The sequence below is a fragment of the Lytechinus pictus genome, chromosome 3 (assembly GCF_037042905.1).
Source record: "Lytechinus pictus isolate F3 Inbred chromosome 3, Lp3.0, whole genome shotgun sequence".
NCBI lineage: Eukaryota > Metazoa > Echinodermata > Echinoidea > Temnopleuroida > Toxopneustidae > Lytechinus > Lytechinus pictus.
The window spans coordinates 75,253,158-75,305,679 of record NC_087247.1 but is presented as its reverse complement, the minus strand read 5'-3'; the positions used below and the strand labels follow the sequence as shown (position 1 = coordinate 75,305,679).

The window sequence follows — 52,522 nt, the reverse complement described above, 5'->3', positions numbered from 1 at the left end:
GATAAGATTTTTAAAAATGGTCCCCGGATTTTTTTTTTTGGGGGGGTTGCAACCCCCCAACCCCCCCTCTAGATCCGCTTCTGATATATACTAATGAAATATAATGAAAGGCACAGATTCAACCCTAAAACCACAAAATGATTGATTGATTGATTGATTGATTGATTGATTGATTGATTGATTGATTGATTGATTGATTGATTGATTGATTGATTGATTGATTGATTGATTGATTGATTGATTGATTGATTGATTGATTGATTGATTGATTGATTGATTGATTGATTGATTGATTGATTGATTTGATTTGATTTGATTTGATTTGATTTGATTTGATTTGATTTGATTCCCAGGACCAAAATCCAATTGAAACCAGTTGGATTTCCAACTGGTTTCAATTGGTTTCAATTGGTTTTAACTGGTTTCAATTGGTTTTAACTGGAATTTAACAATTTCCAGTTGAAACCAATTGAAACCAGTTGGGCAACTGGAAATCCTAACTGGAACCAGTTGGGTAACTGGAAATGACTTCCAATTGGAAATGATTTCTAACTGGAACCAGTTGAGTAACTGGAAATCCCAACTGGAAATCCTAACTGGAACCAGTTGGGCAACTGGAAATCCTAACTGGAACCAGTTGGGTAACTGGAAATGACTTCCAACTGGAAATGATTTCTAACTGGAACCAGTTGAGTAACTGGAAATCCCAACTGGAACCAGTTGGGCAACTGGAAATCCTAACTGGAACCAGTTGGGCAACTGCATGGAAATCCTAACTGGAACCAGTTGGGTAACTGGAAATGACTTCCAACTGGAAATGATTTCTAACTGGAACCAGTTGGGTAACTGGAAATGACTTCCAATTGGAAATGATTTCTAACTGGAACCAGTTGAGTAACTGGAAATCCCCCAGTTGGGCAACTGGAAATCCTAACTGGAACCAGTTGGGTAACTGGAAATGACTTCCAATTGGAAATGATTTCTAACTGGAACCAGTTGGGTAACTGGAAATCCTAACTTGAACCATGCAGTTGTGTAACTGGAAATCCTAACTGGTACCAATTGGGTAACTGGAGATGACTTCTAACTGGAAAGATGGGTAACTGGAAATGAATTCTAATTGGAACCAGTTGGGTAACTGGAAATAAAACTGGAACCAGTTGGGTAACTGGAAATGATTTCCAATTGGTTTCTAATTGGAAATTTTCCAGTTACCCAACTGGATCCAATTGAAACCAGTTAATTTGCATATTATCTGCCAGTGTGCACAGATTAATGTTTTATGAGATCCATCATCATTAACAATGTATCTATTTAATTCTTTTCAATTTCAAGTGCCACACTTTTTAAAGATAAGTATTTAGAATACTTAGCAGTGAAAACCATGTTCATGAATGTTATAGATTATAATTAAAACAGATTAAAGGATAATTAGTACACCACTAACTGTTACCAAATTACATCAAATAAAAATACATATATTTGAAGATCTTCCATATAATATATACATATGAAAGTCTGTATTTTATCAATGCCCTTTACATTGGTATTAATAGACATATAATACTGCTTCTGTGTTGGCAAATGAGCAATAGTTAGTGCAAATGCTAATTAATTTGTAACTAATTAAGTTCATTCCAATTAGTTCCAACTGGATCCAGTTGGAAACCAATTGGTTTCAACTGGTTCCAGTTGAAACCAGTTGCCTCCAATTGGTTTCAACTGGAACCAATTGAAACCAGTTGCCTCCAATTGGATTCAATTGGTTTTAATAGGGAAATTGGAACAACTGCACCAATTGCCAACTGGTTCCAGTTGCCCAATTGGTTTTAACTGGAACCAATTGACAACTGGTTTTCAATTGGAACCAATTGGTTTTAACTGGAACCAATTGGCAACTGGTTTTCAATTGGAACCAGTTGTTCCAATTTCCCTATTGAAACCAGTTGGCCAACTGGTTTCAATTGGTTTTGCCCTAATTGGTTTTAACTGGATTTTGGTCCTGGGTTTGATTTGATTTGATTTGATTTGATTTGATTTGATTTGATTTGATTGATCATTGAACTGGAGGCCCGAGTGCTGGGATCCACAGCACTGTTCCATAACATCGGGTAAAGGTATAGGTAAATGAATGAATCAACCAGTCAATCAATGATTGAAGAAGATTGTATTCATTGAATACATGAATGAATGAATGAACATATAAATGGATGGATAAAATATTTCCATTTCTACAAATGAATTCTAATCTTCCTCCTCAATATAGCTTCTTGTTCTTCTGCTCCTCCATTTCTTTATCTTCCTATTTTCCTGTATATTCTGCCGCCATATTATTATTCTTTTCCTTACCCTCCTCGTATCTTTTATCCTCTTCCTTTATATTTTTCATCTTCTCTTCCATTGTTACATCATCACTAGTCATCATTGATTACTTTAATTATTTTGGGCCTTATAAAAATAAACAGAATTAGTAGGCCTTAATATGAAATTCAGTATAATTCAAGTCTATGACAACAAAAGGCTGTTGAAGACCAAAGGAAAGTCGGTTTCTAAGAGCCCCTATTCTCAACTTGAAGTAGTGAAGCAATTGCAGGCCTGGTAATAAGGGGAATCCAACCCAAATAAAAAATATAAAAAACTTGTTTTTAGAGGGGGAAAACAGCTAGACAAGTTGATTGGTGAAAGTTTGAACAATATCGGACAAACAGTAAAGAAAGTTATGATTTTTTTTAAGTTGTACATTTTAGTGATCACTATACCCACTCATGTAGACTCCAAATTGGTCACACATATGAATTGTAAGGCAATAGTACTACTCTTCCATGTACTCCAATACATAAAATGGCTAAAATTTCATTTTTTTTTTTCAAAAGTGTCACTACAAATTATATTTTTCTTTCATGATGACATAAAACAATATACTACCTAGGTTATATTTAGATTACTGCCCCCGGGCAATGGGTGGCAAACCCACAAATCCCTGATCATAGTTCATGGCCTATGGGAAAGTCCTTACCCTTGTCATAATTTACTTACCCAGTTGCCAATTTGAGATCTACATAGTTTTGGGGGATCTCCATTTAAAAGCAGCCATAACTTTCTTATTGCTTGTTCGATTTCTTTCAAACTTTTACCATTCTGTTTGATTTATTTTTCTTCTTAATTTCCAACACATTTTAAGACCAAGGCTGGTTTCCCCTTGAAGAACAAAACTTGATCGTCAAGTTCTTGGCAAGATCGACTCCTTTATGGGGACACCTTATATCATCAGGGGCCGCAGAACAGTTTAAAAGTGGGGGAGGGCTTGGGGGGCTCTTGCCCCAAAACAATTTTCATGACCAATGAAAAAATAGAGATAAGGAAAGAGAAGGGTGAAATATGATATTTTCTGAATATTAATTGTGTCAAAATCTATCACAAAATCAGATTTTTGAAATAAAAATGTCAAAATTGTTGCTTGTTCGCTTCACTCGCAACTGTTTATTAATTTTACGCGATACGCGCCCCCTCAAAAATTTTGGCTCATTACGGCACTGGATCATGGAGTAACAGTCATTGACTCCTCAAATAGATGCGTAAGAAGAAATGAAAATATTACATAATGACTGTGTATATAATTATAGAGATGAAAATTGATGGAAAGTAAAGATTTGATGACATATTTTACAGTTTCTGCTCTTGTATAGTTTATTGACAAATGAATACAGGATACACCAAAAGCTAGTTTAAGTCCTCAATCCCTAAATGCTTAGAATACATATTAATAATATGAGCTAATACGGGTTACCTCTTTCAAAATATCATCTGTTATTTACATTATTTCTTTAATTTTTCATTCAAGTCCAGTCATCAATCTTGTACACAGAAAATGATGCAGTCAGAAACAAATCAAGTACCATAATTTTACCAACTTTTTTATTATAATCATAAACTTTATCATTGATATCCAACATTGGTAGCAAAATAGCATCCAATATGAAAGAAAACATTCAAGATCAAAGTTTACAAGATAAAAAAATATATATTAGCCTTTAATGATATAAGCAGGCATATTTGATGAAATAAATTTCAATAAATACATATAAGAGAGAATGATTTACATAACAGCCAACATGACAGTTACTATTTAACAAATTAGTATGCTATCTGAAAAAAACCTTATACTAACCTCATTTCAAAGAATGAAAATTCATAATGGTCTTCCATTTCAGAGAAATATATATTTGCTACTGATTTTAATATTTCTTTTTATAATGAAAAGATAAGATCGGTTTCCTTTTGAAAAACACCCTGACCATAAAAAGATCACAGTAATACATGTAATGTAAATGCAATTTATCAAGTGCATATATCCACTTCACATAGTGCTCAAGGCACTATTCATTATCATTAACCAGGCTTTAGTGTGGCCGCTATCAAACAGCACAAGCATTTCAAGGAATAATATTTATTTATTTGATGGAAACCTACACCAGTTGGATTTTATACCCACAACTTCCGGATGATGAGTGACAACCACTATAACACAAGGTTTCCACATTAAACCTGATTTTAATCAGATCAATAGAGGCCAGGTTAAAGAAATAGCTAATTATCAGGGTAATATACTGATAGCAGGAAGTGACTCTCTGTCTACAAATAAATGAATGGAAGATTTCTTGTGTGATTAGCCCGGGGGGGCCACTTCCATTGACGAGTGGATACCATGGGCGACCATGGGGTCTCGAAAAGCACCCTAAACACGTATTTTCCATATTCTGAAAATGCACCCCTTAACAAGTATTGGCGTGTGAAAGCCTACCCTTAACAAGTATTGGAAACAAAACGATACTCTTGGTAAGTATTCCCTGAAATGAACCGGGGTGGTTAGTCATGATTCATGATTGTACTAAATATACTGAGCATTCACTAATTGACATTTACACACACACTTTCTCCCTCTCTCTATATATATAAACACGATGAAATAACGAAGTATGTCCCTCGTCACGGACAGAAAATAATAATCAAACTAAATGAAGAATAGTCAAAGAATGCTCAAATAATCCACTTTAACTAGTTTCGTCTTTAATTCTTCAGAAAGTGAAATATTGATTCACAACAAATTCATACAAAAAATGCGCTCTAGCGCCATATACTAAGCATGTATACGCTAATGAGATGCGTTGCGTAAATTACGTAATGATAACATAATGATTCCGTTGCTACGCAACGCATCTCATTATATAGCGTATACATGCTTAGTATATGGCGCTAGAGCGCAATTTTTGTATGAATTTGTTGTGAATCAATATTTCACTTTCTGAAGAATTAAAGACGAAACTAGTTAAAGTGGAATATTTGAGCATTCTTTGACTATTCTTCATTTAGTTTGATTATTATATATATATATATAAAGCAAGGTGAATAAAACAACCGTAGAGAGAAGAATTAGATCAAATTTTCGCCCAGAGGGCTTCATCAGGAATGATGAATTTATTAGTCAACAGCACAAAAAAACGCAGTGCGCAAAACGCAAAAGGCATCGCGCTAATAGGTAAAACGTGAAGCGCAACAGTACAAAAGGAAGAGAGATATATATATATATATATATATGTTTATTTCCAAGTATTTTCTTTATATATATATATAAAGAAAATACTTGGAAATAAACTGAAATGAAAAACCTCTCTCTCTCTCTATATATATATATATATATATATATATATATATACATATATATGTTGTGAAAGAAATGAATGAAGAGAACAATGGAAGGCGTGCTTAAATCAAGGTTCCCCAGAGCTATCTACCCTGTGGAAAAATTGACGATGCCGAAAAAATGTCTCTGCCGGGAATTGAACCCCCGGGGGGGGGGGGGCACTCAGTTTATAATGCATAGTGGGTATGTGCCGCGGAGGGGACCCCCATTTTTACACTCAAATTTCTGTTCCAAGGCATAGCATTTTTGTCTTATTGAGAAAAAGAACAAAGAAAGCCGCTCCAAAGCATAGCATTTTCTTCTTAGCGAGAAAAAAAAGGAAGAAATCCGCTCCAAAGCTTCTCATATTTTCCGTTACGCCGTTCCGGTCGCAATTTTGGTGAAAAGCGGCCACAGAGCGCTGTCCGACCATCGCCTCTGCGCTAGCGCGCCCCACAGTCGTGCCGCCGGGCTAGCTGCATGCACGTTCCATAGGGATACATACGCACTCAAACGCAGGCGACCCGTTCCAAGGACCCCCGTTTTCACAAACATTTGTAGTTCCGAAGCCGTTCCGAGGACCCTCCTTTTTACAATAAGCCCGCTCCAAGGCCCCCGTTTTTTGTCTCGCCCGCGGCACACACCTACTACTGTTTTGGTCGAGTGCCCCCCCCCCCCCGGGATCGAACCCGGGCACCCAGTTTGGAACGCCAGTGCCAGAGACAGATTAGTGACTAGGGCGACCCCGATCCGATTGACCATTAGATAAACAGATTTTCGACACTACCAATTTTTTATTTCCTTTATCCGGTGTAGGTGTGTTTTGAACAATATATATATAATTATAATTGGTACATACCACTGAGTATTATATTTTTTTCCTATAATAATTATTTATTCTCATATACCATATACTGAAATATCACAATTAAATATTTTATTAGTATGTGAACAGTGACAAATTCTTGTTGGCAATAAGTTAGTTTTCATAACAAATACTTACATACCCTTATACAAATGTGAGCTATTCATACCCCTATATTTGTTAATTAACAATGCAAAACATATTTACAGTATATCACATTAAAGTACAGGTAGAAAATGCACCATATAGATATTAACATGATTAACCATGCAGGAAAAAATGAAACATTAAAAAGCTAAAATATTGAAAAATCAATATCTTACTTCTGATTGCAATTCATGTTTGTTCGAAATGAAAGCAGATTTATGACAAGTTAAAGGTAGGCTATACCAACAATGAAGGCAAAATTATGTGTTCTGTCATTAGTCATATAACTATATCAGCTGGAATTATAACCTAAATGATGAAAAAAAATATTAATCACAAATCCAAATATAAATGTATGTAAGTTTATCCAAAAATAAAGATTTCCCATAACAATGATCAGTTACTACTATAATTACTTCACCTATATACAACATTTTTACATAAATTTATACAGTATATTGCTTTCCTTATGGTAATACATGTATATCAAGAGAAGATAATACATTTGATACATCTTTTTCATAATTAATATTGAGAGATAAATTAACATACATCTACAAATATAATTCCTACTTACATGTACTGATAGCGAGAGTACTTCACAATTCTAATAAAAACAATGTTCAACGGTATGAATAAGTCTTCCTCCTAATCTACTTTAATATTTATAAATACAAAAAGGCAACCATTTGATTTGAAGCAGAATTTCCATCAAATTATCTCACTCAACTCAACATAATCAAATAAATTATCATCTACAAAAGACAAGTGGTTAGATCATGTTTTGTTTGCCACATCCACTTTCCTCATACTTCAATAAAATCATTTTATGACATTTCTCTTAACAATTACATTAATTGCTGAATTACACAAGTTCAGAATATCAGCTGTTTACAATCCACTGAATAAATTGACAAAACGTAATAAATATATAAGCAAATGATTCAGGTAATAAGACCTTTTTGTAATCAGGATATATTTCCTGAATAAACAGGCAAGACCTTCGTCATATAGATTGCTAATTAGATCATGTTCTACAATCCTAGAATATATATAATATAATCCTACAGATTTGACAATTAAAAAGGTAAATACATGGGGTGACTTAAGAGATATAAGCCCAAAATGTCCAAAATCTACATGTAAGTTGCAATATTTAGCTCCATGTCACCCCCACGCTCTTGAGATCAATACAAAGAATTAATAAAAGTAGGAAAATAACCCCTAGAGTGATATCTTAATTTTCCCTGAATTATGCACATTATGGAGATCATAAAACAAGGTAAATTTTTAAGATTCAGAATAGTTCAGGTAAAAGCAAAGCTCTCTGCCTATAACTAATTCAGATACATAGAGTGAAATGATAGCAAAATCAGATTGATATCTGACTGTTGTAATTTGCTACTATAGTATTCTGATATGGTGTCAGAAATGAATTAAGTAGTTACATGCATATCCAAATCAAATCATATTTAGCATTTATAAGACATTTTCGAAAATATAAAAAATATGAAAGATTTCACTTGAACTTTATGGCAAGGCAGGAATATAATGCTTTGAATGTATATGAACATCATGTATTAGATTACACTAAATCATTTAGAATCAATTCAATATATGTTTACAGATCTCCACTGTTCTTAAATAATATATCACCTTACAAATCCTCCACAGAACACATATTGGTTGCTTTAAGTAATTTTTACATTCATATATGAGGAAGGGTGATACCTATGTAAATATATGTCTGTTATTCACTCTAATTAAATCATTAATTACTTCATTCATTATTTATCATTTACATCCTATAGACAATTTATATTTTCACTTACCTAATTCATTTTGTTAAACAAAATAATTCATTGTGTAGGCATCACATGTCTTGTAAAGCACATAATCAAAATGTTCAACATACTTATATTGGTTATGGGATAATAATACTAAGGAAAATGTTCAGCAATCATACCCTAAATCAAAATATCAACATAATCTATGGTATAAACATGATTGATATTCATCAAACATGATATACCCTAAAGTTAAGACATTCTTTTGTAGTATAGTTAGACATTCCATTGTATAATAGTATGATAAAGCATGCATATTATTTCGTATTACATGTCTAAAAAGTGTCCATTTATCACCCATTGTATTACTGCACGTTAAATATGCAAACTAGGTGAACTATCTAGTGCTATGTCATAACTCTAGAGTAGTCAGTAATTAATATTATCTCTAACTTATTCAAAGCCTGTATCACTGATCAATTTAATGTAATAAATTAGGTGAGTGAAAATGTTGAGGCAATTAGTATTATCAAGAGCAACACCAAAGATAGGCACTCACAGTGGCTCTATTCACGTAAAAAAATCAAATTCTGGTAGAGGGTCAGTTCAAATTTGGAAAAACTTTGACACGTATGTATAATATTTCCTTACTCTGAGCTGATTAAAAACAAGATAGTTGAAAAAACAAGATTTCCTGAGGAATTTGATGACAGGGAAATATATTACATTATATAGCAGGGCAGTTGCAGAAATACAAACAGGTTTGAACAGATATGAAACCAAATAGCAGCTTTATCAATTATACATAGAGGCTTGCATACATGTATAATAAAAAAAAACATGTTTACAAAGCACTATGATCAATGCATCTTAAACTTGTTTTGGGAAATGTGGGCATATAGCGATCATATTAAGAGGAAGATTACTCAACATGAAATAAAAAGGAAATCAAGAATCTGATTATATTCGGGGCTTGCAAATACCAGGTATCTATGCTATTCATTTAAAATAAAGAACTTTAAACTATCACTGCACATTGAGACTCACTTTAATGCATCAAGAATACCTACTGCCACACAAAGCTTCATACATGTATATCAACTTGTGCTATCTGAATATGTACAGATCACAACAACAAAAGATAATTCATCAATACTTGTCTCATAAGAGATGACTTCTGGAAATGCCCACTTTATGCAAAATTATGTTAAATGCAGGGTTATCTGAAATGAATTCAAGTAAATGGATCTTAATCATTTTTTGAAAGCATTTTGTTACTGAGCTCACCAATAGACACAATGATATATAATAAAGAGGTGTAAGTGGATTTCTTTAAACAACATGACAAAATGAATACAAAAGAACCTTCTGACATTGAAGAATAGATTAGACTGGAGGAGCAGAAGGAACTTGACCTTGTGATAGTTGAGTAGGTTTGGGAAGTTTATCAGGAGTGATTCCTTTGGTCTTCATGAAACCTAAGACTTGATCAGGGACCTCAGCTAAGACATCCTTGGCTAGTCTAGCTTGACTCAGACCCACGTTACCCCCAGTACTGCTGATGTAGTCACGGAAAGGCACAAACTGGATAAATAGATCAAAGATAAACTAAAAGTTTACTCGAGAGCCCTTGATCATGTTTACATTAATTTGAAATGTTTTGATGATATATTAGGCAATCATATTATAGACATTACCTTGCAATAACATATATGTCAATTTCAATATAAGTGAAACTGTTGTAAAATGAACCATACACAATAATGATACCAATGACTACAACTGAATTCACAAAGTTGGTTTTGAAAACCATCGGTTGAACCCATGGTTTATGTAGATTTCCTGTATAAATTATGCTTAATTTAGGGCATATCTCAAAAAATGACCAATACTGATGCAAAATGTGTCATATTGATGCTTTCTTCCTTACCCCTCTCCTCTCTTTTCTCCCTCTCCTTTCTCTCTCTCTCTCTCTTGTATCCTTGTTTTTAGAAATTCACTAGAGTTATTATGGGATTGATGCAGTGAAAACCAAAGAATTATCATGGGATATCAGGGTTGGGGCTTGGACCTGGTGCATTTTCTAGTGATTGGCAGTTTTTTAGTTTTATTTCGGGAAGGAAACATCAAATTGTAGTGCTCTATTGTTTTTAACCTTCGTCTGTTTGAATGGCAGTGGAGGAGAGAGCGGTGGCCATTGCAATGGGCAAGTAAATAATAACGTAGATGTAGCTTAATATTTAGTTTATATTTAGTTAAACAATTTGATAAAATAATAATAATAATAATTTAAACATTTAATTACACCTGTAACTTTCTTTACTTCAGTTTATCATCAGTGTGTATGTGCTATGAGGAATGAACGATGACATTACATCACACTTCTAGTTAATATGCATCTATTTCTTAAACATCCCTAGTTAACTACTGGCTAATCCAAACGAACATATGCCGCAACAGTACAAGGCAAAAACCACGCCTTACATGTATACTATACAGTGAGTATCAAAAAAAAGTTTACACTTTGAAAAAGCCCTGGGAATTAAAAAATATACAACATGTGGGTAATTTTTCCACATATATTCTTGGGTTTGGGTCTCATCTATCCAATGAAAGTAAAAATTTTGACAGAATGTTACACTGGTGACAGCCCGCGAGACAGAGGGTCCGCAAGGCCGAAGGCCTGCGAGACCAACTATTTTTCCCTTTATCGGTTGCCGCGGTCGAGTGGTTTAAGGCGCCTCGTTGCAGCGGCGTAACAGGTGCCTGTTATCTGAGGGGGGGAGGGGGGGGGGGAAGAGCAATTATTCCCGGTAACTAAGTCCAGAATCAGTGGCTTTGCTAGGATTTCATTTTAGGCATGTTAGGGGGCGGTGGTGAGCACGCAAAGTGTGAGAAACACTTAATAATAAGCGCGTGAAAGGCGATCCATATTTTAAGGGGAGTTTTCCCCCTCCCGCGCGAAGCACGGAAGCTCTGGCGATTTCTTAGAATTGTTCCTTGTCTGCATCCGCTCTTCTTACGTTTTCTGCCTGAAATTGGGAGGGGCACAGGCAACAATTTCCCGTTATCTAAGTCTAAAATTAGTGGCGAAGCTAGGATTTAATTCAAGGGGGCGGTAGTCAGCACCCGAAGCGTGTGAAACACTTATACTGAGCGCGCAAAACGCGTTCCCAGGGGGGGATCATGCATGGAGGGAGAAGCTGTGACGATCCCTTGAACTATTCATTGTCTGCTCTCCTATACATTTTTATTTTCTCGCTCACGTTTCCCCACTTTTTGGGGGGGTGGCGTTTTTTTTTTGCTACGAGGGTGTAATCAATTAATAAATATAATTGTTCATATTTTTTATTTATTCATTCGTTCATTCATTCATTCAACTATCCATTAATAAATTCCTTTTTTCATATCAATTTTTTAGATAACATTTCAGCTTCTGCCGTAGTATTATTAGACTGGGAATAGTTTGCAAAAATGATTTTCATAATACTATGAAATCAGACACCCCATCCCCTCTCTCACTTCATCGTCAAACAAAATCATACCATCAGTGGCGTAACTACGGGGGGGGGGGGGGGGGGGCATGGGGGGCACGTGCCCCCCCATCTGCTGACAAAAAAAAAACGGGGAAAAGGAGAAAAAGAGGGAGAAAGGAAGAGAAACGAAGTGGGAAAGAAGAACTTCTTATTCATTATAATTTTATATTATAATTATGTTATGTTACATTACATAATAAACATTTTCATCATAAATTTATGAAACATAATTTTCTCAGGGCCTATGGCCTATGTCTTCACTGTTCTTGGTGCTTGCATTGTCTGTTTAATGAGATATATAATCCTGTTGTACAAGTCAATATACACCAAATATATTTCCTCGCACTTTGAGTTATTATTGTTTTATGTAGTGACATATGCTTTGTTTTCATGACTTCTTAAAGTGATTGCCCCATGTTAAGGTCTTAATATAAAACATTTCCTGTCCTTCATTACGTTTGCATTAGTGGATTGGTGAGATATGTCTGCTCTCCATGAATATCAGTCCTTGAAATGTCCCTTTTTCTGATGTGAATATCAAAAATTTTCAGCTCGCATCACTTGATTAGTGAGATGCGTATGATATTCATGATTACAATGACTACAAGTGCTTCATGTGTTTAGATGTAATTCTAACAAAATCAGCAAGCGCTTGGCACTCGTATTAGATGACTATGGTAAGATATGTATACTCTTAATGGATTCCTAAAATATAGTCCTTGAAATCTCCTTGTTTGGGGTCAATTTATATAAAAATTTCAGCTCGCGCTTCGCGCTCGCATTGTTTAGTGAGACAGGTACGTATCATGATTACAAAAATTTGATTATAATGTTAAATGTCCCTTTTTAGGTCTGAATATCAAAATTTTCAGCTCGCGCTTCGCACTCGCATTATTTGATTAGTGAGATACATATCTGTTTAATGGCATTTTCTTTAAAATGTCTCTATTAGGTCAGTATACCTGGCAACTGAGCGCGCTTCACGCGCTCACGAAGTGACTCAAAATTTTTGCTGGTGCCCCCCCATGCCGTGACCCAGGTACGCCACTGCATACCATAGTCTCTGAAGAAATCTTCACAACCGAGGTGAAACCAAAAGAATGTTACAACAATTAGACTGATGAACCCAAATACAGAGGCGCCGCATCCGAAGTGGGCTGTTGCAAATTTCAAGATTAAAAAAAAAAAATATCCTAACCATATTTTGCATAGAAACGCACACACTCATCCCACACACTGATAGACACAGAGCACATTCAAATAAATTGGATATTCTTCCCAGTTCTTTTCCTCTGTACTTTTCTCACAGCTCTTTTTACTTTCAATTTCTTTTATCCTTCCTCTTGAACCCCCCCTCCTCTCTCTCCTTCTTTGTTCTCTTTAATTATGTTAACATCTTATTCCTAAATAATTTCGCTTCTTTTTCTTCTTCATGATTTTGTCTACGTCTTTTCTCTATGCTCTAGGTGAATTCGGCGCTTCTATTAATTCATTTTCCTTCCCTTTTCCGGCCATTTTTTATTATCATCTACGTCACCTACCATTTTTTTCTTCATCTGGATTTCAGAGACATAACTTTAACATACAGGACTGTATATAAAACGTTGTCTTGTTTTAGAAAAGTATTCATCCATTTATTTGGAGTGTCGGTTTTAAAAATTGATTGAATAAACTTAAGTGATGAATGAAACAAAGGAGACAAAATGAAACAATTAAAGCAAAACAAAAATGCTGAATAATGTTAACGCTTTAAATGATGGTAATAATAATAATAATGATAATAATGATAAAAACAACAATAAATAACTGCTACTACTACTACTACTACTACTACTACTACTACTACTACTACTACTACTACTACTACTACGACTACTACAACAACAACTGCTACTACTACGACTTCTAATTCTACTACTGCTGCAGCTGCTGATATCATGAAAACAAAAATAGTAACAACAACAATAGAAAATGGGTTTAAGTACAACTCCCCGAGAGGACTACTCCTCCGAAGGGCGACTACCCCATGACAACTCCCCCGAAAGACCATTCTCCCGAGGACAGGCTTCCCGGAGGAAAACTGATATCAACCGGCACTTCCATTGTGAGAGTGACAAATTAATGTACGTTCTTTTCTTTAGAACTTTCACCTTCTTGTTCTTATTATTCTGTTTAAATGAAAAAAAATGCTAAGATAGGATTGCCCATAATGAAGGTTCAATTTTCCAGGTGTATGTATTTCCATAATATTTCCAGTTTTCTTGTTTAACATTAAATGCACAAGATCATGAAGCAGAATTACCATAAAAATAAACGTTAAATGAGTTAATGATTAAGTAGTGTCAGTGAAATAAGGGCTATAAGGCATCGTAAGTTTATACTGTAGGTAGCGGAAACACCCCCTCCCTGCACCCCCCCTAGAGAGACGTTTCGTGCGCGCAGTACATGTTTCGCACGATTCGCGTGCTCACCACCGCCCCCTAAAATGAAATCCCGGGAATTATTTGGCTCCCCCCCCCCCGATAACAGGCACCTGTTACGCTGCAACGAGGCTTCTTAAACCACTCGACCGCGGTAACCGATGAAGGGAAAAAAGTCGGTCTTGCGTGCCTTCGGTCTCGCGCGCGGACCCTCGGTCTCGCGGACCCTCGGTCCCGCGGACCCTCGGCCTCGCGGACCTTCGGTCAAGTGATCGGACCCCGTTACACTTGAGTGAGCACTGTCCATTTTTGTAAAGATCGCAGAAATCTGTTTGCACAGAAATGCTCGTTTTCACGCTGTGTCAAGGGGAAAAGGCGAAATCAAACTTAAATACCCTGTGAAACATTTATCATACATTTCTCTTGCACTTTGAGTCATTTGAAATAAAATGGATACATAACATGCAAGCATTTTGTAACAATTGCCACCAAAATTAAAATTTTAACACTTAGTAACCACAACCTTTACCCTTTTTGTGCCAGCTGGATCTGAGGACATAACTAAATCTAAACAAAAGCTTATATCAGACATCTCCAACAATTTTTCACTATTTTTTCATCACTTAAAGTGGGTTTACATTTTATTTTTCATTTAATACTAATTTCTCCACACTTTTCCCAAGCTTGATAATGATTAACAAAATGAAAATCAAGCCTAAGCCATTTTATGAAAATCGCAGCTCAGTGTAAAGCAAATATCGTCACAATGGCCTCGTTGTGTGGGAGAGTGGGGTGGGGCACAATGGCACTCTTAGAAGTGTTTTCGGCAAGGAAACAAGTTTAAAAAGGTAAAAGATATCTTCAAATCAATTTTACTAGCCAAATTCCATGTGTTCTTCATGATTAAGGTCTACTTTTATTCTCATAACTATTTCAAAGTTCTGCGCAAATCATTTTTCACTAACTTTTCAAAAGTAAGTGGTGCTCACTCAAGCGGAAATATATTTCGACAGTTATATCGTCATTTGCTTTTGATCTGTACCAATGTTAAAATGTGGAAAAATCTTCAGGATATTACAAATGTATAGTTTTACAGGACTTTTTCTAAGTGTAAACTTATTTTTGATATGCACTGTATAGTCTGAAATTCTCTCCAGATATCAATCAACTGTATGAAATATTACTCAAATTTCTCTGAAATGATATCTTTGTGTGACCTTCTAAAAGCTTTTAAAGAGACTCTACCTCACCCATCTTAATGACTGACTAATGGGATACATCTTTTTTTTTTTTTTTGGGGGGGGGGGGCATAGCATGGTACTTATAGGTTCAGAGGCAAGTTAGTCCAGAATGTGAAAAAAAAGTAACATTATTACTTGAACAATATCCCTTTGAGCCACCTGCCCTCGGAATGATAATGCTTGCTTGTCTGCATCTAATACTTCCATTGCTGTAATAAAAAAAACAGGAAAATGTTTTGAGATTATTAATTTATCTTTCTTGTCAAAATATCAGAACATATAGACAAAAGTCTGAATTGAGTGCACTACACACCACCAACAATAAATTATTGTGCCAAATTAAGACTAATAACAATTATTGTTTTGAGTGCAAGTACACATCAACTATTATATAATCAGTATGCATGCATGCATAGACAAAAATCATAGATGGGGATTAAAACAGGCAGGGGGGTTTTCATGGTACATGTATCTTTTATGAATTTGGGCCGTGAAAAGAACTGATAATGTATTTTGTGGACCGCTTGTGCTTAGCTACAAGTGTGTGTCTTTCTTCTAATTTTTCATATCAAGCTTTAACTATCACTCACCATAAACGACTTAAATATAAAAAGAGCAGCAAGATGTATACATGTGGGAGGGGGGGGGGGCAAAGTGAACTATGATTTGTTTTTGTAGAAATTAGCTAAGTGTATAAGGGTGGCGTAAATACTTGCAGCTGCTTACCATCAAATTCTGCTGGGCCTACTCCAACAATGATAATGGACATCGGTAATTTGCTAGCCTATATAAGCAAAAATATCATAAGAGAGAGTAACTAGCACAGTCACCATTCATGCAGTCTCAATTATTTTTTTCAAGTTTTCTCTACATTATTTTTCATCTCCTCAAGGGGAAGTTTAACATTCATTACAGGTTTGTTTTTGGTGTTGGCCTCTCTTTGATTTAAAAATGGACTTACACAGGCAAAAGATCAAAACACATAAGAAAGATATTGGGAAAGAGATTTGCAAGAATGTTTTCCTTCCAATCCAATCCAATCCAAAAGGTTATTTGATATAGCGCCTTTTCCTTTCAGTTACAAAGCGCTGCGCACACACTTCATAAGTTTAACGATCCCCAACTCTTTTTATTTGTATTTCTACATTGCATTGCATTGCTTCAGCATTGTGAAAATAAATTAAATGAAATACAGTGTATGCGTCTTCAAGCTGAATTTTGTCTCATTAGATATCTACAGTTTAGATTTCAAGACTTACACTAATAACAGCCATCTTTGTCATCTCCATATCTGATATAACACCATCAGTGATGATCAGAAGAATGAAATAATTAGAACCATCTGGATACTGCTGGGCAAACCTGTAAATTACAAATAAAACCAAACATGTTTAATCACATTTAAATTGCTGTTTTATCAAGGATATATTTGTACCCGTATTTAAAATGATGATCTCAACACTGTTCCGATATAAAATAAAAACACTGCTACTCCCTTTCTATTAAACACCGCAATACAAGGTAAGCCCTTTCTGATAAATTTGATCTACATCTTCTAGATAGTTTCATTTAGGTTACAGGCATAATTACCAAATAGCTGTCTCAAAAGCTGATGAAGTCTATCAGGGTGAGGGGACGGGGATAGGGGTATACAGCTACTCAAATTTAGTTCTGATGGAAAAATGCTGCAGACTTAGCTGCCAAACTGTATTGATTTTTTAGGTCATATTTTGTTCTTTTACATATACGTACAATGTTCAGTGACAAAATTAGAGATACCAGCTTTGAGTTGTTCTACATCCATACCCTGTGTTCATGGATTTCTAGCCCTGAATTAAAACCAATGTAACCCATTAGTGCTGCACATTTCCTATTGATATATGATATATTATTTTTGTATAAAAAACACTTATCAAGACCACCGATACACAATTGACTTGTACATAATTTCCCTCCATACAAAATAGCTGTCCCGATACGCAACCAGAAGTAACACTGCCAGCGCAGTGTGTCTGAGCAAAGAGAGTATACTGCATGTATGATTCCAGTCACTGAGTGTGTGCTAATCTTCATGGCATAATGGACCCATTGAACTCTACCAAGTATTTCTACCCCCTATTGAATCAGAGAGGACAAACTGATGAATTTCAGATTTTAAACCTCAAAATAGACAAAACATTACCATGACAATCTACTCGTTTAAAAGGTAGGAATAGAAACTAGTCAAGGAAATGGGTGTGGTGTAAAAATAAACCAACACAACCAAAAGATTAGCTATTAATAGTAACAATGACCAAGATAAATAGGATCATATCTGATTGACACTATGTCCCAGTAACACACAAATACACAAAATGGGTGAATTCAAGTAGAGCTGACCTTTTGGTGCTGGCGTAAGATCACTATTTAACTCAGCATGGCATCAAACTTAAAATGAAACTGGTCCTGAGATGAATTTCACAAGGCATTGAGCAATCAAGGATTTACATATTCGCACATTAAGATTAGGTTGTGGAAATTTGGATCAGGGAAAGCAATCTGAATTTTTATTCCAAAACCATTCCCAGCAACTACATCAAACTTGAAGTGACCAACTGCAATGTTTGAAAGTAATATCCAATTAGATGTACTCACCTTGCTACATGGTTGATGACTGGTGCAAAGTTTGTAGGACCATAAAGTTGTACCTGAGATATACAAGATTTGTATGCATGTAGGATTCCAGGCAAGCCCATTACAAATGGGTTCTGAGAATTGAAAGTCTGTCAATATAAAGAAAATATAACACTGTACAAAATCATCAGTTCATTTGGTTCTTATTTTCATTAATAAAAGTACACTGAAGATAAGAGTCCCAGCAATGGAAACAATTTCTTAAGTTTCTCCACACCAAAAAATAATTACGAATATGACAACAATAAAAATAATCAGCATTATCACATTCACCATCATCACCATTACCATCATCATCACCATCATCATCATCATCATCATAAATAATAATAACAATAATGATATGGTAAAAGAAATAATAATATATAACAAAAACAGAACAGAAATAAGAAAACACAGTAAGCCAATGGCAGCACTAATGTTAACATACCACAGTGAATTCATGTGAAACCTGTCCATTAGGAGGTATCTTAGCACCAAAACCAAGAACTGGAAAGAGTTTATCTGAATCATAATCTTGGATGATTTCTCCTACTGCTGTGATGGCTTGTTCATAGTGATTAGGACTATAGGGATTGATGTAATGCAATGAGTTTCCATGACTTGGATTACCTTGGGATTGATATAAAACAATGATTTATAACAATGGCTATCTTAAACATCATACAGTATAATCAAAACTATTTTTCAACTAGTAAAAATATAGTATTAAAAACAAACAAGGATATCGGTACTAGTAGGTTTGATGGAAAAGTTATTAAACCAAAACAGTAAAAAAAAACTCAGAATCTACAATTAAAACCTCAACACTATCTAACCAAACCAAAATGTAAAACAAAACAGGTAATTATCAAACTTGAAACAAACCTGCCTATCTGTCAATGTCATTACATCCAAGTTAAAACAGATCTTTATAGAAACAAATCTTTTGTTTTTATTCAGTGCAGATGAATATATTTCACATGAAAGCTGCACTATTTTATTTCATTTGCTCATGGAGCCCCTGTTTTATGGAACAAACTCTCAATTTCCCTGAAAACAATTGATTCAGTTAACAACTTCAAAACATACTTATTTAAATTGTACCTTACCCCAACAAAGTGAACTCACCAACATATCTCTTTCTCTCCTTAATTTTCTGAAGCGCATAGAGACATATTAGTTATGCGCTATACAAAAACCAACCATTATCATTATTATTAAAAATAGATTGGTCATATACCCGTAACTTACCATTTGATGCAGTGAAGTCTATTGCTACAGTGAAGTTCACTTGCATCCCTCCCGTTATGAAGTCTAAGAAACTTGCTCTCTTCTCAATTGAACAGTTTAACAGTTCAATTGTGCCAGAATTCTTGTAGCTTTTCTTTTTCTTGGCTTTCTTCGGGTTAATGAGCTGCATAAAAGGGAAAAAATAGGAATATATCTTCTTTTTCTTCTTTTAACAGAAACTGTGATTTCCTTAAACTTTTCATGTTTATAAATGTTCAAATAAATGTGAAAACTGCTGAGTACTCGACTTCTTTTCTCAGGTATTTGTTTTTTGCTACACAATAGAAATTGGTACATGGATACGATCTGCTCAACACCACAAGTATCCAACAGTTATTATTCATATTCAATCACTGTACAGTGTGTCACATCCTAAAATTTGAAGATTCTTGTTCCCGAAACCTTCTTGAGTTACAGCCTCTGATTATCAAAAGCCTTGAATCACCAAAACAAACTCATGCACTCTATTATAGACAGGGTGGGGAAATCATATGAACAATGTTTGAGTTTTAAAGAATTGTGACATTCTTTGATAAACTCACATCAAATGTTGTTCCTTTCCTGGTAGATAACTCCCTCATATTAGTATTGAATTCACCAATCAGATCATGACTGTTAAAATTGAAAAAAAAAAAAACATTACTTCTGCATTACTAGAATAAAGATATTTGCATATATGTCACACAGCAACCACTTATGTTAATTGTAAATAAATGGCAAATTTAATGAATTCAGAGGGAGATTGATGGTTACATGAATTCAAATATACTTACTAAAAACAGAATTCTGCCAGACCAACAGGAATAGGGAATTCCTAACGCCCTTCTGCCATCCAGACAACAAAGCATATTTCAGTATATAAATACTGTATCCTTTTAATTCATTCATCAGGATCAACTATATAATTCTTATTTATGTAAAAAATATTGATCTATCAGTATCAATAATACAAGTAAATTTATCATCATGGTTCAATTAAGGTCACCGTGACACCATAAGGGATGCACCATTTTTTTTTTATATGAGCAAAAAAAAACCTGACTCACCATCAAGGTAAAAAATAAACTTGGTCCACTGACAAATCACCTGAAAAAGGCAAAAAAATTTGTCTCAATGGACTAAGGGGAAAAAATTGCATCAACCCAAACTTCCAGCACCCCCCCCCCTGGTTATCTAATGGTGCATCCCTTACACCAAACTCTTATAATATTAAACTAAAGTTATAAAATAGTAGTACTTTTACCTTCAATCGCTATCCCAGTCATAGCATTCGACCTTGATCGTTCTTTCAAGATCACCATTACACAGAGTTCTAACCATGAGTGAGAAAGGTCTTAAATAATATCAGAAGAGAATAATAAATAGTACTATTACCTTCCATCGCTATCCCAGTCATAGCATTCAACCTTGATGATTCTATCAAGATCACTATTACACTGAGTTCTAACCATGAGTGAGAAAGGTCTTAAATAATATCAGAAGAGAATAATAAATAGTACTATTACCTTCCATCGCTATCCCAGTCATAGCACTCGACCTTGATGGTTCTATCAAGATCATAATTACACAGAGTTCTAACCATGAGTGAGAAAGGTCTTAAATGATATCAGAAGAGAATAATAAATAGCACTATTACCTTCCATCGCTATCCCAGTCATAGCATTCAACCTTGATGGTTCTATCAAGATCACCATTACATAGTTTTCTAACCATGATTGAGAAAGGTCTTAAATAATATAAGAAGAGAGTAATAAATAGTATTATATCCTTTACTTAAGATTATTGTATTGAGAGTGTACACAAGGAGAAAAAGAATAGTTTTACTACGAAAAACGTTTGTCATGAAATAGTTCATTTTCCTTGCTGACGTCACGCATAGTCCATTTTTTCCCTAGGGAAAAAGTGAACTATACGTTTTTTTGACCTCCCGTACCTCGCGATTCGCGAGCTGTGCAGCGCGATGCGAGCAGAGCGCTGCTCAGCCAAACGGTACTCTCCACTGCATGCCACGAGAAACTTTCGGTGAGCTGCACTAACCAGGTGCGCTCGCTGAACAGACGATCCATACGGCAAGACTTATTATTTTCTTAACGATTGTTCTACATATTGACTTATTAAAAATCGGTTCGCTGTAAAATGGTATGAGTGGAAGGGATATAAAACAAATATACAATGACCCATTCTCGGAACAGGCTAAAACTATTCGCACTCAGGAACATCACATAGTACTATTTTCCCTCGGGCCGATGGCCCTCGGGAAAATAGTACTATGTGATGTTCCTTCGATGCGAATAGTTTTAGCCAGATCCTCGAGTGTCATTGTATATTTGTATACTATTACCTTCCATCGCTATCCCAGTCATAGCATTCAACCTTGAAGGTTCTATCAAGATCACCATTACACAGAGTTCTAACCATGATTGAGAAAGGTCTTAAATAATATCAGAAGAGAATAATAAATAGTACTATTACCTTCCATCACTATCCCAGTCGTAGCATTCGACCTTGATCCTTCTATCAAGATCACCATTTCACAGAGTTCTAACCATGAGTGAGAAAGGTCTTAAATAATATCAGAAGAGAATAATAAATAGTACTATTACCTTTCATCGCTATCCCAGTCATAGCATTCAACCTTGATGGTTCTATCAAGATCACCATTACACAGAGTTCTAACCATGAGTGAGAAAGGTCTTAAATAATATCAGAAGAGAATAATAAATAGTACTATTACCTTCCATCGCTATCCCAGTCATAGCATTCAACCTTGATGGTTCTATCAAGATCACCATTACACAGAGTTCTAACCATGAGTGAGAAAGGTCTTAAATAATATCAGAAGAGAATAATAAATAGTACTATTACCTTCCATCACTATCCCAGTCGTACATGTAGCATTCGACCTTGATCCTTCTATCAAGATCACCATTTCACAGAGTTCTAACCATGAGTGAGAAAGGTCTTAAATAATATCAGAAGAGAATAATAAATAGTATTATAAACCTCTCTTTAAGAATGTCGAATAATCCGTTCCTCTGATTGGTCAAAACTGAGGTCATGTAAACGACCATGCCTTCAAAACAACAAACTAAGGTGATAACCAAGAGCAACGGGCATAGTTAACAAGATTTCTGCCCGTTGCCCCCTGATCCGCCCCTTAACGTCGGGCATAGCAAAATTTGGCTGAAATCCCCATTTGATTGCATGCAAAATGTTGCTTTCTGCGTTGATTACGGATACCATAAATATCCGCGCGATTTGATCGAAAGTTTTAGACAATTCGCACATTTACGCGCTTATTGCGCAAGTGCGCGCAACGGATATGACATATCGATGAAACGATGCCGATCTTTGACTTTTGCTTGTTAATTTCTGTTAAAATATATGGCATTTATTGAAAATAAAACTAGCTTATTAAGGACATAACGGATGTATATCAATCATCAAGTCTTGGGGAAGTTCGCTCAAATGCATGCTCGCAAAAGGTGAGTCAGGTGAAAAGATTAGACGGTCACTGCACTTTCTAACAATAAACGTTTAACTCGTTCATGTCGTAGGCTTAGCCTGGGACAGTTAGGTATTGACAAACGACAACGTTAGGACGGGTAGATCTAATGTTAATTGTCGTTAGCTTAGAAGTTAAGAGTAGACTCTAGATCTAACGTTAGGACGTCGGTTTAGTCGACTAGATCTAACGTTAGATTATACTCTAGTCTAAATTTTAAGACTGAACTTTAGATCTAGCTACACTGTAGGCCCTAGACCCTATTCAGAATCAGACCCTAATTTGGTTCCTAAAAATATCTAGCCTAGGCCTAGTAGGGCCTATCGGTATGAACTGCTCGGGAACTGCTTTGATATTCGATTTTGAGACATAACTTCAGGGCAGGGCTAAGTAAGGGCCTAGACCTTACGTTAACTTTGGGCCTAGGCCAGGGGCAGGCTTTTTTGTTTTAGTTTTACTAGATCTAAACCTAGACCAGGCCCTAACGTTTATGTTTAATAATTCGGTTCATAAAATATATATGGACTGCTTTTATATTCGAGACATGGTTGTTTCAATTCGGCTCGCGGGTACCGCATCGGCCAGACCATGCCCTCGGGCATAGTCGCGTTGCGGTCCCCTTGAGCCTCTAGAAACAACCATGCCTCTCAAAGCAGTCCATATATCTATACTATTACCTTTCATCGCTATCCCAGTCATAGCATTCAACCTTGATGGTTCTATCAAGATCACCATTACACAGAGTTCTAACCATGAGTGATAAAGGTCTTAAATAATATCAGAAGAGAATAATAAATAGTACTATTACCTTCCATCGCTATCCCAGTCATAGCATTCAACCTTGATGGTTCTATCAAGATCACCATTACACAGAGTTCTAACCATGAGTGAGAAGGGTCTTAAATAATATCAGAAGAGAATAATAAATAGTACTATTACCTTCCATCGCTATCCCAGTCATAGCATTCAACCTTGATGGTTCTATCAAGATCACCATTACACAGAGTTCTAACCATGAGTGAGAAGGGTCTTAAATAATATCAGAAGAGAATAATAAATAGTACTATTACCTTCCATCACTATCCCAGTCATAGCATTCGACCTTGACGGTTCTATCAAGATCACCATTTCACAGAGTTCTAACCATGAGTGATAAAGGTCTTAAATAATATCAGAAGAGAATAATAAATAGTACTATTACCTTCCATCGCTATCCCAGTCATAGCATTCAACCTTGATGGTTCTATCAAGATCACCATTACACAGAGTTCTAACCATGAGTGAGAAAGGTCTTAAATAATATCAGAAGAGAATAATAAATAGTACTATTACCTTCCATCACTATCCCAGTCGTACATGTAGCATTCGACCTTGATCCTTCTATCAAGACCACCATTTCACAGAGTTCTAACCATGAGTGAGAAAGGTCTTAAATAATATCAGAAGAGAATAATAAATAGTATTATAAACCTCTCTTTAAGAATGTCGAATAATCCGTTCCTCTGATTGGTCAAAACTGAGGTCATGTAAACGACCATGCCTTCAAAACAACAAACTAAGGTGATAACCAAGAGCAACGGGCATAGTTAACAAGATTTCTGCCCGTTGCCCCCTGATCCGCCCCTTAACGTCGGGCATAGCAAAATTTGGCTGAAATCCCCATTTGATTGCATGCAAAATGTTGCTTTCTGCGTTGATTACGGATACCATAAATATCCGCGCGATTTGATCGAAAGTTTTAGACAATTCGCGCATTTACGCGCTTATTGCGCAAGTGCGCGCAACGGATATGACATATCAATGAAACGATGCCGATCTTTGACTTTTGCTTGTTAATTTCTGTTAAAATATATGGCATTTATTGAAAATAAAACTAGCTTATTAAGGACATAACGGATGTATATCAATCATCAAGTCTTGGGGAAGTTCGCTCAAATGCATGCTCGCAAAAGGTGAGTCAGGTGAAAAGATTAGACGGTCACTGCACTTTCTAACTGTTGTAAATTGGATTTTTTCTTGTATAATATTTCTTTAAAAAATCTAGTCAAAAGGATACTTTGTTTTATTATTTCATTTCAGTATATAATGTATAAAATAAAATCTATATTTCACATTATATCTGCCAACTTTATCTTTAGTACTCTTTCTCCCTCTCTGTACTTCTACCAACTTTGACTTACTCTTTCCCTCTCTGCTCATTGGCTAATTCTTTCCCGCCTTTTTAGGAGTAGCAGTAATGCCAATTCATGTACCCCCTTTAGGGATGCTTTTGTACTTTGATGTGCACCATTGCACTTTTATTGTTAGATAGGGAGAGAGTCCAGTGACTCATGACACACTGGCAGTAGCAAGGGCATTCCCACTGTTTGTTGTTGAGGAGGAGACTTGTCCCTACAGAAGAAAGTTTAACTTTGAAGTATAGAAGACTTCTGCAAGGACTTCCTTTCATGTACTTAAGATGTCGAAGCAAAATGCGGAATTAGTGTCTGACCGAGGCTGTTTTCCCTTGGTAAATAAAAGAACCCAATGAAACCTCAGCCCTTGTGAGTCGTGTCCGTGTTGTGTGGTCGTCGGCGCGAACCCTTTCAATGGTGTCAGAAGTGGGATCATCAGCAACAAGGGACCATATGGTACGGGCTCTGCAGATATCGGACTTAGAAGAAATCTTGAGAACTTACGTGTATGTGGTCTTATCCTGGTGTCATCGTGCACAACATAAAATTGGAATGACTTTAGACTGGTTCTAAACAGCCTCGGTCAGACTGTATGTAAAATAATGGACAACATTTGTATGCTCTTTTTTCTCTGATTTGTGCAGTGATTGTATTGTGGTTTCGCTATTCTGTATGCAAAGTTCTTTTTATGTGCCAAATTCAAATCTAGGATCATGGAAACCAGATCGAGTTCATCATCAGCTACGACTGAGAATATGGATGTTTTGTCCCAATTCTTCCGCCGTTCAATTGGATTACAGAGTATATTACAGAGCAACTTACCAAAATTCCGAGGGATGCCACATCATGCGGATGATATGTCCTTGTCAGAATGGCTTGAAGAATTTAATGGAGTAACTGCTAACCAAAATATGGAAATGAGTAGCAAAGCTCGACTGTTGCTAGATCACCTTTCAGGACCAGCACGAGAGGAAATAATGTGTCTCAGTGAATCAAAGAGACAGGATTTTGATGAAATAGTAAGTCGTCTGAAATTGTGCTTTGGCTATCAGGAAACCACACAGACCCTCAGTTGTCAGTTTCATAATCGCATACAGAGAGATGGAGAATCACTTTGTGACTTCAGCCGTGCCCTGATTCGCACCTACAACAAGATGGAAAAAGCTGCCACTACACAAGCTCAAGGAGAAGCTTTAAGCCAGTTGAAAAACAAGACCTTAAGTGATCAATTTGTCAATGGTGCCCGGGAGGCTTGGGTGAGGAGAGAGTTGAGGCGAATACAGATGATGCATGAAACCAATGGATTCGCCAAGATTCGTGAGGAAGCCCTCAAACTCTTTCAGGAGACTGCCACCACTCAGAGGCCCAGAGTCAGAGAAGCAGATATCGAAGTTGGAAGGGCAGTCATGAAAGATTCCATGCTTGTGCAACAGGTAGTAGAACAACAGAAAGCTATAATGACGGAGTTGGAGCATCTTAGGGGAGAAGTAGCCAGACTGAAAGGAGGAAAGCCTCAGAGAAAGAGGACTGATGGACGATGCTTCAGCTGTGGTCATAAGGGACATCTACGACGTGACTGCCCCAACATACCTAACGGTTCCCCTGCACATGATTATAATTACTCTGCTGGCAACTGGCATCAGGAGAATCAAAGCTTCCCCACTTGGAGCACGGAATCAGGTACCATGCAGAATCATGACAGTTTCAATAGGCCAACAGTCTACCAGTCCTCATCACAAGGAGCTGCCAGTATTCCTCACCAACATATCGCATCCCAGCAGGAAAACTAGACCCCTCTGTTGTTGAGGGCCAAACGGCAGAGGACAATAGAAAGCAATATTATACAGAAGAGCCCATAGAAGGAACTGCAACCTATCCACAAACTGATGTGTCATTTGGTGGTAATTCAGAGGATGTCAATGAATCCAGTGTGGCACAAGGCAGACAGACTTCAGTGGCAGAGGTTGTGCCAGCAATGGATGAGATAGTTGACACAGCTGATTTGATTTCTGAAAGCCCAGCTGTCATAGCAGAAGTTGCTGGTGTACCCATTGGCTGCATCCTCGACACTGGGGCAGAGGCATCCATTATACCATCAGACGTGTTTCATCGACAGTTGGAAGCAGCGGTAGGAGAAGTGAGCCCATTTAATAAACCTGTGAAAATTGTTGGTGTGGGGCCAACTAAAGTACCAGTGGAAGGCTTCATCCGAACCCATGTTTCTGTAAACGGTCAAAAAGCTACAATAGGATTTCTAATCGTACAACGAGAGTCATGCGGGGAAAGACAAAGAGACTTCCCTATTCTGCTGGGATGCAATGCCCTTTGAGCACTATTTCCTTTGGAGAGAGCGAAAGGGGAATTCCAGATGGTGAAGGATTGCTTGGACATCAAGACTGCAGGTAGTGCACATGTACGAGAGGTTGTTACTGGGGCAACAAGAGTAGTTTTGCCTGCCAGGACGATACAACAAATACAGTGCGCAATTAGGCCTTTCCAAGGTGGGGAAGATGCTGAGTCAAGTGTCTGGCTTATCCAGGGTAACAGCCAGTTTGGAGATTCCCAGGTTGAAGTCATTGAAGGCTGTTGTGCTGAAAATGGGGACATGCATGTTCTACTGATGAATTCTGGAGACAGAGAATTCATAGTACCACCTCATTCAACTATTGCATCTGCCAAACAAGTGGAAGAACGTTGTGAAATTTGTCTACAAACTAAAGATGACCAGCTAGAGGTTAATATCTGTGATATATTGATTGCCAAGACAGAGCCGGGAGTGGAGGACGACGGACATGAGCCAGAGCAAGCAATGGATACCAAGCCTCCCAGTAGGACAGCATCAGCATCACAGGAGAGATTCACTTTCACTGATGGTACGGAAATACTGCTTCCTCAGGGCATCAGCCTAGATGGGATGGCTTATGAAGATGCATCTAGGATTGCTAAACTCCTACATGATCATGAAGCAGCATTCTCTAAAGATGAATTCGACCTGGGATGTTGTGATATGGTACCACATGAAATCAGAGTGACCTCTGACAAGCCAGTGCGTCTGCCCTATCGAAGGATAGCTCCTCACGTGACTTCAGAGGTTCGTGATCTATTACAAGACATGCTGGAACGTAAGATTATAAAGAGGTCAACTAGCCCCTATGCCAGTCCGATCGTTCTTGTAAGGAAGAAATCAGGGGCACTACGCTTATGTATTGATTATAGACAATTGAACAAATTAACAGTCAAAGACTCCTTTCCGCTACCCAGAATAGACGAATCATTAGAAATAATGAATGGAGCCAAATACTTCTCTTCCCTTGACTTGTCTCATGGATATTTCCAGATCACTATGCACACAGAATCAGTGCCCCTAACTGCTTTCCGTGTACCCTGGGGACTCTATGAATTTGAAAGAATGCCTCAGGGTCTATGCAACAGCCCAAGCACATTTCAGAGAGTGATGGAGGCAATTTTCTGTGACATGAACTTTACAAAAGTCATACTCTACCTTGATGATGTTTTGGTCTTTTCCAGAACGTTTGAGGAGCACCTCGAAACACTCGGAGAAGTCTTTGACCGCCTAACAACACATGGCCTGAAGTTGAAAGGAGGAAAGTGCCAGTTCTTCAAGAAAGAAGTAGCTCACCTCGGGCACATTGTCACTGAGAAGGGTGTCATGGTAGACCCAAGCAAGGTATCAAGGATCAAGTCGTGGCCTGTACCTCAAAACGGATCAGAATTATGCTCCTTCCTCGGTCTTGCTTCATATTACAGAAGGTTTGTGCCTGACTTTACCAGAATAACAGCACCACTCCATGCACTAACTGGACAGAAGTGTAAGAAAAGGAGAAGGAAGACAGGGGATATCGCTCCAGACACAAGCTTTGTGTGGACCAAAGAGGCAGACGAGTCATTTCATGAGCTTAAGGAGAGACTGTCTTCAACACCAGTTCTTGCCTATCCCAAGTTTGGAGAAGAATTCATACTCGAGGTTGATGCATCTCTAAAGGGACTTGGTGCCTGCTTGTCACAGAAAGATGACAATGGACATTTACACCCTATCTCGTTTGCAAGCCGTAGCCTACGTGGAGCCGAGAAGAATTATCCAGATTTCTCAAGCTTCAAGATAGAACTTCTTGCCCTTAAATGGGCAGTAGTCGAGAAGTTCAAAGGGTATTTGTTGGGTGCTAAGTGTATTGTATACACGGATAACAACCCTCTAGCCCACCTTCAAACTGCACAGTTGGGGGCCACTGAACAGAGGTGGGTAGCACAGCTAGCAGCCTTTCAGCTTGATATCAGATACCGTCCTGGAAAACTCAACAGATGTGCCGATGCACTCAGCAGGTGCCCTGGAAACGATGAGGGCGAGGTGAAAGAGATGATCGGAGCACTGACGGTGACTACTGTCCTCCCGGCAGAAGTTGTAGTTTCCGGGGACCAGTTGGCAGATGAGGAGCCGCCGAGAGTTCCTGGCGTGTACCCATCATACTCAGTAGAAGAACTTGAAACTCTTCAACAGAGTGACAATGCACTCTCTGTGTGCAGACGTTATCTCAGGTGTGAATGGAAGTCTGAGGATGAAATCAAACAAGAGAATGCAGAAATAAAGTCCTGGTTGAAGGAGCGAGCTAGCATTATAGAATACAAGGGAGTCCTGTATAGGCAACCAACAGAATCAAAACATCCTCAAAGAAGACAGCTTCTTGTACCAAAGAGTCTCCAAGAAAAGATGATGGAAATGGCCCACGACCAATGGGGCCACCAAGGCATCAATAGAACCTTAGCAATCCTACGGGAAAGGTGCTTTTGGCCAGGTATGTGCAATGATGTGAGAGGACACATCAGGAAGTGTTTTGTCTGTGTTACATCCAAGACTCCAACGCCAGCTATTCGGACCCCAAGACGGCATCTGTTGGCATTCAGACCCCTTGAGTTAATCGCGATAGACTTCCTCAAGCTCGACAAGGGCCAAGGTGGATATGAGGATGTCTTAGTTATCACAGACGCCTTCACCAAATTTGCTCAAGCCATTCCTTGCAAGAACCAAACCGCCGCAGTAGTAGCACGTGCTTTGATTGATGGTTGGATCGTTCACTACGGTGCTCCACTTCGAATTCATTCAGATCAGGGGCGAAATTTCGAAAGTTCGTTGGTACGAGAGTTATGCAAGCTATATGGCATTGAAAAGACACATACCACTCCTTACTATCCCCAAGGAAACGGGCAGACAGAGAGATTTAACCGAACCTTGTGTGGTATAATTCGCTCCCTTGATCCTGACCGTCGAAAGAAGTGGCCTGGGCTTATTGGCCAGTTGGTATTCTTGTACAATTGTACTCCACATGGGACAACTGGATTGTCACCGTACCGACTTCTGTATGGACGAGAGCCCAACACCCCACTGGACCAACTCATAGGGAATGGACATGCAGATTGGGATGAAGACTTTGTGTCAGAACACTCTAAGTCACTCCAACAGGCCCACATGTTAGCGCAGCAGAATATGGAGATGATACAGAATAGTGAGAAGACGAGGCATGACGCCCTCCCTATGAGTTCACCTCTCAGCATCGGCGCAAGGGTACTACTGAAGAAATGTGCATTTGAAGGACGTCATAAACTTGAAGACAAGGTCTTAAGGGACCCCTTCATCGTGACAGCAGTGAACGAGATGGGTGACGTGTATAAAATCCGACCCATGTTTGGAGGACCAACAAAGGTAGTCAACAGGAGATTGTTGATTCCTGACCCACGGAAGGAAATAGCAATTCCTACTCCACAGGATAAGCTAGAGGACCAAGTGAAGTAACAACCGTTGCCCACTTCAGAGAACACTACCCCCTACTTCACCTTCTTGTGGGAACCCTCAGAGCCTGATAGGCTTACATCTGGTGAAGAGAGACCAGTCACCCTTAATCAAAATGGCTCTTGCGGAGAGAATGATTCCACTGGTAGAAATGTTCCCAGTGAAGAAACCAATGCGGCTGAAGATGCCATACTACAGAATGAACCTCTTGGAGAAGACAGATCTCGACATGATAATATGAATCATGAGGTCGAGCGTCGGAGGTCCCGTCGGGTGAACAAAGGACAACACAGAAATCGACTACATCTCCCAGTGTCGGTATTACCAAAGTGAAGAGAAAAGATTATTTCTTTTAGAGAGACTTTTTGTCTTGTATGAATTTGATATAGAGTGTGATTAATATTCTATAATGTTCGACATAAATTTTTTTGCATGTTTAGCTTACTGTAGTAAGCACTTAATTTCATTTTGAATTACATGCAATTACCGCAGATAGCAACTGTTATTGCATGGAATGTGGGGAAGATATTGTATTTTTTGTGTTTTACATGTATCTTTGTTTCAAACATTATGACATTAATCGTGGGGAAGATGTTGTAAATTGGATTTTTTCTTGTATAATATTTCTTTAAAAAATCTAGTCAAAAGGATACTTTGTTTTATTATTTCATTTCAGTATATAATGTATAAAATGAATCTATATTTCACATTATATCTGCCAACTTTATCTTTAGTACTCTTTCTCCCTCTCTGTACTTCTACCAACTTTGACTTACTCTTTCCCTCTCTGCTCATTGGCTAATTCTTTCCCGCCTTTTTAGGAGTAGCAGTAATGCCAATTCATGTACCCCCTTTAGGGATGCTTTTGTACTTTGATGTGCACCATTGCACTTTTATTGTTAGATAGGGAGAGAGTCCAGTGACTCATGACACACTGGCAGTAGCAAGGGCATTCCCACTGTTTGTTGTTGAGGAGGAGACTTGTCCCTACAGAAGAAAGTTTAACTTTGAAGTATAGAAGACTTCTGCAAGGACTTCCTTTCATGTACTTAAGATGTCGAAGCAAAATGCGGAATTAGTGTCTGACCGAGGCTGTTTTCCCTTGGTAAATAAAAGAACCCAATGAAACCTCAGCCCTTGTGAGTCGTGTCCGTGTTGTGTGGTCGTCGGCGCGAACCCTTTCATAACAATAAACGTTTAACTCGTTCATGTCGTAGGCTTAGCCTGGGACAGTTAGGTATTGACAAACGACAACGTTAGGACGGGTAGATCTAATGTTAATTGTCGTTAGCTTAGAAGTTAAGAGTAGACTCTAGATCTAACGTTAGGACGTAGGTTTAGTCGACTAGATCTAACGTTAGATTATACTCTAGTCTAAATTTTAAGACTGAACTTTAGATCTAGCTACACTGTAGGCCCTAGACCCTATTCAGAATCAGACCCTAATTTGGTTCCTAAAAATATCTAGCCTAGGCCTAGTAGGGCCTATCGGTATGAACTGCTCGGGAACTGCTTTGATATTCGATTTTGAGACATAACTTCAGGGCAGGGCTAAGTAAGGGCCTAGACCTTACGTTAACTTTGGGCCTAGGCCAGGGGCAGGCTTTTTTGTTTTAGTTTTACTAGATCTAAACCTAGACCAGGCCCTAACGTTTATGTTTAATAATTCGGTTCATAAAATATACATGGACTGCTTTTATATTCGAGACATGGTTGTTTCAATTCGGCTCGCGGGTACCGCATCGGCCAGACCATGCCCTCGGGCATAGTCGCGTTGCGGTCCCCTTGAGCCTCTAGAAACAACCATGCCTCTCAAAGCAGTCCATATATCTATACTATTACCTTTCATCGCTATCCCAGTCATAGCATTCAACCTTGATGGTTCTATCAAGATCACCATTACACAGAGTTCTAACCATGAGTGATAAAGGTCTTAAATAATATCAGAAGAGAATAATAAATAGTACTATTACCTTCCATCGCTATCCCAGTCATAGCATTCAACCTTGATGGTTCTATCAAGATCACCATTACACAGAGTTCTAACCATGAGTGAGAAGGGTCTTAAATAATATCAGAAGAGAATAATAAATAGTACTATTACCTTCCATCACTATCCCAGTCATAGCATTCGACCTTGATGGTTCTATCAAGATCACCATTTCACAGAGTTCTAACCATGAGTGAGAAAGGTCTTAAATAATATCAGAAGAGAATAATAAATAGTACTATTACCTTCCATCGCTATCCCAGTCATAGCATTCAACCTTGATGGTTCTATCAAGATCACCATTACACAGAGTTCTAACCATGAGTGAGAAAGGTCTTAAATAATATCAGAAGAGAATAATAAATAGTACTATTACCTTCCATCACTATCCCAGTCGTACATGTAGCATTCGACCTTGATCCTTCTATCAAGATCACCATTTCACAGAGTTCTAACCATGAGTGAGAAAGGTCTTAAATAATATCAGAAGAGAATAATAAATAGTATTATAAACCTCTCTTTAAGAATGTCGAATAATCCGTTCCTCTGATTGGTCAAAACTGAGGTCATGTAAACGACCATGCCTTCAAAACAAGAAACTAAGGTGATAACCAAGAGCAACGGGCATAGTTAACAAGATTTCTGCCCGTTGCCCCCTGATCCGCCCCTTAACGTCGGGCATAGCAAAATTTGGCTGAAATCCCCATTTGATTGCATGCAAAATGTTGCTTTCTGCGTTGATTACGGATACCATAAATATCCGCGCGATTTGATCGAAAGTTTTAGACAATTCGCGCATTTACGCGCTTATTGCGCAAGTGCGCGCAACGGATATGACATATCGATGAAACGATGCCGATCTTTGACTTTTGCTTGTTAATTTCTGTTAAAATATATGGCATTTATTGAAAATAAAACTAGCTTATTAAGGACATAACGGATGTATATCAATCATCAAGTCTTGGGGAAGTTCGCTCAAATGCATGCTCGCAAAAGGTGAGTCAGGTGAAAAGATTAGACGGTCACTGCACTTTCTAACAATAAACGTTTAACTCGTTCATGTCGTAGGCTTAGCCTGGGACAGTTAGGTATTGACAAACGACAACGTTAGGACGGGTAGATCTAATGTTAATTGTCGTTAGCTTAGAAGTTAAGAGTAGACTCTAGATCTAACGTTAGGACGTAGGTTTAGTCGACTAGATCTAACGTTAGATTATACTCTAGTCTAAATTTTAAGACTGAACTTTAGATCTAGCTACACTGTAGGCCCTAGACCCTATTCAGAATCAGACCCTAATTTGGTTCCTAAAAATATCTAGCCTAGGCCTAGTAGGGCCTATCGGTATGAACTGCTCGGGAACTGCTTTGATATTCGATTTTGAGACATAACTTCAGGGCAGGGCTAAGTAAGGGCCTAGACCTTACGTTAACTTTGGGCCTAGGCCAGGGGCAGGCTTTTTTGTTTTAGTTTTACTAGATCTAAACCTAGACCAGGCCCTAACGTTTATGTTTAATAATTCGGTTCATAAAATATATATGGACTGCTTTTATATTCGAGACATGGTTGTTTCAATTCGGCTCGCGGGTACCGCATCGGCCAGACCATGCCCTCGGGCAAAGCCCTCGGGCATAGTCGCGTTGCGGTCCCCTTGAGCCTCTAGAAACAACCATGCCTCTCAAAGCAGTCCATATATCTATACTATTACCTTTCATCGCTATCCCAGTCATAGCATTCAACCTTGATGGTTCTATCAAGATCACCATTACACAGAGTTCTAACCATGAGTGATAAAGGTCTTAAATAATATCAGAAGAGAATAATAAATAGTACTATTACCTTCCATCGCTATCCCAGTCATAGCATTCAACCTTGATGGTTCTATCAAGATCACCATTACACAGAGTTCTAACCATGAGTGAGAAGGGTCTTAAATAATATCAGAAGAGAATAATAAATAGTACTATTACCTTCCATCGCTATCCCAGTCATAGCATTCAACCTTGATGGTTCTATCAAGATCACCATTACACAGAGTTCTAACCATGAGTGAGAAGGGTCTTAAATAATATCAGAAGAGAATAATAAATAGTACTATTACCTTCCATCACAACCAAAAAATTACTTTTTTTCTTTCCAGGGCTCTTTTTGGAGAAACTTAGAAATTTTCCAGGGCTACTTTTTCATTTTCCAGGGCTCTTTTTCCACTTTCCAGGGCTACAATTTCTGGAGCTATTTCGCGTCTTTTTTGCGTTTGCGTGTGTGTGTGTGTATGTGTGTGTGTGTATATATATACACACGGTAGCTAGCATATACCAGGGAAGTATAACACTTCCCTGGTTTGACCTTCGCATTGTTTCTTCGAAGTGATTGTTTATGATTTTAGTGTTGTGATGATAGATTGATTTTGATGCTTGAACGATATCTGAGTTGATTCATGGACCTAATACAGACCTATTCAGATTAAATCATGGAGGTAGAACCTCCATGAATTAATCCAAGTTTGAATGTTTGATACTTGGTTGACGTGAGCTTTGCGTGTTTACTATTTAGTGTTATAGCCCATTTGCCAAATTAATCTAGAAAGATCTGTATTCGTGTCTAAAGACAATGTAAAAGAAAAAGAAAGTTCTGAATTTGTACAATTCTGAGGTAATTTATTTTATCATACAATATAGGTACCTGCAAATGTTATGAAGTTGAACAAATATCCTTCGTACATATTTGACTGAAAGTTATTTAAATGACACTTTTTAAAAAAGACTTACAATTATTCATATAAAATAATGATATAAGTCATAAAGGTCATTGAATTGTTAAGCGTTCGTATCAGTTACACAGATTCATGACAAAAAGGCCTACCAGAACCAAAACTGGCAATTTCCATCATCCATCATGAATGCCTAGCCTTGAACGGCCTCTAATTGAAATGAACTTATCCACGTCTTTGCAAATTTTACCTGACCTAATTTCTCCACACAGTGAGAGAGGCCATGTGGCAGCCAAACCAAAACAGAATGAAAAGGGCGGCAATCTCGTACCCCCCCCCACCACCACCACAAGAATATCAGATTTCCAAACATGTGCTTCTCAAGATTGTGCAATACATGACGGAGACAAAGAAAGTTATGTAAACAAATTGCCGAGGGTTGATGTCCCTGAATTAAGGGGCTAGTCTACGTTTTCAGTCACTTAAGAAAATGGCGAACTGGCCAAAGGTGAAACATCATTGAAAAAAAAATGAATGTTTGGATTAAAATAACGAAGATTAAATGAAATATGACTGAAAAATATCCATAGTTGAATCTCTACTTTTATTACTGACAGAACAATAACATCATTTTTTTTATTAACTTCTTGCCAATATTCCAATAAGGCAAGACTCCAATTTAAGACTAGCAAGCAAACGTTATCAATGGGATTTTGGAATGAAAGAAAAAAAAATCAAAGCGTGATTTTTTTTAAAGGGATAGACGAGACTCTTGTTTTGAACAGAGATATAAAAATATTTAAAAACAAACAAGAGGTGATAAACACTTCATTAAAATTATTATGAAGTTCGTAGTGAATTACAACTTGTAAAAGGAGAAATTAACAAGAATAATAGGGAAATAAAGTTTGGAAGAAAAGAAGGAATGAGGAGAGACAAGCTTTGGGGGGAAGGATCAAGATGGGTGGCTGCAGCTCGACATGGGGCTAGAGAGTGTACATAAATGGGAGGGGGGGGGGGAGCAATCATCTATCAAGTCGCCCAAAATCTTACACCTTCACCAAACTTCTCACACAATCCACACACAAATCCCAGTTCATGATACAATCACAAGTGTCGCTCAACACATGCGCACGTGGTCTCTACTGGCATTTTACAGTCACACACAGAAATACACACTACACACAATGCATCCCCATACCACATGCAGTCACACTGAGTCTAAAGCACACAAGCAGAGAAACGTTCTGCTCGAAGTATATGACTCCTCGGCTCCAAATTCTACATTTATTTTATCTCAGTGCTTGGAGTCGGCGCTGGGGCCGATTTTCGTCCATGAATGAGAGAGCATGGCAAAGACTCGAGTCCCTTTATCTCAGAACCGCCGCCGCTTGGTACTCGAGTCTCCAGAGATCAGGGTCGACTCCCCGACTCTGGCATTGAGAATCGGGTAGACTCGATTACCCGGCGCTGGCTCCCAAGCCTAGTTGACGGGGGCGATTATGAGTTTTGCAGTCGCCCTCGTGTGAATGTTTTTAGCCCTTTTCCGGGGCTCTTTTTGGACTTTCCGGGGCGAATTCGCCCGCCGCCCCCGTGTAATTTTTTGGTTGTTCCATCACTATCCCAGTCATAGCATTCGACCTTGACGGTTCTATCAAGATCACCATTTCACAGAGTTCTAACCATGAGTGAGAAAGGTCTTAAATAATATCAGAAGAGAATAATAAATAGTACTATTACCTTCCATCGCTATCCCAGTCATAGCATTCAACCTTGATGGTTCTATCAAGATCACCATTTCACAGAGTTCTAACCATGAGTGAGAAACGTCTTAAATAATATCAGAAGAGAATAATAAATAGTACTATTACCTTCCATCGCTATCCCAGTCATAGCATTCAACCTTGATGGTTCTATCAAGATCACCATTACACAGAGTTCTAACCATGAGTGAGAAACGTCTTAAATAATATCAGAAGAGAATAATAAATAGTACTATTACCTTCCATCGCTATCCCAGTCATAGCATTCAACCTTGATGGTTCTATCAAGATCACCATTACACAGAGTTCTAACCATGAGTGATAAAGGTCTTAAATAATATCAGAAGAGAATAATAAATAGTACTATTACCTTCCATCGCTATCCCAGTCATAGCATTCAACCTTGATGGTTCTATCAAGATCACCATTACACAGAGTTCTAACCATGAGTGAGAAAGGTCTTAAATAATATCAGAAGAGAATAATAAATAGTACTATTACCTTCCATCGCTATCCCAGTCATAGCATTCAACCTTGATGGTTCTATCAAGATCACCATTACACAGAGTTCTAACCATGAGTGAGAAGGGCCTTAAATAATATCAGAAGAGAATAATAAATAGTACTATTACCTTCCATCGCTATCCCAGTCATAGCATTCAACCTTGATGGTTCTATCAAGATCACCATTACACAGAGTTCTAACCATGAGTGAGAAAGGTCTTAAATAATATCAGAAGAGAATAATAAATAGTACTATTACCTTCCATCGCTATCCCAGTCATAGCATTCAACCTTGATGGTTCTATCAAGATCACCATTACACAGAGTTCTAACCATGAGTGAGAAGGGTCTTAAATAATATCAGAAGAGAATAATAAATAGTACTATTACCTTCCATCGCTATCCCAGTCATAGCATTCAACCTTGATGGTTCTATCAAGATCACCATTACATAGAGTTCTAACCATGAGTGAGAAGGGTCTTAAATAATATCAGAAGAGAATAATAAATAGTACTATTACCTTCCATCGCTATCCCAGTCATAGCATTCAACCTTGATGGTTCTATCAAGATCACCATTACACAGAGTTCTAACCATGAGTGAGAAGGGTCTTAAATAATATCAGAAGAGAATAATAAATAGTACTATTACCTTCCATCGCTATCCCAGTCATAGCATTCAACCTTGATGGTTCTATCAAGATCACCATTACACAGAGTTCTAACCATGAGTGAGAAAGGTCTTAAATAATATCAGAAGAGAATAATAAATAGTACTATTACCTTCCATCACTATCCCAGTCATAGCATTCAACCTTGATGGTTCTATCAAGATCACCATTACACAGAGTTCTAACCATGAGTGAGAAGGGTCTCCAAACTGGATCTAAGCTGTTCTTGATCACTTCAGTCTTGTGACATATTGTATAACTGCAACATGAGAGGAATTTACATGTAACATAATTATATTTTAATTTAAATTAATTAAACTACAATAATAAAAACACCCAACCCCATAAAGAGTGCAATTAAGAAGCCCATTTTTAACAAAATCCATTTCCAATAACTAAACTTGAACAATATTGAGAGCAATAAATGTTAATAAATGTCTTTATAAGGGCTATTGATAATTAATTAACAGTATACTGAACCATTCACTGTCAATGGCAAAAGTGTATTGCACTTTGTATCTTTAATAAAAATGCACACTGTAATCTATTTTAGATACTATCAATCCTGCATCCGCTGAAAGAGATTGAATTTTGGCTTTGCCTGAATTTAGGCAAGATTTTTTGTTAATGTTTTATTTTATTTTTTTTAAATAGGCTTCCTTTCCTCCATCTTATCTTTCTTATGTGGACAATAAACTTAGCAATTTTAGTTTGAGTACATAAGATAAACTAACACTTTTTCAATGATAGCTTCAGATAGATAGTAATATTCAAATCCCCTCAGAATTCATAACATTGTCCAATAATATTTTCACAAACTATTTGCCACTTACACAAAATCACTATTTAAACTCTCCCATTCATAGTAATCCCTAAACTTAATCGTGATGAATATAAAAATGTGCAATAATGTCGAAAACATGCCTCATGTCTTCATTACATCTATAGAAAACCAAGTAAGGATCTGATTTGCCAAAGAAATCTTTCTTGTCCAGTTTTCTTCCTCTGAAGTGAAGATGTACCTCATCCTGTTTAAAACAATGAAAAATGCATGTCTCATTAAATTATGGATCAACATATGTTCTGATGAGATTGTGGAGGAAACTGCTGTAAAGTGATTGGGAAATTATGACAATATACCTGAGGAATACTGTACATACGCTTTAAGATTTTAGAATCACTAAAATGATTACAAAGGAGCTCCATTTTGCGCTAAGTTGCTTCAGCTGCACATAGAAATGTATTCATGGGACTGCACACAAATGTTTGAGCACTTCAGCTATTTTGGGTCATATCTTGAATATGAGGACATCTCTATTATCATCAAAGCAACACTTTGTAGTGGACCTGCACCCCAGACATTCTTCCAAAATTACAAGAAAAGAAATTGAAAGATCAAAATGATTGTGCTAATCTTAGAGTTTTCCTTCCATGTCTATAATGTCAAAAGGGGTATTCTATCTTTCCTGCTGCATAAGGCAATTCCATTCACCTGTGAGGATTTCCTGAAATAAAAATCTCTCTGTTTTCTACCTGTAACTGGTGTAATGCTCTCAAATTATCATGAATTCAGCAATTTCTAGAAGCAAAGTAAAAATAGAGGGAAATCAGCTATTCAAAAACTCATTTCATGATATTGCCACATAGTCTTGCCAAATGACACAATAAAACATGACCCACAAATTCTTGATTTTGTTTCAGTTATTCATCTATCATTTTAAATATTCTGAGTGTTACCAAAATATATGATTTAAAAGATATGTTTTTGAGAAGCATGAGCATCAAAACTAAAAGATTTTGTGGATACCTGTAAACATACATTTAAAGGTAAATGCTAGTTTTGGTAACGATATCAAAATGAGTTCGTACAGAATCCAATGAAATGACCACCAAAGTGTCTGTTTGTATTAAAAAAACGCATGTGCCAAAGGATTCTGGAAGAAATTGTGTAATTGCTGAGAAATCAGCAGATAAGCACAGGATTCGGGGCCCGACGCTCAAAGCAATAATTATACACAGTCCCACGTGCGCTTATCTGTGTTGGGGAAGTTCAGTCTGAACATTTTTCAGCGTAGATTTCAAGATTTCACAAAGTCCAGTTTATGTAACTGTACCAGATCTAGATCCTCGATGATATACTGACAATTAAGCCTGGTTTTACAGACTTTCTCATGAAATCAGTGTTTACTGCAACTACTGGAATTTCTCTTTAATGACAGTTATGTGAGACTGTGACCTGAAAATTAAAACAAGATATTAAACCTATGAAATTACAAAGAAATTACAAATAATTTTTCATAATCAGTTCCCTTATTTAAGAGCTAATGATCTTAGCTATTGTTAACAAAGACTTACTTTGCAGTCGCTGACTTCTTCTGCTGATAATATTATAGTTCCACATGGTTTATTGTTTGGATATCTGAATGGAAAGAAAATAAGAAAGTCTATCTTTAACTCATGAATCTAAACTAATAATTGTTGCTGTTTTGGATTTCAAGAGGTGTGTACCATTAAATTGTAAACATTTGTTGTTGTTTTTTTGCTTATACGGTGTGTATAAAATAGTTAAGCATTTACAAATTTTAGTACCGGCTTTTGAAAAGGAAAATAATAGGAGGGGCAATAAGAAGAAGAAAGGAGGACAGAGGAGGAAGGGGAAGGGGAAGATGAAGGAGGAAGGGGAAGAGGAAGATGAAGAAGAAAAAGAAGGAGGAAGAGGTGGAGGTGGTTGTGGTGTATTGGATATGAGTAGTCTTCAAACAATACCAATAAAAAATATTACAGTTTGACAGTCTAATCAAGTGGAACAAAGTGGGAACATCAAAACTTGATTCATAAGTGAGCTTCAAATAGCACATCAGATGGTGCATACTTTTCAATAGAATTTGTATTATTGTTGAGTAATAAAATGAAAATTGCAGATTAGTACCAGGTAGTACAAAATATATTATTCAGACACACTCTGCATTGTGCTATTAAAGGGTACATTGCTTCCAATTGATGTTTGTTTCATCTATAAATCCACATATTCATGTTTTAACTACCAAAATATGAACTTACTTGATTTTTTTTTCTTTTACATCCTTGTTCAAGAGAAATAATCTGATATTCACCAAATAATAACTAACATACTCTGTCCTCAGAAAACTATGACATCCAAGACCTATAATTCAATACAATCTCCAAAATCAATTTGTGCTGTACCCCACTGTTACAGTACCTTCCAAATAATATCAGATGTAATTCAAGGACATTGCTATTGAACAAATTGATAAACATTGACTTGATGAGTAAATTTTCTACACGTTTCCTACAATTCAATAATACCCCCAACATACTTACTACTATATAAAGTTTAAGTGGACACATTCTTTTCCCTTTTACTTCCTTTGTGCCCCACCCCGCTCTTTCTCACTCACTCCTTTTCTCTCTAACTCTCTATTTTTTTTTCTCTCTTTCACAATCTTTCATTTATTTTGCGTGGAGAACTCTGAAACAAATAGATACATAGCTATTTTATTAGATTTATTTTCACAAGTTACACAGTTAATACTACATCAAATAAACTTCATATAAAATCAAATCACATTAATGATGTGGCCTTCGAGGTTGAGTAATTCCCCAAATTTTTAATTTGTAGGAATTAAAATGAGAATGGATTGATATCTGTCAGTTACATTTTACAGTGTCCACTATACTCTTGTTTAAAATGATACTGTCCTTTTCAAATGGATATATATCATCTTTTCAGATCTTTCTGTTTGTTTTCTAGGAGTGAATAAAAAAAAATTGGGGTAGTTAAAATGACACCTTAATGTTACTATGAAATTGCCCTGGAGAGAAAGGCAGGAATTCCAAAGTGATAAAATAATTTTTTTTTTCAATTCAAACTCACATAAGCTTTCTCTCGACCTTGTTGTTCGCTGAACCAAGGATTTCACCAAGGGTGATTTCCAGCCTTCCCAAGAAATCCTAAATAAAGCCAATAACATGATAGAAAATCAGAGAAATATTGATAAAAATTTATGCAAAGAACCCATGCTTGGAAAGCTATATATCACATATCCAAAGAAAATAAACCGATTGTTAAAATATATATCATCATTGATTATAGCAACAACAATGATGATGATGATCCTGGTGATGATGGAGGAGGTGGTGATGGTGATAATGACGACGTTGACAACGACAAGTATGATAACAAGAATAACTGATAAGTAGAGTGTATAATCCTTACATGATGATCCAGTTTGGAATTGGGAGAATCGAGGTCATATCTGGCAGAGAAGAAAAAAAGAGATTGGAAAAAAAATTGAAAGGATATACTTGTACTTCATTTCTTTTCTGAAAATAAAGCATACAATTACAACAGTAAAATCAATGGCCTATTTCTAGGAAGTTTTAGCTTGACAATAAAGATCTAAATCATCACTGTTACTGTTAAGAATTGCAAATAAATAACTTAAATTCTTTGATAAATCTTTAAGTTTCAGCTTAAAGGAGAATGAAACCCTTAAAACCAGCTGAATCCATATCAAAGAGAAAAATCAAAGGAACACATTGTTGAAAGTTTGAGGAAGATTGAATGAATAATAAGAAAGATATGAGCATTTGAATATTGAGATCACTAGTGCCATGTAGATCCTCCCATCGGCAATGCGACCAAGATCTGTGATATCACACACGTACAACTCCCTCATTACTTTAGTACTTATTTCACTTATATTCTCACTTTTATAGAGTCTATCACAAGGTGAGGTGTTCTCTTTATGAGATGACAAGTACAGAGGTTTCACAACATTATATCATTGATGAATCGTTTGTCATATGATTAGAATGAGAAAAAAGAAATGTTTTGGGGTATATTTTCAGTGTCCAAATGGGAGAGTTGTACGTGTGTGACATCACAGATCTTGGTCGCATTGCCAATGGGAGGATCTCCATAGCATTAGTGATCTCGGCATTCAAATGCTCATAACTCTTTTATTGCTAGTCCTATTTTACTCAAACTTTTGTTGATCTTATTTTTTGATTTTTCTGCTTTCACAAAAGCTAACTTGCTCCAAGAGTTTCATTCTCCTTTAAGGCATGGTCAGACTTCCAAATCAGATTTAAAGATTTCTGTTTGCACTCAACACATATGTATTAAAATGGAGACAAACTTACAATTCAAATTTAAGTCTTTGACATTCCTCAAAGTGATACGTCAAGTGAAATTTGTGAACAAAATCAGGATTAAGAGTATTCTTGATGTGTTCTGTTCTTTCATACTGTTGAAAGGATAGAGAGAAATAAAGTTAATATCTTGACAAAATTTGAAGAAAACAAATCAACTTATTCTGTTTTCCTATTTACTGTCCTGATATTTTCTTCACACATAATCATAAAGTCATTGGCTAACAATGCCTTAAGTGACCTTGTAATAAACAGGAAAATATATTATGGAAGGTTATTATAAACAAGTGGTACGCCTCTGGCAGTCTCACCTGCATTACACGATTTGATAAAGCAGCAGTGCTGACTTGAAAAAAGGCTATTGAATAATTATTCACAAAAGAAAACATTCATATGATCATAAAATACTATGTCTTTTGGCCCAAATTGGCCTTTAACCATTGATCATGTGACCTAAGACATTGTGCAAAATAATCATTCAAAATTGATTACCTACAATTCATGGACTGGATCACTGGCGGATCCAGGGGGGCACATAGAAATATATAAATGTAGAATCTATGATTTATATTACATTTTCTAACATTCAGATTCAGATTCATTTATTTCACACCTCTTTAAAATACAAAAATACATAAATACAAATAAAAATCTTATACGACAGAACAGATATTGACAAGTATAAAGTATAAGTAGTCATAAACAGATAGTAAAACACAGTAAATAAAAACAATGATTTCCGCTGTACGGCGGATGTGGGGGAAAGACAGAAAGCCATTGGCCTATCGAGGTCTATCCCCCTGATTACCGTACAACAGGAAAAACAACACAAACACAATGAAAGAAAGGGGATAACAGAGGAATTAAAATCCTAACTAGCGGGGGAGAGGGGGGGGGGTGGCAGGCAAAGGAGGGGACACAAGAGTTAATTATTTAATATTGTATAATATTGTATTGTAATAAGTCATTATGGCGTATATACACATAAATATACTGATACAGATGTATATATAACATTTAGAATTTCACTTAATTATTCTATATTTTATGATAAATATGAATTAAAAGAAGGAAAAAATAATATTTGCACCAACATGCTGTATGACATAAGAAGCAGATTAAGCTATAGTACAGTATGTAAGAGAGCATGCTTGTATTTTCTCTTGAATATGTTTAATGATTGACTATCTTTTAAATGATTTGGAAGGCTGTTCCAAATCTGGGGCCCTCGATAGCATATACTTGCTCTGGAAACATCATATTTAAGAAGTGGAATATATAGGTCTGTAGAATTTCTGCAGTTATATTTATTTACGCTATAGTTATAGAGGAAATATTCATTAATTGAGAGAGGAAGTAGATTATGTATAATAGAATACATAAAGACTGCAACGTGAAACTTATAAAGGTCATTCAAAGGGATAATTTGTAGTTTTTTTAATAATGGTTCGGAGTGAGCATAATAATTTGAGTTTGTTATAATGCGGATAGACTGTTTTTGAAGTTGAAATAATCTTTGGAAAAGGTATCTATGACATTGTCCCCATACAGTTATACCATAAGTAAGATGCGAGAAAATCATCGAATAATATAAATTTACAAGGACCCTCAATGGGAGGAGGTCCCTTACTCTGTATAATGCTCCAGTAAATCTTGACATTTTCCCTGAAATATAGCCGACATGATCTTTCCAAGTTAATTGTGAGTCTATCCATATGCCAAGAAATTTCACAGTATTTTCTCGTTTTATTTCGATGTTATTCATCATTAATTGCATATCACAGTTGATGGATCTGCCTTTCGTGTGGAATATAACATATGAAGTTTTTTTAGCATTGATTTGTAATTTGTTACATAAAAACCATTGCTCATAGATTCTCAACTCATTTTGTAAGTTATTTTTTATCAATTCAATATTATTGCCTGACAGGAAGAAACTAGTGTCATCAGCAAATTGTATCACTGATGTATTAGTACTAACATTTTGAAGGTCGTTGATTTAATATTTCTAATTGCAACATATTGTTTTCGGTTTGATAAATAACTTTTACACCAGTTAAGAACTAACCCTCTAATGCCATAAAAATATAATTTGTCAAATAGAATACGATGGTCCATGCAATCGAAAGCCTTCGACAGATCAAGGAATATCCCAACTGTTATCTTCTTCTGTTCAAAAGATTTCACTAATTTGTCAACAAGCTCAATGAAAGCTAAATTTGTATCATAGCCTTGTCTGAATCCATATTGTTTTGGAGATAAAATATCAGCTCTTTTTAAATACGACATTAATTTTTCACAAGCAATTTTTTCAAATATTTTGCTAAATACACTCAATACCGAAATGGGGCGATAATTATTCAAAATATCCGTGTCACCACTTTTATAAACGGGAGTAACTCTTGCGGTTTTAAGGCTATCAGGGAAGACACCCGATTCTAACGAATTTCTTATAATAACATGCAGGGGGCGAATAATAAAATGGATAGTTGACTTTATAAGTTTAGTAGTGAAGCCGTCGTATCCATGACTCTTCTTTAACTGTAGTTTTAATACAATCTTTAGAATATCATTTTCTGTAATATCAGTGAAAAACATTGAGTTTACATAGTTACCTTTAAGGTATTGCGTGTGGTCATGTATACAATCGGTATTTTCAGCAATTTTATTGTGTATGGTACTGCCAATAGAAGTGAAAAACATATTAAAGGATTCAGCAATTGTATGAGCATCACTGGTATAATTTCCGTCACAGTTTATGTTTTTAACTCTTGACATGCCATACACACTACTAACCCAACGCCACAGTGCTAATCCGATGCTAATCCCCTGTGCCAGCCACAAAACCCCCCCGTGCCACATTGATTTTGGGATCGGCGATTCGTATTCACTCCTTTCAGTAGTCATGATTACAATTGCTTGTAACTCTCTAACGATTAGTTTATCCACAAAATATTGTGTAGTAAAGTTGTAGGAAATTTCATACCTCTTATAATGTCCTCATTATATGGATTGGTTATTATCTTTACCGCTAAAATATGAGTTGTATCAAGTAGTTCCATTTTGTGGAGTGTTTTGTATGGATAAAAAAACCTAGGTCTCTTCCCTCTCGGAGGCGGAGCCATATCTTGTAAAAAATGTAGAAATACTCAAAAAAGTCGAATGTAAACCGCATGAGTAAGTTGATCTGTCAGAAAGCAGAGTTCGCACTGCACACAATAGTGCTAATTACGGCGTGCATGCGATGCGCAATACAATGCAAAACAGCGTAACAATGATTGTAATTCCGAATGTGCGCAGTCATGCACGAAGCAGGCGAGGGTAGGAAACAATGCAAGCACAAAGCAATCAATAGTAGGCGTGCGAGCACGAGTGTGGCATGTTATAGTAGGATACGTAACGTGCACGAAGCACTCAATGAGTTAATATTCTGACATTTTGGCTTTCTGTTTAGTATTTCATTGATGACTTTCCAAGTGGCTCTAGGATTATTTTTCAAATGCAGAAATTTGTCATCAAAGTATTTACGTTTTGCATATCTTATTTCACTGTTAACCTTATTTCTATGTGCTTTGTAATTCATATGGTTAGTAACGGTAGGATTTATAACATATTTTTTTTAAAGTAAATGCTTCTTTTTGCACATTTTTTTCAATGATTTCGTAAGCCAAGGTTTATCTCTCTTAAAGTATTGTTTCTTTTTTACTTTTATAGGGAAACTATCATCATGGAGTTTTGAATACATGTGTATAAACATTTCAAATTGCTTATTTACATCTTTTTCATTTTCTAGAAATGACCAGTTAGTGGCTTGCAGTTTGTTACAGAATAGATATACATTTGCATCAGTGTACTCTCGGATTTCATGTTCTTGTACACAATCTAAACTATTATTAGAATTATTTCCGGGTATAATAATAAAAGGAGATAGGTGGTCACTGATATCTACAGTGAGTATACCCGACTTAATAACCTTTTCAGGGATATTACATATGATATTGTCTAAGGCGGTCGTTGATGTTGGAGTAATTCTTGTCGGTTTTACTATTTGTGGATAGAAGGAAAAAGTAGCCAGAGTATCAACAAAATTATTAACAGAAGAATTTATGTTATAGTGAAGAATATTTATATTAAAGTCACCCAATAGTGTGGACTGTTTCTTTTCCTTTGAAATATTATTTAAAAGTATGGTTATGTCATCCATAAATTTTACCTTTGATTGATTTGGTGGTCTATATATCACGGATATTATATGATTAGTTGGTTTCGAATTGATTTCTATAGACATGCTTTCAATATTATCATTGAAGATATCAAGATCTTGTCTTCTTTTAAACTGTATATCACTGCGTACATAAATACCTATACCACCCCCTCTCTTCATTTTACGAGATTTTCCAGTGAACGAAAAACCTGGTAAATTATATCCTTCCTCATCACCTTCTTTGAGCCATGTTTCAGTAACTGCGATAATAGATTGATATGAATTAATGAGATGTAGATATGAACTAAGAGCATCAAAATTTCTTTTCAGGCTACGGCAATTAAAATGTAAAAGAATATATAGCGGTAATCTATTAAGATTTGATATCAATTGCTGAAATTCATCAAGGGAATGATATTCGTTTTCAACGGATAATTCGTCATGATTTTCTTCATCTAAATGGGTATTGGTTATTGGATTTCTACATAAAAAACAATCAGTACGTCCAGTTCCGGAAATTTGCCTGCCCCAAGAACATGATATACCATTAGACATAAATGTATGAAGTATTACTCATAAAGGACATAGAAATATTAATTATTGCTTATTAAATAAAAACAATCAAAGAACAAAACAAAAAAAACAACAACACTTTAAACATAAAGATATCAATTACTCATTAAAAAAGAATGAAACACAAAATGGTGTAAAGATCGCAGAGATCGCAAGAATGGAAAAAATTTGAAGCGTCAGCAAGTCTAAATACTATATTATGAATATTCATAGAGGGAACACGTACTGTTTTCTTCATGTTATTTCAGACATAGGTCAAACATGCATAGCTGATTATCAAAATCAAAACTATCTCCGAAATAAGGAGAAGTGAATTAAAAATAACTTATTATCAATAAAACGTATCGTGAAGGATACCAGACACAAGGAATTGATAAACCTTCTTTTATATCAAACAACAACCATTGTATCGTGAAAGTTTATTGCCCGTCTTATTCTCAACAAACATTGTCACTTTGAGTTCGTAGCACCAAGAATTTCATACGAGAAGAAACAATGAAGTGAGTAGACCTTTTTCTCATTTGATAGGAGTTATAACAGATCTATATAAGTTCACGGTATATTATCGTGAAGATTCGGCTGATTCATTGTCTATCTTATTCTCAATCAACGTTTATGTACGAGAAAATACAATGGGATAAGTAGGCCTCCTTCTCATTGGATAGAAGTTATTGTTTGATAACAGATCTACAGGTAAGTTCATTGTACATCATATTCTCTTGGTGGTAACGCCCAGAATTGTATTTCAGACACAAGAGATAGATTAACCTTCTTTTTATATTTGAACAAACGATACTGTATCGTGGAGATTTAGCAAGTTCATTGCCCACCTTATTCTAAAGACATTGTCACTTTGGGGTCGTAGCACCCAGAATTCCATACGAGAAAATACAATGAGATGAGTAGACTTTCCTCTTATTGAATAGGAGTTATTGTTTGGGAACAAATCTATGGGTAAGTTCATTGTACATTATATTCTTTAGTTCTGTGGTTGGAAACGCCTAGAATTGTATATAAGACACGAAAAATAGATAAACCTTCTTTTTATATTGAACAAGATATATATTATATCGTGAAGATTAGGCAGATTCATTGCCCATCTCCTCAATAAACATTGTCACTTTGGGGTCATAGCACCCAAAATTCTATATGAGAAAATACAATGAGATGAGTAGGCTTTCTTCTCATTGGACAGAAGTTATTGTTTGATAACAGATCTACAGGTAAGTTCATTGTACATTATAATCTTTAGATGGTAACGCCCAGAATTGTACTGTATTTCAGACACAAGAAATAGATTAACCTTCTTTTTGTATTTGAACAAACGATATTATATCGTGGAGATTATGCAAGTTCATTGCCCATCTTATTCTAAAGACATTGTCACTTTGGGGTCGTAGCACCCAGAATTCCATACGAGAAAATACAATGAGATGAGTAGGCTTTCTTCTCATTGGACAGAAGTCATTGTTTGATAACAGATCTACAAGTAAGTTCATTGTACAGCATATTCTTTAGGTGATAACGCCTAGTGTTGTATATTAGACACAACAAATAGATAAACTTTATTTTAACATTGAACAAACGATATTGTATCGTGATGATTAGGCAAGGTAGTTGCCCATCTTATTCTTAATAGACATTGTCACTTTAGGGTCGTGTTAGCCTATGGAGTGAATAATTAACAGGGAGGTATCACGGAAAATCAATTTTGCCAGTGCATTATGAATATATAATTCCAACTTGAATGTAATATTGAGATATTAATTTCCACAGTTAATGAACAATTTATATGTTGTGTTGTAGACTTTTACAATAAATAAGGGTTCGATTCCTGTAAGAAATTCTGAGGGTAATCATTCAAATCGGCAAAAAAATACATCTGTGTCATGCAATGACTTCAATATTTAATGATGAAAATGTCGTTAGTATTATTTGCATGTATTAACAAACAATCATAGTTTAATGCAAATGAGTATCTCATTATAAATAATTGTTCGTTCAAAATCATCAATGTTTGGGAGCATAGAAGAAAGTTCTCGTGGTTCATACCTTCACTCATTACGAAGTTGATAGTTTGTCTTTAACTTTTTCGATGTCGCTCATCCTGGTCAACGTAATCGTTTGATCATCCTGATCAAACGTAAACATGATATGTCACTGAACAAAAAAATGTTTTTGTCAAGTTTTTACTTTTAATTTGTCTAAAATATGAAAAAATTTTGGGAAAAATGACACCTAAATATTTTTCAGCTCCTGATGACAAAGCATTGCGATGAAGGGGCATGGCATACTCATTTGTTTGATATCAAATTGTCATGAAAGCACAAATATTTTGTAAGACACAGTAAATTTTATGATGTTTGGCAAGTGTCAACTTTTCTTTGAATTTCCTGGGTGTATGTTAACTTCTGGCCTCAACTGTATGTCCAAGTTTCATGAACTAGATCCATAAACTTTTAAAGTTATGATGATAACTCCACAAATAATCCCAACATTAACAAAGTTTGTTGACCCTAACTTACCTTTGACCTTGGTCATGTGACCTGAAACTTGCACAGAATTTTTCAGGGATACTTGATTGCTCTCATGTCCAAGCTTGATGAGCTAGATCCATTACATTTTCAAGTGATGATGACAATGCCACAAATACCCCCAACATGGCCAAAGTTCATTGACCCTATAAAGTGACCTCTGACCTTGGTCATGTGGCCTGAAACTCAGGCAGGATGTTCAGTAATACATGATTACCCTTTTGTCCAAGTTTCATTACTTAGGTCCATACACTTTTTAAGTTATGATGACATTTCCAAAAACTTAACCTTGGTTAAGATTTCGATATTGATTCCCTCAACATGGTCTGGGTTTATTGACCCTAAATGACCTTTGACCTTAGTCATGTGACCTAAAACTCAGATAAGATGTTTAATAATACTTGATTACCCTTATGTCCTAGTTTCATGAACTAGGTCCATACACTTTCTAAGTTATGATGACATTTCAAAGACTTAATCTTGATTAAGATTTCAATGTTGACGATGCCGCTGTTGGAAAAGCAGCGCCTATAGTCTTGCTCTGCTACGCAGGCGAGGCAAACTAATTTTCAATACATGTACCTATTCAATAAATTTCAGGGATAATTAATTCATTCAAAATAGAAAAGATTTTCCTACCCGAATATTTTCTTTTACGTCTTTTCATATTAAAAAAAAAATCTGTAAGCAAATATATTGTAAACACAGAGTATGGTTGGAACTACCCCTTATCGACCACCTAATCTTCTAAGCATCGTATCTGCGAAAATATTCATCAATTTTACCCAGTGTTCGTCTCATTTATGCAGAAAATTGAGCAGATCAGATTCCCATGTTTCGCTCGGCGACTCCGATTCAATCCGCGTATATATCGACGAACAACGAATACGACGATTTTACATTTGCTCATTTGCACCCGTCTTTTGAAACCGACCACCCGCGTTACGCTAAGTTTACGGCCGATTCTTGTCGCAGTGGTGAAATATTTTTACTTTTCAAAATCAGTTCTATGATGTCAACATGCTAAATTATCGTCTCACTACTTCCACTGCGAGCTCCGGCACATGATTCGACGATTGACAACGGATATTTGATCTAAAGCCGTTTCCTATCGGATTTCTTGGTTTTTCAGCGGGGTTTGGGTCTGGTCAATACAAGTTTGATTAATTCTACTAAATTTTTACTTTTTGTTGATTCTTTTTTTCTCCTAAAATCGATTCTTACCGTTTCTATGGACACTGCGCCTACTCTCCCGCGCGTATCGTTTGTAATACGCAATAATTTGAACGCGCGCCAG

The 52,522-nt window shown here is 36.5% G+C and overlaps 2 protein-coding genes across 7 annotated transcripts; one reads left to right on the top strand and one right to left on the bottom strand.

The window, feature by feature from the left end:
- Positions 1-5,430: 5,430 nt before the first annotated feature.
- On the bottom strand, positions 5,431-51,296 carry LOC129256694 (copine-8-like). 6 transcript variants are annotated; one of them, XM_064097724.1, is made up of 15 exons: positions 51,217-51,296; positions 43,906-44,009; positions 42,977-43,016; positions 42,635-42,711; positions 41,095-41,158; positions 39,664-39,767; positions 38,852-38,998; positions 20,164-20,233; positions 19,583-19,745; positions 18,780-18,961; positions 18,311-18,438; positions 16,936-17,038; positions 16,403-16,460; positions 15,812-15,885; positions 5,431-10,063 (listed from the first exon to the last, which is right to left on the bottom strand). In XM_064097724.1, exons 6-15 carry the CDS (start codon positions 39,666-39,668, stop codon positions 9,866-9,868), a joined length of 1,128 nt encoding a protein of 375 aa, XP_063953794.1. In that variant the 5' UTR covers positions 39,669-39,767; positions 41,095-41,158; positions 42,635-42,711; positions 42,977-43,016; positions 43,906-44,009; positions 51,217-51,296; the 3' UTR covers positions 5,431-9,865. The 6 variants fall into 6 exon arrangements, with proteins under 6 accessions (XP_063953794.1, XP_063953798.1, XP_063953796.1 ...); XM_064097728.1 differs by lacking the exons at positions 38,852-38,998; positions 39,664-39,767; positions 41,095-41,158; ... (2 more) ...; positions 43,906-44,009; positions 51,217-51,296 and adding an exon at positions 24,197-24,263; XM_064097726.1 differs by lacking the exons at positions 38,852-38,998; positions 39,664-39,767; positions 41,095-41,158; ... (2 more) ...; positions 43,906-44,009; positions 51,217-51,296 and adding an exon at positions 23,935-24,020.
- Positions 25,767-27,619, top strand: LOC129269655 (uncharacterized). The gene has a single exon (XM_064097729.1). It carries the CDS (start codon positions 26,014-26,016, stop codon positions 27,088-27,090), a length of 1,077 nt encoding a protein of 358 aa, XP_063953799.1. The 5' UTR covers positions 25,767-26,013; the 3' UTR covers positions 27,091-27,619.
- Positions 51,297-52,522: the final 1,226 nt, after the last annotated feature.

Excerpts from the sequence above, each read along its gene's own strand:
- LOC129256694 (XM_064097724.1), bottom strand. Across the intron at positions 18,962-19,582 it reads AGACTTCACTGCATCAAATG|GTAATCCAAGTCATGGAAAC; the intron begins GTAAGTTACGGG and ends ATCAATCCCAAG. Across the intron at positions 10,064-15,811 it reads CTCAAAGGGATATTGTTCAA|TTTGTGCCTTTCCGTGACTA; the intron begins GTAATAATGTTA and ends CTATTTATCCAG.
- LOC129269655 (XM_064097729.1), top strand. The coding sequence starts at position 26,014 with ATGGAAACCAGATCGAGTTCATCATCAGCTACGACTGAGAATATGGAT.